Source organism: Lolium perenne, chromosome 7, assembly GCF_019359855.2.
Source record: "Lolium perenne isolate Kyuss_39 chromosome 7, Kyuss_2.0, whole genome shotgun sequence".
NCBI lineage: Eukaryota > Viridiplantae > Streptophyta > Magnoliopsida > Poales > Poaceae > Lolium > Lolium perenne.
The window spans coordinates 135676755-135748843 of record NC_067250.2 but is presented as its reverse complement, the minus strand read 5'-3'; the positions used below and the strand labels follow the sequence as shown (position 1 = coordinate 135748843).

General features: G+C 43.2%; 2 protein-coding genes and 1 pseudogene across 38 annotated transcripts; 1 reads left to right on the top strand and 2 right to left on the bottom strand.

Moving 5' to 3' along the window:
* Window positions 1-18963: 18963 nt before the first annotated feature.
* LOC139833712 (uncharacterized) lies at window positions 18964-29577 on the bottom strand (annotated as a pseudogene).
* Window positions 29578-47799: 18222 nt separating this feature from the next.
* Window positions 47800-53286, top strand: LOC127304038 (uncharacterized). Its single transcript, XM_071824055.1, has 9 exons — window positions 47800-47862; window positions 47949-48385; window positions 48440-48539; window positions 48626-48883; window positions 48964-49184; window positions 49273-49591; window positions 50251-50585; window positions 51095-51772; window positions 53238-53286. The coding sequence occupies exons 1-9, from the start codon at window positions 47845-47847 to the stop codon at window positions 53284-53286; spliced, it is 2415 nt and encodes an 804-aa protein (XP_071680156.1). The 5' UTR covers window positions 47800-47844.
* A 4571-nt stretch (window positions 53287-57857) lies between these two features.
* Window positions 57858-67248, bottom strand: LOC127301709 (uncharacterized). Of its 37 annotated transcripts, none has more exons than XR_011749125.1 (17): window positions 66769-67248; window positions 66478-66563; window positions 66284-66364; window positions 66030-66118; window positions 65777-65939; window positions 65357-65639; window positions 64349-64432; window positions 63672-63761; window positions 63259-63343; window positions 63023-63174; window positions 62831-62903; window positions 62416-62576; window positions 60461-61381; window positions 60253-60303; window positions 59954-59998; window positions 59104-59541; window positions 57858-58275 (listed from the first exon to the last, which is right to left on the bottom strand). XR_011749125.1 is itself a non-coding variant. In XM_071823704.1 (17 exons), the coding sequence occupies exons 12-16, from the start codon at window positions 60552-60554 to the stop codon at window positions 58928-58930; spliced, it is 273 nt and encodes a 90-aa protein (XP_071679805.1). In that variant the 5' UTR covers window positions 60555-61381; window positions 62416-62576; window positions 62831-62903; window positions 63023-63174; window positions 63259-63343; window positions 63672-64761; window positions 65357-65633; window positions 65777-65939; window positions 66030-66118; window positions 66284-66364; window positions 66478-66563; window positions 66769-67245; the 3' UTR covers window positions 57858-58275; window positions 58894-58927. The 37 variants fall into 37 exon arrangements, 4 of the variants coding, with proteins under 4 accessions (XP_071679805.1, XP_071679804.1, XP_071679803.1 ...); XR_011749126.1 differs by having other exon boundaries at window positions 63678-63761; XR_011749150.1 differs by having other exon boundaries at window positions 60461-60541; window positions 61031-61381; window positions 63672-64761; window positions 65357-65633; window positions 66769-67247.
* Between the last annotated feature and the right edge of the window lie 4841 nt (window positions 67249-72089).

The window sequence follows — 72089 nt, the reverse complement described above, 5'->3', positions numbered from 1 at the left end:
CGGAGGCGATCTCCTGGATCCCCCGAGATGGGATCGGCGTTGGCGGCGTCTCTGGAAGGTTTTCCGTATCGTGGCTCTCGGTCCTGGGGGTTTCGTCACGGAGGCTTTAAGTAGGCGGAAGGGCAAGTCAAGAGGGGGCACAGGGGCCCCACACCACAGGCCGGCGCGGCCAAGGGGGGGCCGCGCCGCCCTAGGGTTTGGGCACCCTGTGGCCCCACTTCGTTTCATCTTCGGACTTCTGGAAGCTTCGTGGAAAAATAGGCCCCTGGGCTTTGATTTCGTCCAATTCCGAGAATATTTCCTTACTAGGATTTCTGAAACCAAAAACAGCAGAAAACAGCAACTGGCACTTCGGCATCATGTTAATAGGTTAGTTCCAGAAAATGCACGAATATGACATAAAGTGTGCATAAAACATGTAGATAACATCAATAATGTGGCATGGAACATAAGAAATTATCGATACGTCGGAGACGTATCAGCTTCCATAGTTGACCTCGTAATGATGGTCTGCTTGCAAGACTTCCAGGAAATAGCGGCACCTCCAAGTGTAAACAAATAACCACTTGTGGTCTTAGTCTCATCAGCATCAGATATCCAATTTGCATCACTATAACCCTCAAGTACCCTTGGATACCCAGTTGATACGTCCATTTTGCATCACTATTTTATATCATAATTTACCGTTATTCATTGATATATTTCATATTTAGAGATGATACATATGTTATTTCACCTATTTTGCATGTTTCATGATTATTGGAGAATTACTCACCGGAGTCAGAATTCTGCTGGAAAAAGCACCGTCAGGATACAATATTTCTGAAGATCAACAATTGACGGAAAATATACTGAAGCTCCTATTTTTCCAGATGACGGAGCCAGCCAAAAGGGGAGGCTGAGGAGGGCCGCCATGGGCCCTCCCCATAGGCCAGCGCGGCCACCAGGGCTCGCGCGCCGCCACGTGGGGAGGGGGCCCACGACCCCCTCAGCCATCGCCCTTCTGCGTACTTCATCTACGAGAAACCCTAAGGTGCAACAGAACATCGAGAATAGACACCGCCGCCTCCTCGAGGCGGAAAACACCAGAGAGAAAAGAGCTCTCGGGCAGGTAGAAATCTGCCGGGTAAATTCCCTCCCGGAGGGGGGAAATCATCGCCATCGTCACCGTCATCGAGCTGGACTTCATTGGGATCATCATCATCATCTCCACCACCGACACCATCATCTCCACCGCTGCATCTCGTCTCCGCTGTAACATCTAGGGTTGAATCTTGAGTATTTCATAGGGGAAACTCTCCCGGTGTTAATTACTCCTTGTTATTGATGCTATTGAGTGAAACCGTTGAATCAAGGTTTATGTTCAGATTGTTATCCATCATCATATCACCTCTGATCATGATCCATATGATGTCTTGTGCGTAGTTCGTTTAGTTCTTGAGGACATGGGTGAAGTATAAATGTTAGTAGTGAACTATGTTGAGTAATATTTAATGGTTTGATATTTAAGTTGTGGTGTTATTCTTCTAGTGGTGTCATGTGAACGTCGAATACATGATACTTCACCTTTATGGGCCTAGGGGAATGCATCTTGTATTCGTTTGCTAATTGTGGGGTTGCCGGAGTGACAGCAACCTGAACCCCCGTTGGTATATCGATGCATGAGGGATAGCAGGATCTCAGAGTTTAAGGCTGTGGTTAGATTTATCTTAATTACTTTCTTGTATTTGCGGATGCTTGCAAGGGGTTTAATCACAAGTATGTATTATTCCTAGGAAGGGCGGTGCATTAGCATACGTTCACCCACACAACACTTATCAAAACAATGAAGATTAATCAACTATATGAAGTGAAAGCACTAGACTAAATTCCCGTGTGTCCTCAAGAACGTTTGGTCATCATAAGTAAACAAACCGGCTTGTCCTTTGTGCTAAAAAGGATTGGGCCACTTGCTGCAATTATTATTCCTGCATTTTACTTACTTGTATTTTATTTACCTGCTATATCAAAACCTCCTGAAAACTTGTCTGTGAGCATTGACAGTGAATCCTTCATCGAAACTGCTTGCCAACACCTTCTGCTCCTCGTTGGGTTCGACACTCTTATTTATCGAAAGTACTACGATACACCCCCTATACTTGTGGGTCATCAAGACTATTTTCTGGCGCCGTTGCCGGGGAGTGAAGCGCTATTGGTAAGTGGAATTGGTAAGAAAAACTTTTACTGTATGTGCTGTTTTTATTTCCGTCTGCTGCTATAATTCATTAGGGAGAGATCTTCTCTTGAATTCCTATTTGGAAAATCTACTACTACTGCAAAGGTAGTGGATGAGGCACCAGGTGAGAAAGAGATTCCATATAAAATACCTATGAAAATTATTGAACGTGTTGTGGATAACCGCTATGAAGGGGATGGAACTGTCCATCCTGGAGATCATTTACTGTTTTTACATGAATTATGCGGGTTATTCAAGTGTGCAGGTATTTCTATGGATGAAGTTAGGAAGAAACTATTCTCTATGTCGCTGTCTGGTAAAGCGGCGCATTGGTATAAATTGCTGAAGAATGGGAATTCTTTTGATTGGAAGGATATTGTGCCTCTATTTTATTCTAAATTCTATCCTCCAAGTGAAATTCACAAAGACCGAAACCGCATATATAATTTCTGGCCTCATGATGGAGAGAGTATTGCCCAAGCATGGGGGAGATTGAAGTCTTTAATGCTCAAATGCCCCATTCATGACCTTCCTGGTAATATTATCATTGATAATTTCTATGCAAGACTTTCTTTTCAAGATAAAACCTTGCTGGATACTTCTTGTTCTGGATCATTCACACGCAACAAATGACAAGGTATCAACTTGTCAATGCCTATGGATTGTAGGCTAGGGTTTAGTTGGAAGTAGAGGGCAAGTAGATCTCGAAGGTTTCAGCCGAAAAGTACTCGACGATTATGAGAACTAGGGTTTGCAACAATGATTCGATGATCTCTTTGTCCCTCGACTCCCCCTTTATATAGGAGGCGGAGCCGAGGGTTTCGTTTTGTACAAGTTACAGAGTCCGGGACGGTTTCTAACTCATCCCGCCAGATTACAAATAACACTTCCTATTACAACTCTAACTTTCCTTAATATATCTTGGGCTCCCGAATCTTCTTATTCTTCGGGTAATGGGCCTTCAGTAAACCCCGGGTACTATCTTTGGCAGGCCCATTTGGGATGCCTATGTCAGTAGCCCCCGAGATTTTGCTTGAATCGTAGAGTCAGGGAAAATCTCCACTGTTTATTTTTATTCAACAGCTTCAACTTTTTTATATTTCTTCACATAAAATTCTATATTGTACAGGGATAATGGTAGTTGGGGCTAGTTCATCTGACGGATCAGGTACTAGTTAACTGCTCTAGTGGCAATCCGCAAAAACCTACTTCAAGATCACATCCCTGGACATGATCTCGGGATACTGGTGTAAACTTCGACAGGTGCCGCTTAAGGTCTTACCATTCTGTCGAGTCCCAGTCAAATTTATCGAGTACCTAACGCGTCCGTTAGGATTTTTCTTCGTATCTGTTGATACGGATAAAAGTAGCAGAGCGCAGTCTTCGGCGATGCCACGCCCAGCAGAATGGATCTGGGGTCTTACCTTCGCAAATTTGCGGCATTCAAAAATTGATCGCAACTTTGGCGTTCTGAGAATATATTGTCGAGTGCTTTTTCGGCTGTTGGAATGGCACATTTTATCGAGTCAAAGATGACTTATATTGCTCTCCCGATGGGAGTATATGTAGAGTTAATTATAACTCGGAATATACTCTTTTGCTTTTCTATCTTTCTTTTTTAATTTCATCGGGCACGCGAACAGCGTTCCCGATGGGAGTAGCCCCCGAGGCTACAGCCAAGGACTTGTGCTTGGTTGTAGGCTCAACATTTTAGTCCACCTTGTCGCTATATTGTCATTATTTCTCGATATGATCTTCTTTTCATCTCTCGGGTGCGCGAACAGCGCTCCCGATGGGAGTAGCCCCCGAGGCTACAGCCAAGGACTTGTGCTTGGTTGTAGGCTCCCACAATTTCTATATTGCCATACTCGAAATTTTACTTTTGTCGAAGTAGCCCCCGAGCATTTGGGCAAAAACTTGTATTTGATCAAAGGCTCCCGAAGTATTCAATAACTTCTCCTGTCGCCAATCTTCTTTTATTTTTCTTGTCGGCATGCTTCCCTTAATCAAATTTACTTCATCTCTGTTAATAGTCGTGATTTTTCTGCCTTGTGGGTCCATTGTTTCCACCACGTTGACACATCATGCAAGTGGGGGACGCACGTCCTCCGCTTTTCCTGGCGCACGTACTGTAACGCCTGTTCTATTCCATCTCAGTAAAAATACCTTTTTACCCTTTATCTACAAGATCTTTTTTCACCACACGATTTCTTCATCCAACGGTGCATTGCTTCGCCCAATTCTTATATAACCCTTTCTTCAACCTCCGTTCACTCCTTCGCTTGCGCCGCACATCTGTTCCCCTTTGCAAAAACTTCCCCTGCGCCCAACTCTCTTTGATCTCACCCACGCACGAACTTTGCTTTTCCAGTGCCGTTGATGCCACCGCGCACGCGACTCACTCGCCACAGTACTCCAGAGTCCAAGATGGCCGCTGAAGATCTTGAGTGGGAGAGATCTAAAATCTCCAACCAAGACGTCAACATGCTGAAGAGGCTAGGCCTGATGAAGAAAGAAGACGCCATCCGCTTTCCCAGCGAAGAAAGCTACCCAAACCCTCCAATGGAGTACCGGGTTAGTTTCGTTGATCACCTCATCCGCGGCCTTTCTGCCCCAATTCACGATTTCCTCTGCGGCCTTCTTTTTGTTTATGGGATTCAGCTGCACCAGTTGACCCCCAATTCTATCCTCCATGTCTCCATTTTTATCACGCTTTGCGAATGCTTCCTCAGAATCCCTCCTAACTGGGCTCTGTGGAAACGCATTTTCTGCCTCCGCCGCAATGGCTCCCACAACGCCACCTATAACATAGGCGGCGTTGTTATCTGTGTCCGAATTGATGTTGATTACTTCGACGTCAAATTTCCTGATTCTGTCCAAGGGTGGCGCAAAAGGTGGCTCTACATACACGAAGAAAGTGCCAATTCTGTGGAACACAACATAGTCCCTTTCGACGGAAGTGCCAAAATTCAGCGCCGCCGCTCCTGGGATGCTGAAGCTTCCGAAGAAGAGAAAAAGGCGATAGAAGCACTTATGTCTCGTATTCATCAGCTTCAAAATACTCGAGGCAAAGAGCTGTCTGGTGTTCAAATCACTGCCTACTTCCTTAGGATTAGAGTGCAGCCTCTTCAGGCTCGCAAAAATCCCCTTTGGACGTATGCTGGTGAAAACGACGCCAATAGGCTCTCCAATGATCTTTCTGTAAAGGACTTGGAGAAGCTAATTCGAAGAATTTCCTCGCTTAACAAGAAGGATCCTATTCCCTCCTCTTGCCGCGTGGAACCATACAGCTCCGCCAATCCTCTCCCTGAGGTATTTTGTCTTCTCGAATTTTTGTCTTGTTTCGAACTTTCCCTGCATCTCATTGTATTGATATCTCTCTAATTTTTCTTTTGTCGCTATTTTCCTGCAGAACCATCCTACTATGGCTTCCCTTCCTCCTCTTCCTGAGGATGGAGAAGTCGAAGAACAAGCTATCGTTGCCGAAGACAACCAAGGCTCTTCTCTTCCTGAAAGTGAAGTCGCAGGTTCTCACAAATCTGCGGCTTCACATGAAAAAGAAGTTGAATCTGACGCCAGCGAGTCAACGCAATCCCTTCCTCCTGCTGTTTCCCCAAGGAACAAAAGGAAAAGGAATGACGCCGAAGATTCTGGCACTTCTAAAGCCGAAAAAGTTGTTCCTTCTCATCCGAAGGCAGCTTATGATCCTTATATTGAATCCCTCGTCAGCTCGTAAGTCATTGTTATTTCTCCTTATTTCTGTACTCGAAATGTTTATCTTGTCTTGCTTTTTATGCTGTCGATTTTTAACCAACAGTGATGACGAGGAAGAAGTACCAACTGTTGACGTGGCTCCTCGGACGAGCACGTCACATACTGTACTTGCCTCAGACACGCTAATTGAAGGAGAAGAATCCTCGCCTCCTCAACGAAACGTCGTCACCACTACTCCGCCATCAAGCCCCCTTGCTCCTTCACCAAAAAGGACAAGGATTGAAACAATTCTTGAATCTGCCCCTCAATTGGGCAGCTCTTCGACCCTGCTCTTGGATGATGTAAGTTTGTCGATATCTATATTTCCTCTATTTTGCTTTTTCACGCCTTCACTCTTTTTTTCATGCCGATGTTTCTCTTGCTTTGTTCTTCTTTGACAGCCCATGATCAAAGATCTTATCCGCATCGGATCCCAATTCATTGGGTATCATGAGTATGCCAGCAGAACTGAAGGTAACAACTTTTATACTTGCCGTTCTTTCTGACTTTTTGCTCCTGTTGTTTGTCGCGATTTTTGATCTCTCCTCTTTTTTTTTATCTCGACAGAGAAACTTGCAGAGGCCAACAAACGTGCCGATGCACTTGCTCAAAAACTAGAGCAAAGTGAGGCGGCTCGCAAGAAAGCCGAACTTGTTGCTAGCGAAGCCAAAGCCGAGGCTGATGAAGCCAAAGCAAAAGCTGCTAGTGTCGAGGAACTGCAGAAAAGACTTGAGGATGCTGAATCTGCTTTAAACGAGCATAAAGCTGCACAAGCTGCTCGTGAACAGGGGATCCTCAAGCGCCTGAAATCACAAAGTCGACGCACTCACAGTAATACTATTGATCCCTTCTATTTTTATGAGAACCGCTGTTTCTTGTTTTTTGACCAACGTTTTGTTTCTTGTGGCAGCCCAAACAAACCAAGATTTTGATCTGGAGAATCCCGTCAATGACCCTCTCCTTGACGCACTTTCTTATCTGGAGCTTCATGGGTCCGAAATTCGTGAAGGCGTGGCAAATGCTAGTGCAGGATTGTCGACGCTGTTCCCCTACTTCTTCCCGAAGAATTTAAATGGGACCTTCTTGATCAGATTCAGGAGAATACTGAAGGATGGGAGAATGACAAAGGTAGAGAGTCAGGTATAAATTATGATTATGAATGCATTGAAACTTTTATGGATACTGATAAATTTCAAAATATGAGTGCTACTTATGGTCTTGACCCTCAAGTGTTTGCAAATTTTTATAAAGCTTTTGCCTCTCATTTTGAATTGCCTAGGAAGAGTTTTAATAAGTATAATGAACCTTACAAAGATAAAACTGATTCACCTATAGGTAAATGTATTGAAGATAAAACTGTTGATCACATTCTTCCTGAAGCTTATATTGAAAAAATTCCTTTTCCTGCTAAAATGAAGGAGTATTCTGTTATAACTAGTATGGTTAACAGAAGTGCAAAGAAACCTATAGAACCTGAGGAACAAATAAATGTTGAACCTGCTGTTGCAATAGTTAAAAACCTTGTGACTGAAAATGTAGAAGATGGTCACATCATTTTCTGTGAAGATGCTTCTAATATTGTTTCACATCCTAGTAAGTCTAGGAAAGCCAGTGTTCCTATGCTCTCTGTTAGAATTGGTGATCATTGTTATTATGGTTTATGCGATATTGGTGCAAGTACTAGTGCCATTCCTTATGAGCTTTACAGGGAAATCATGCATGGAATTGGTTCTTGTGAACTTGAAGATATTGATGTGGTTATTCGGCTAGCTAATAGAGAAACTATCTCTCCTATTGGTATTGTTAGAGATGTGGAAGTTCTATGTGGTAATATTAAATATCCTGCTGACTTTTTGGTACTTGGTTCTGCCGCTAGTAAGACTTGTCCTATCATTTTTGGTAGACCTTTTCTAAATACTTGTGGAGCTATTATAGATTGCAAGAAAGAGAAAATTGTGACTAAATTTGCTGGTGAATCTTATGAGTTTAATTTCTCTAAATTTGCCAAAGTTCCTTATGAAGCTGAATTGCCTAATGGTGATTTTAGAGTTGAACAGCTTGCATCTATTGCTCTTGCTCCAAATAATCCTTTGCATCAACATTTGGAGGATCATGAGAGTGAAGTCTTTAGGGAAGAAAGGAATGAGCTTGATGAAATTTTTCTTCGTCAACCCATTCTTAAATATGACTTACCGGTTGAAGATCTAGGTACAACACCACCGCCAAAGGAAGATCCTGTTTTTGATTTGAAACCGTTACCTGATAATCTTAAGTATGCTTATATAGATGATAAGAAAACATATCCTGTTATTATTAGTGCTAAGCTTTCAGATTTTGAGGAAGAAAGATTATTGGAAATATTGAAGAAACACCGAGGGGCTATTGGCTACACTCTTGATGACTTGAAGGGGATTTCTCCCTCTATTTGCCAACATGCCATCAACATGGAAGATGATGCAAAGCCTGTTGTTGAACATCAGCGTCGTCTAATTCCTAAGATGAAGGATGTGGTGAGGAATGAGGTAGTAAAACTTCTTGAAGCTGGTATTATATATCCTATTGCTGATAGTAGATGGGTTAGTCATGTGCATTGTGTTCCTAAGAAAGGAGGAATAACTGTTGTACCTAATGATAATGATGAGCTCATCCCTCAAAGAGTAGTTGTAGGGTATAGAATGTGCATTGATTTTTGAAAGGTTAATAAAGTTACTAAGAAAGATCATTACCCTTTACCTTTTATTGATCAAATGCTAGAAAGATTGTCTATAAATACTCATTTAGAGCTAAAGATCAAGAGGAAATCACTTTCACTTGTCCCTATGGAACTTATGCTTATAGGCGTATGCCTTTTGGTTTATGTAATGCTCCTGCTACTTTTCAAAGATGCATGTCTGCTATTTTTCATGGCTTTTGTGAAAAGATTGTAAAGGTATTCATGGATGATTTTTCTTTCTATGGGAACTCTTTTGATAATTGTTTGTGAAACCTTGATAAAGTTTTGCAGAGATGTGAAGAAACTAACCTTGTTCTTAATTGGGAGAAATGCCACTTTATGGTTAATGAAGGAACTGTATTGGGACATAAAATTTCTAAGAGAGGTATTGAAGTTGATAGAGCTAAAGTTGAAGCAATTGAGAAGATGCCCTATCCTAGGGATGTTAAAGGTATTCGTAGTATTCTTAGTCATGTTGGTTTTTATAGGAGATTTATTAAAGATTTCTCTAAAATTTCAAAGCCTCTTACTAATCTTCTTCAAAAAGATGTACCTTTTGTTTTTGATGATGATTGTAAGGAAGCTTTTGAAACTCTAAAGAAAGCCTTAACAACTGCTCCTGTAGTTGAACCTCCTGATTGGAATTTACCTTTTGAGATTATGTGTGATGCTAGTGATTTTGTTGTAGGTGCTGTTCTTGGACAGCGAGTAGATAAAAAATTGAATGTTATTCATTATGCTAGTAAAACTCTTGATGCTCCTCAAAGAAATTATGCTACAACTGAAAAAGAATTATTAGCTGTAGTTTTTGCTTGTGACAAGTTTAGACCTTATATTGTTGATTCAAAAGTCACAATTCATACTGATCATGCTGCAATTAGGTACCTTATGGAAAAGAAAGATGCTAAGCCAAGGCTTATTAGATGGATGCTTCTTTTGCAAGAATTTGATTTACATATTGTAGATAGGTAAGGTGCTGATAATCCCGTTGCTGATAATTTGTCTACATTGGAAAATATTGCTTATGATCCTGTTCCTGTTAATGATAGTTTTCCAAATGAACAATTGCTGCAATAAAGGTGAGCTCACGAGATAGCCCTTGGTATGCTGATTATGCTAACTTTATTGTCTCCAAGTACTTGCCTCCAACCTTTTCAGCTCAGCAGAGGAGGAAATTCTTTTATGACTTGAGGCATTATTTTTGGGATGACCCACACTTATATAAAGAAGGAGTGGATGGTGTTATGCGAAGATGTGTCCCCGAATATGAACAACAAGAGATATTGAGTAAGTGCCATGGTAGTGTTTATGGAGGACATCACGCCGGAGATAGAACCGCACAAAAGGTTCTACAGTCAGGTTTTTATTGTCCAACTCTCTTTAAAGATGCAAGAAAGTTTATTTTATCTTGTGATGAATGTCAAAGAGTTGGTAATATCTCTAGACACAATGAAATGCCTCTTAATTATACTCTTGTTATTGAACCATTTGATTGTTGGGGATTTGACTTCATGGGTCCTTTCCCTTCTTCAGAAGGTAACACTTATATACTTGTCGATGTTGATTATGTTACTAAATCGGTGGAAGCCATACCCACAAAAAGTGCTGATCGTGAGACCTCTTTAAAAATGCTTTTAGATGTTATTTTTCCTAGGTTTGGAGTACCTAGATATCTTATGACTGATGGAGGTTCTCATTTTATTCATGGTGGCTTTAGAAAAACTCTTGCTAAATATGATATTAATCATAGAATTGCTTCAGCTTATCATCCTCAAACTAGTGGGCAAGTAGAATTATCAAATAGAGAAATTAAATCTATCTTGCAAAAGACTGTTAATAAATCCAGGAAAAATTGGGCTAGTAAGTTGAAGGAAGCGTTGTGGGCTTATAGAACTGCTTATAAAAATCCTATGGGTATGTCTCCTTATAAAATGGTTTATGGAAAAGCTTGTCATTTACCTTTAGAGCTAGAGCACAAAGCTTATTGGGCTGTAAGGGAACTTAATAAAGATTTTAAACTTGCCGGTAAGAAAAGGTTGCTACAATTGAGCTCTCTAGATGAGTGGAGAAGTGAAGCTTATGAAAATACAAAACTTTTTAAGGAGAAAGTTAAGAAATGGCATGATAGAAGTATTATTAAAAAAGAATTTAATGTTGGAGATAAAGTCCTATTGTATCGGTCTCGTCTCAGATTTTTTGCAGGGAAATAACTCTCAAAATGGGAAGGACTATATGTCATTGTGGAGGTGTATCGTTCAGGGGCAATAAAAATTGCTTCGCTGAAAGGTGATACCACACAAGTGGTGAATGGACAAAGACTCAAACATTATATTTTTGGAGATTCTTATAATGAGGAAGTTGATGTTATTCGAGTGGTGACTCCGGAAGCTTTCATCAAAAATCAAATTGATAGTTCTGCAGAGTTCGACTTCGAATAGGTAACAGTTTTGGTAGTAAAAATTCCGCGTTTAACTTTCCGAACAATGTTTTTGCTATTTTTAGAAAATATGAAAAATTACGAGATCGAATCGGAGCGGAGGAGATGCACGAGGGCGCGTCCCCATGTGGTGGCGCGGCCCCACCCTGGCCGCGCCGCCATATGGGGACGGCTCCTCGGAGTCCCTCTCCCACTCGGGTTCGACCAGGTACTTTCCTTTTGTCGTGAAATTTTATGCTATATAATCCCCCGGACCCCCCGAGGTCCGTATATCGTCTTCTCGTCGTGTTTTGTTTCGAGCTGTTTTCTGCCAGATATTGCTTTCAGATCTAGAGCCACCATGTCTTCGGCGGGAACTTCGAAGGACAACTTCTTTGAGAACGTCATCAACCCGTATATGAACGAGCTGAAGATGCATCCCAAGGAATTGCTGCTAGTAGATGGAGAGTTGCAGATAGAAGATGTTCGGGGTCCTAAAGGAGAAGGAAGCTTGGAGGATAGGATGCAGAAGCTAGAACAAGAGGTCTTCACCTACAAGAAGATGGCTAAACGTGAAGTGGACATCTTCCACAAAATTGTGTCCGAACTTATTGATGAACACAAGAAGGAGACTACAAAGTTGTGGGACGATATCCTCTCGCTTCACAACACTACCAACAAACTCCAAGCGCAACTTTATGATGTTCAGAATCAAAACTGTGAGTATGAAAACAGGTTTAAACACATAAGCTATGCTGCCAGTTTCAGGATTCCTGAGACCAAGACATCGTTTGTTGATGGAGAGCCTCTTCCTTGGAAGTCTGTTGACGGGAAGAATTCACCATCACCACCGAAGGAGTAATTCATCATTGGTATTGGCACCCCCTTGGTTTGTTCCAAGCTTGGGGGGAGTGCCGCGGTATCACATCATCACTATCTTTTACCTTTTTACTATCAAGTAGTGTCATATCATGAGTAGGGAAGTTATCATATAAGATGGTTGCAGTGTGGAAGTATCTCTCTTTTAGATGGTTATCTATGTATCCCTTGGTGTGAGTTATCGTTATGGAATATTAATGAGAAGTTTTATCATTTACGTTTTGCACACCTTATTTTAGTTTGCAATTTCTGTTATATGATTGATCTTGTTGTTAGTATTGGTATCACTTTGGGAGCATCAAGTAAATCTATTTGGCTTTGGCAAATTTAGCATTGGTCAACAGCAACAATACTTTGAAGTTTAAGTAGAAAAGAGGGGAGTACATGTAGATATATTATTTCATTATCTTTCTTTCTTGTTAGCTAATGAGCTTAGTATTCTGAAGTTAAAATTGTTTGTGCTTACAAGGAAGATGCATGATTGTTTCTATCACATGTATATTTGTTTGTTTCCCTCAACTCTTATGCTTGCTAACCAACCTTGCTAGCCAAAGACCTGTACTGAGAGGAAACGCTTCTCGTGCATCCAAAACTTTAAACCAAACCCATGCCATGTGTGTCCACCATAACTACCTACTATGTGGTATTTTGCGCCACTCCAAGTAAATATATCATGTGCTACCTTTAAACAATTCAAAAGTTATTATCTCTTATTTGTGTCAATGTTTTATAGCTCATGAGGAAGTATGTGGTGTTTTATCTTTCAATCTTGTTGGGCAGACTTTCACCAATGGACTAGTGGCATATACATCCGCTTATCCAATAATTTTGCAAAAAGAGCTGGCAACGGGGTTCCCAGCCCCAATTAATTAACTTTCATTAATAATTCTCTTCACATGTTTTGCCCTGATTCATCAGTAAGCAACTTAATTTTGCAATAGACACTCCTCCATGGTATGTGAAATGTTGGAAGGCACCCGAGGATTTGGTTAGCCATGGCCTGTGAAAGCAAAAGGTTGGGAGGAGTGTCATCCATAAATTAAACTAAAGTACATGTGTAAACAAAAGAGAAGAGGGATGATCTACCTTGCTGGTAGAGATAACGTCCTTCATGGGAGCTGCTCTTTGAAAGTCTGTTTGACAAGGGGGTTAGAGTGCCCACTACCATTCGTTGACCACAACAAACACCTCTCAAAACTTTATCTTTATGCTCTCTGTATGATTTCAAAACTTGAAAAGCTCTAGCACATGATTTAATCCCTGCTTCCCTCTGCGAAGGGCCTATCTTTTAATTTTATGTTGAGTCAGTAAACCTATTTCCATCTATCTCAAGCAAGCAATTGAGTTGTTGTGATCCAACCATTTATATTGTGATCTATTTAATTATGTCTTTTATTCTTCCTTGTTTAGTACAAATTTTATCTGAATGAATATGACTTTGAAGGTTATCAATGATTATGAGGAGATTGTTGTGATTGAGCATGTAAGATCTGCCATATAAGCTCTAATATAAAGGCTCTGCTCGAAAGATAAGTACAATCTGTTAATTGTTCTTTGACCAAGAACGAAGTTTGCCATCACCAATTATGATTTCCTATGCACCTTTATTTGTGTTTTCCCTTTACTTGTCTCAGTTGAGTTATATGAGGAAGTTGTTTACTAGAATGTCTTGTGTGAATTAATAAATGTGATGCTTCTTGTCCTTATTTTATTTATCGACTCTTCACTCCATAAACATGTGGTCTTGTTTACTGAGTTCAGCTTCGCTTGGGGACAAGCGAGGTCTAAGCTTGGGGGGAGTTGATACGTCCATTTTGCATCACTATTTTATATCATAATTTACCGTTATTCATTGATATATTTCATATTTAGAGATGATACTTATGTTATTTCACCTATTTTGCATGTTTCCTGATTATTGGAGAATTACTCACCGGAGTAAGAATTCTACTGGAAAAAGCACCGTCAAGATACAATATTTCTGAAGATCAACAATTGACGGAAAATATACCGAAGCTCCTATTTTCCAGATGACGGAGCCAACCAAAAGGGGAGGCTGAGGAGGGCCGCCATGGGCCCTCCCCATAGGCCGGCGCGGCCACTAGGGCTGGCGCGCCGCCACGTGGGGAGGGGGCCCACGACCCCCTCAGCCATCGACCTTCCGCGTACTTCATCTACGAGAAACCCTAAGGTGCGACAGAACATCGAGGATAGCCACCGCCGCCTCCTCGAGGCGGAAAACACCAGAGAGAAAAGAGCTCTCCGGCAGGTAGAAATCTGCCGGGGAAATTCCCTCCCGGAGGGGGGAAATCGTCACCGTCATCGAGCTGGACTTCATTGGGATCATCATCATCATCTCCACCACCGACACCATCATCTCCACCGCTGCACCTCGTCTCCGCTGTAACATCTAGGGTTGAATCTTGAGTATTTCATAGGGGAAACTCTCCCGGTGTTAATTACTCCTTGTTATTGATGCTATTGAGTGAAACCGTTGAATCAAGGTTTATGTTCAGATTGTTATCCATCATCATATCACCTCTGATCATGATCCATATGATGTCTTGCGAGTAGTTCGTTTAGTTCTTGAGGACATGGGTGAAGTCTAAATGTTAGTAGTGAACTATGTTGAGTAATATTTAATGGTTTGATATTTAAGTTGTGGTGTTATTCTTCTAGTGGTGTCATGTGAACGTCGACTACATGATACTTCACCTTTATGGGCCTAGGGGAATGCATCTTGTATTCGTTTGCTAATTGTGGCACTACAAGAAACTGCCATAATATGACGTTTTTTTATGACTGGAAATCAAAATGTCATAACTTTATGACGTTCCTAGCTTTGACCGTCCTTGGCCACTCCGGGGGGCGAAACCCTAGAAAATCGTGACGTTATTGGGTAGAAACGTCATTGGCAATTTAGGTCAAAACGTCATTAGCAAAAGTAAGTGGCCTACGACATTTTTCCACTGCCGATTGCGACAAATCAATAACGTCATTGGCATTTGGCTCAATACAATGGTATGTGTTTGGCTGCCATGTCATCCATTTTGCCTATGTGTCCCTTTTCGGGTCCCACGCGCCTCACACGTGTCACTAGAAGCAACTGGCTTGAACTAACTGACATGTAGGACCAACTAATACTTGTGGGACCAAGGCGTCTTGTAATTTTTTTTCTCTGTTGCGTCCACCATTTTAATGGGCTGCTGGTGATATCATCCTCTTTTGGGCTGTCCTCTACTAGGCTGCTGGCCTACCCTAATGTATATGGTGGTTGAATTGCTGGCACGACGGCCCATCCGGTGGTTGAATTGCTGGCCCGACGGCCCATCTGGGGTTGGAAATAACTGGCAAAAATTGCGCTTGCGGGGACTCGAACCCTCGACCTGGCGCTGCCGCACTACCACTCCTTACCGCTTTGCTACAATAGTGTTGTTGACAATATAGACATGATAGAACAATGTGTTGCAACTCCTTTTGCACGGCTCGCCGGCGTCAGCCATGCACGGCGGCGCCGCCCATATATGGTCGCCGACGTCAGCAATGTAAAGTGGGTGGGAAATTCATTTTTCTAGCCCATTCAGTGTGAACTTCTTGACAGAGATTACATAATAGCATGGGCTCCATTTTTGCATGAGATACTTTGTGTTTGAATTTTGAACTTACAGGATAGCAACCACCACCTACCAACAACCTCATTAAATAGGTTATAGGCAGTTACTAGTACTTATTGTATTTATAATGCCCCTGGTTGGTTTTGCCTTCCGCCCTCCGGTGAAAGTTCTCCTTCATCTTCTTTCTCTCTCTTTTGTGCTGAAAAAGCTCTTTTCTCTCTGAAGATTCTTGTTTGTTTTAAGAGGTAGGAAAATATGTTTTTACATGTCACTACTTCATCTCCTTTTTCTCTGTTTGTTCAAAATCCTTTTTGTCTTCTGAATAATCTTGTTTGTTCAGATCTATGGATATATGTGTATGGTTTCAGATCGATCTATGGATAGATTTCTATGAATATGCCCTAGCTACCTGTATTTTTTCTAGCTTTGGTAATTGCTAAATATACGCAGGATGAACTGTGTTGTTTGTGGTTTGATGGGCAACCATTGTCAGGAGAGGCGGGAGACTCTCAGTTCATTTCGTTGTTATCTTGGAAGCCGATTTGATGAGTTCATGGTATATATCCTTTTTTAGTCTGTATCTTTTTTGTTGACAAATTATAGACTATATCCTTATTTTCGGCATTTTTGTTCAGACTGTGCCTTGTTTTGTGAGGAGGCAGTTCAACAACCAAGTGAAGTACAAATTTCATGTTAAGAAAGGCAGTTCGAAGACACGTGTTTTTGGAAGTGGATACCAAAAATTTCTTCGTGACTACGACCTGAAAGTTGGCGACTGTATCATGTTTGGGTTTGATAATGCTCCTGAACTGTTTGGGATTTTTGCAGAAGGTCCTGATGGCACTGAAAAGCATCGTGTCGATGGTAATTCTGTTTTCTCCTTTACCATGTGTTGCCCATTTTTGTAATACAACTGATGTTATATCTCCTCTTTTTTTGATTCTTTTATTAATTTTAAATTTGTATGCAGAAATTCCAACTGCAGTTATCCACACTAAAGGTGTTATGCTTACTACTGCTCAAACATTGAAGAAGGAACAACTTCTCCGTGAGCGTGGTCTTGGTCTTGGTGTTGTTTTTGTGCACACCTTGACGAATACTGATTTGAAGGGCAATGGACTGGTATAATTCTGCTTTTCTTTATGTGATCTTAGTTATCCTTCATATATATCCTTTCCATATATAATTTAATTTTTATTATTCAGCGTATATCGATGGAAGTTGTTAGGTCCTTGAATATCTCTAAAAGCGGCGAGGCATGTTTTTTTGTTGATGACTATGGCTACCACCCTAAGGGTGCATACTACACTACTACTGATGTAAGGCTGAAGTTCGATTCCTGCTGGTCAGAGTTTGCTAAGGAGTATAACCTTGAATCTGGGAATGTTGTTCTCCTTCTTTTCAACCAGGGCGGCCGTGGTGGTATTGAAGTTTCAGTTGATATCATATGATATAATCTTTATCATATGATATAATTGTTTTAGTCTACAATTTGTGTGTGTGTCCATTGTGTGTTTATGTCATCTTTGCTACCCTGGCCGCTTGTTTGACTATATATGTCGCAATATCTATTATGCAGACTATATTTCTGGTATTTTTTTGATTTGGGTTTTTGGGGGGTAACTCCGCCTACCATATTCTCGGTAGCCGGTCCCAAGCCCGGATAAAGGAGGAGGGTCCTCTCTGTTTCTTTCTTCTCAGTATTCAGCGATATTTTAAGTTTTTTGTCTCTGATTCTCCGTATCTGTAAATTTCGTATAATTGACAATAGTGTTTTTTGGTCCCTAAATATCTGCCAAAAATTGCGCTCCTTTTCTCTGTGCCGTCCACCTATTTGTTGGGCTGTCCTCTACTAGGCTGCTGTTTACTGGTGATATTCTCTTCTTTTGGGCTCTCCTCTACTGGGCTGGCCTACCCTAATGTATATGGTGACGGACCATCCGGTGGTTGAATTGTTGGCCCGACGGCCCATCCTCTGCTGGGTTGGAGTGGCTCCCGATGGAAATAACTGGCAAAAAATTGCGCTTGCGGGGACTCGAACCCTCGACCTGGCGCTGCCTCACTACCACTCCCTACCGCTTTGCTACAATAGTGTTGTTGACACAAGTAGGTTTGTCCATCTATATAGACATGATAGACTAATCAGTTTTCTTCAAAACAGGTGCCGTTGAGCCGCTCCTCCTCGACCAGGTGCATCTAGGGTTCCTCCTCCGACAGCTCGCATGGCGGCGCATCTAGGGTTCCCAGCCTGCTCGGGCAGTTCTTCTGGGTCAGGAGCGTCGTCGCGTCGCCGCCGGCAGCCGGGCACGCCCATCCCGTATCGTCAGCGGCCATTCGATTATGAGCCCGCTGACGTCTGTGACTGTGGCGAGAAGATGCCACAATGGATTTCCTGGAGTGATGCAAACACTGGGAGAAGATACCGGAACTGCAAAATTCGCTCGGTTAGTCTTCAAGCACGCCCCCCATTCTGAATTTCCTGGAGCCCGCCGTATTCTGAATTTTCTTTTCTACTGTGTCTTATTTATCCTCTTCTGTTCTTCATCTGTCAGATTGCTGGTGGAATAGGGTGTAGAGTGTTTAAGTGGATTGATGATCCGCTGGATGCACATCACAAAGAATTAGTTCGTGATCTGCGTGATGTTGTTTGGGATCGAGATGAAGAAATTGGGAGGCTCGAGGTAGAAATTGAGAGGCTCCAGGAAGAAAAGTTTCTGCTTGCTGCAAGGAAACAGAGCAACCCTGGACCAAAGAAAATGAGAGGCTGCATGGTTTGGGTGTTATCTGTAGCTTTTGTCATCTGTTGTACCTGGGTGATGTGTAGGAACTGAAATTAGGGTGAATTCAGTGATCTGTTGGTCAGGAGGAGAAGAAGCTAGAGTATATGCTAGAGTTATTGTGTTGTAATTCCAACCATTTGTCTGTTCGTGCCACAATGTTTAGTTCCTGAATTTGAACCATGTCTATGTATGTGTGCAATTCTGTTCAGTTGAAAATGTGTTCTGTCGAAAATGAGTTCTGTTGAAAATGTGTAGCAACTCCTTTTGCACATCGGCACTGCCCATATATGGTCGCCGGCGTCAGCCATGCACGGCGGCGCCGCCCATATATGGTCGCCGGCGTCAGCCATGCATTGAAAAAATTGGGCATGGATTCCCCTAAAAATTGGGCATGGATTCGCCAAAAAATTGGGCACAAATTCTGGGAAGAAAAAGCTGACATATTCAACATAAATTCTGGGAAAAACAAGCTGGCATGTTCAACATAAATTCTGGGCCAAACAACCTGACACACATTCTGAAATAAACTGACATTACACAAACTACAGATTCAAACTGCTATTCATCCATTACACAAACTACAGATTCAAACTCTATTCATCTTCTTCGGAAACTGGACGATTCCTAGTCCTATTTCCTCCATCATCATCATCATCATCAGTGCAATATTGATACATTGTCTCATCAACCTCCTCGATTTCTTCAGGAACAACCTCCTTGCTCCGTTTCTTCAGTTTGTCCACAATGACTTTTTCAAGTAGCACACGTTCCTGGTCACTTCTCGTCCTACTCCGTGCAGTGCCTTCTTTTTCTTGCACAGGAACTTGACTGGAATCTTCATCTTGATATGATAGTACAGCAACACCGGGTCCCTGTTCATTTTCTTTTACACTCCATAGATGTCTATGGTGAAATTTCTGCACAACTTGCCATTTTCCTTTCAACTTGGTGTCTGGCACATAAAAGACCTTGGTTGCTTGTGATGTCAGAAGGAAAGGATCAGACTTGTACCAAAACTTTTCTGTGTTTACACTTTTGAAGTGTCCATCATCGTCGAGCCCGGGTTTCCTACCACCAAGGTCAAACCAGTCACACCGGAAGAGGACAACTGACCGATGGACGCCACCGCTGGAGTTGTATTGCAATCTGATGATGGATTTGAGCTGACCAAAGAAGTCAATGCTGTTCCCATCATGATCTCCCTCAGAAACGATTCCACTATTTTCTGTCTTTCTGTTCTTCTCGCGGTCAACAGTATGGTACCGAACATTGTCAACAACACATGCAGAATATAGTCTCACTCTAAAATCTGGTTTGCACGCCAAAGCATAGAGATCAGGACAGACATCACTTCGCATTTTCCCAATCTGCAAAAAATCAACCAGGGGGTGAGTAACACACACAGCAAATTTATATCATGAACTTTTCCAATCTTCAGAAATAAACCAGCTAAAGATCTCACATGAGTCTGAAACCATCTAGCAAAGTTCTTGGCAAGCCATCTATCAACATTGATCTGACCACCTCGTTGGTTCAACTCTTGTTTGCACAGGCTGGAATGGCAACAGAAAATAGATCCTAATTATTATTTGGAGAGGCTGCAATAACCTATCTATATATGGGGATGAAGAGAAACGTACTCGATGTATGGATCAACCTCAGGGCAACTTCGGAGCACATACCACACCATGTTGTCATAGTCCTCACCTGCATACACATATTGAGAGGCTCCAATAAATTTCACACCGTGTTCGAAAACAGACAAATCACCAATATGTGAATCATCCCGCTCCGGATTTCTGCTTGGACGGTTGAATCTTGTTTCAACATCGTCGAAGTATCTCGAGCAAAATGTCAGGCACTCATCAACAATATATGCTTCGGCAATCGATCCCTCCGGCCTGGCATTGTTCCGGACATAACGCTTCAATGTTAGCAACCTTCTTTCGACTGGGTACATCCAACCGTAATGCACTGGGCCTCTAAGCCTTGCCTCTTTTGGTAAATGGATGGCCAAATGCACCATCACGTCGAAGAAAGATGGGGGGAAGATCTTCTCAAGTTTGCAAAGAATAACTACGATTTCCTTTTCAAGTCTGTCCAGAACGTCTCTCTTCAGTGTTTTGCAGCACAACTCTCTGAAGAAATTTCCAAGCTCAGCAACCGCTTCATATATGTCTTCATGGATTGTTCCTCGCAGGCCAGCCGGTAAGATCCTTTGAAGCAATATATGACAGTCATGGGTCTTCAGCCCTTGAAGCTTGCACTTATCAGCAGCCACACACTTGGATATGTTAGACGCGTACCCATCTGGAAACCTCACAGCTTTTATGAATTCACAAAATGCAATTTTTTCTTGTTTACTCATTGTATACCACGCCTGTGGCATCTCAAAAGAGTCAGCTGAAACAGGCTGCAAATGCAAGTCACCTCTTATGCCCATATCTTCCAAATCAAGCCTTGAATTCACAGTGTCCTTTGTCTTGCCTTGTATGTTCATGAAAGTACCAATCAGATTGTCACACATGTTTTTCTCGATGTGCATTACATCGAGATTATGCCTCAGCTTTAGATCTTCCCAGTATGGCAAGTCCCACAAACATGACCTACGGCTCCAACACTGACCGTCCTTACGTTTCCTTTTCTTCTGAAGCTTGCCTGGTATCACATCTCTAACCCTATCAAGTTGTTCCTTTAGCTCTTCTGGAGTGAATTCCGCTGGCTTCTCACGCCTTTCAATAGCACCATTGTATTCTTTGCTTTTTCTCCAAGGATGGGACAGAGGTAGCCAACGGCGGTGCCCAATAAAGCAGATTTTGTTCCTTAATTTCTTGGAGCAATTCTCTTTGTCACAACGCACACATGCCTGGTAACCAGCTGTGGCCCTCCCTGACAATGTGTGCAAGGTCTTGGATAATCATGAATACACCATAAGATTGCAGCACGGAGATCAAACTTGTCTGGACTATTGGCATCATATGATTTTACACCTTTCTAGAGCTCCTGCAGCTCTTCCATCAAAGGCTCCATGAAGACATCAAAATCTTTTCCTGGAGAGGATGGACCAGGGATTAGCAATGTCAGCATGAAGTTGGACTGATCCATACATGCCTACGGTGGAAGGTTGTATGGCACCACGAATACAGGCCACATGCTGTAGGAGTTGCTCATATTCCCGTAGGGATTAAAACCATCCGTGGCAAGTCCAAGCCTTATGTTCCTGGCATCAGCGGCAAAGTCTTTATGAATATTGTCAAAATCCTTCCATGCATCCCCGTCTGCTGGATGACTGAGATCATTCTCCACGTCTTGCCGCTTCAGTTTGTGCCACTGTACTTCCTTTGATTGCTCCTTTGAAAGAAACATTCTTTGCAGCCTTGGAATCAATGGGAAGTGCCTCAGCACCTTCTCTGGGATCTTTCTCCAACCATCAGCATCTTTCCATCTGGAGGCTTGATGCGTGTGGTTGGCACGTCCGTTGGGAACCCCAAGAGGAAGGTGTGATGCGCACAGCGGCAAGTTTCCCTCAGTAAGAAACCAAGGTTTAATCGGACCAGTAGGAGTCAAGAAGCACGTTGAAGGTTGATGGCGGCGGGATGTAGTGCGGTGCAACACCAGGGATTCCGGCACCAACGTGGAACCTGCACAACACAACCAAAGTACTTTGCCCCAACGAAACAGTGAGGTTGTCAATCTCACCGGCTTGCTGTAACAAAGGATTAACCGTATTGTGTGGAAGATGATTGTTTGCAGAAAACAGTAAAACAAGTATTGCAGTAGATTGTATTTCAGTAAAGAGAATTGGACCGGGGTCCACGGTTCACTAGAGGTGTCTCTCCCATAAGACAAGCAGCATGTTGGGTGAACAAATTACAGTTGGGCAATTGACAAATAGAGAGGGCATGACCATGCACATACATATCATGATGAGTATAGTGAGATTTAATTGGGCATTACGACAAAGTACATAGACCGCCATCCAACTGCATCTATGCCTAAAAAGTCCACCTTCAGGTTATCATCCGAACCCCCTCCAGTATTAAGTTGCAAAGCAACAGACAATTGCATTAAGTATGGTGCGTAATGTAATCAACAACTACATCCTTAGACATAGCATCAATGTTTTATCCCTAGTGGCAACAGCACAACACAACCTTAGAACTTTCTCACATCCTTGTCCCGGTGTCAATGCAGGCATGAACCCACTATCGAGCATAAATACTCCCTCTTGGAGTTACAAGCATCTACTTGGCCAGAGCATCTACTAGTAACGGAAAGCATGCAAGATCATAAACAACACGTAGATATAACTTTGATAATCAACATAACAAGTATTCTCTATTCATCGGATCCCAACAAACGCAACATATAGAATTACAGATAGATGATCTTGATCATGTTAGGCAGCTCACAAGATCCGACAATGATAGCACAATGGGGAGAAGACAACCATCTAGCTACTGCTATGGACCCATAGTCCAGGGGTAGACTACTCACACATCACACCGGAGGCGACCATGGCGGCGTAGAGTCCTCCGGAGATGATTCCCCTCTCCCAGGGTGCCGGAGGTGATCTCTGGATCCCCGAGATGGGATCGGCGTTGGCGGCGTCTCTGGAAGGTTTTCCGTATCGTGGCTCTCGGTACTGGGGGTTTCGTCACGGAGGCTTTAAGTAGGCGGAAGGGCAAGTCAGGAGGGGGCACAGGGGCCCCACACCATAGGCCGGCGCGGCCAAGGGGGGGCCGCGCCGCCCTAGGGTTTGGGCACCCTGTGGCCCCACTTCGTTTCGTCTTCGGACTTCTGGAAGCTTCGTGGAAAAATAGGCCCCTGGGCTTTGATTTCGTCCAATTCCGAGAATATTTCCTTACTAGGATTTCTGAAACCAAAAACAGCAGAAACAAAGAATCGGCACTTCGGCATCTTGTTAATAGGTTAGTTCTAGAAAATGCACGAATATGACATAAAGTGTGAATAAAACATGTAGATAACATCAATAATGTGGCATGGAACATAAGAAATTATCGATACGTCGGAGACGTATCAGCATCCCCAAGCTTAGTTCTGCTCGTCCCGAGCAGGTAAAACGATAACACAGATAATTTCTGGAGTGACATGCCATCATAATCTTGATCATACTATTTGTAAAGCATATGTAGTGAATGCAGCGATCAAAACAATGTATATGACATGAGTAAACAAGTGAATCATAAAGCAAAGACTTTTCATGAATAGCACTTCAAGACAAGCATCAATAAGTCTTGCATAAGAGTTAACTCATAAAGCAATAATTCAAAGTAAAGGTATTGAAGCAACACAAAAGAAGATTAAGTTTCAGCGGTTGCTTTCAACTTGTAACATGTATATCTCATGGATATTGTCAACATAGAGTAATATAATAAGTGCAATAAGCAAATATGTAGGAATCAATGCACAGTTCACACAAGTGTTTGCTTCTTGAGGTGGAGAGAAATAGGTGAACTGACTCAACATTGAAAGTAAAAGAATGGTCCTCCATAGAGGAAAAGCATCGATTGCTATATTTGTGCTAGAGCTTTGATTTTGAAAACATGAAACAATTTTGTCAACGGTAGTAATAAAGCATATGCATCATGTAAATTATATCTTATAAGTTGCAAGCCTCATGCATAGTGTACTAATAGTGCCTGCACCTTGTCCTAATTAGCTTGGACTACCTGGATTATCACCGCAATACATATGCTTTAACCAAGTATCACAAAGGGGTACCTCTATGCCGCCTGTACAAAGGTCTAAGGAGAAAGCTCGCATTTGGATTTCTCGCTTTTGATTATTCTCAACTTAGACATCCATACCGGGACAACATAGACAACAGATAATGGACTCCTCTTTTAATGCTTTAAGCATTCAACAACAATTAATTCTTTTCTCATTCGAGATTTGAGGATGTTTGTCCAAAACTGAAACTTCCACCATGGATCATGGCTTTAGTTAGCGGCCCAATGTTCTTCTCTAACAATATGCATGCTCAAACCATTCAACTCAGTGTAGATCGCCCTTACTTCAGACAAGACGAACATGCATAGCAACTCACATGAAATTCAACAATGAAAAGTTGATGGCGTCCCCAAAGAAACATGGTTATCGTGCACAACAAGCAACTTAATAAGAGATAAAGTGCATAATTACATATTCAATACCACAATAGTTTTTAAGCTATTTGTCCCATGAGCTATATATTGCAAAGGTGAATGATGGAATTTTAAAGGTAGCACTCAAGCAATTTACTTTGGAATGGCGGAAAATACCATGTAGTAGGTAGGTATGGTGGACACAAATGGCATAGTGGTTGGCTCAAGTATTTTGGATGCATGAGAAGTATTCCCTCTCGATACAAGGTTTAGGCTAGCAAGGCTTATTTGAAACAAACACAAGGATGAACCGGTGCAGCAAAACTCACATAAAAGACATATTGAAAACATTATAAGACTCTACACCGTCTTCCTTGTTGTTCAAACTCAATACTAGAAATTATCTAGACCTTAGAGAAACCAAATATGCAACCCAAATTTTAGCATGCTCTATGTATTTCTTCATTAATGGGTGAAAAGCATATGATGCAAGAGCTTAATCATGAGCACAACAATTGCCAAGTATCACATTACCCAAGACATTTATAGCAATTACTACATGTATCATTTTCCAATTCCAACCATATAACAATTTAACGAAGGAGAAACTTCGCCATGAATACTATGAGTAGAAACTAAGGACATACTTGTCCATATGCTACAGCGGAGCGTGTCTCTCTCCCATAAAGTGAATGCTAGGATCCATTTTATTCAAACAAAACAAAAACAAAAACAAACCGACGCTCCAAGAAAAAGCACATAAGATGTGATGGAATAAAAATATAGTTTCAGGGGAGGAACCTGATAATGTTGTCGATGAAGAAGGGGATGCCTTGGGCATCCCCAAGCTTAGACGCTTGAGTCTTCTTAATATATGCAGGGGTGAACCATCGGGGCATCCCCAAGCTTAGAGCTTTCACTCTCCTTGATCATGTTGCATCATACTCCTCTCTTGATCCTTGAAAACTTCCTCCACACCAAACTCGAAACAACTCATTAGAGGGTTAGTGCACAATATAAATTAACATATTCAGGGGTGACACAATCATTCTTAACACTTCTGGACATTGCATAATGCTACTGGACATTAGTGGATCAAAGAAATTCATCCAACATAGCAAAAGAGGCAATGCGAAATAAAAGGCAGAATCTGTCAAAACAGAACAGTTCGTATTGACGAATTTTAAAATGGCACCAGACTTGCTCAAATGAAAATGCTAAAATTGAATGAAAGTTGCGTACATATCTGAGGATCATGCACGTAAATTGGCTTAATTTTCTGAGCTACCTACAGGGAGGTGGACCCAGATTCGTGACAGCAAAGAAATCTGGAACTGCGCAGTAATCCAAATCTAGTACTTACTTTTCTATCAACGGCTTTACTTGGCACAACAAAACACAAAACTAAGATAAGGAGAGGTTGCTACAGTAGTAAAAAACTTCCAAGACACAAAATAAAAACAAAGTACTGTAGGTAAAAACATGGGTTGTCTCCCATAAGCGCTTTTCTTTAACGCCTTTCAGCTAGGCGCAGAAAGTGTGTATCAAGTATTATCAAGAGATGGTGTGTCAACCTTACCTTGGGCTTTACCCTTACCTTTCTTATTGTTTTTCTTTCCCTTTGGTTTAGGAAATATATGATTTCCCCCCGGTATAGAGGTGAATTTCAGAGTGCCTTCTCCAACATCAATGACTGCTCCCAATAGTTTCAGCAGGGATCTTCCGAGTGTGAGTTTTCTTGTTTCAACAACAAGATAATCAATGGATATTGTTCTTCCAAGAATGGTTGTATGCACACCTGCGGCTATTCCTTTAGGAATTATAGTAGAGTTATCAATGAGAGTTATTTCTTCTCCTCCTTCCTCAACTCCCCAAAGTTTCAAAGATTTATAAATACTTTCAGGCATAAGGCAAAATTCATACATAATATCACAAGAGGGCATGGAGAGTTCGATCACCGATAACAATTTTAACAGCAGGATCCCACAATGAGAGTTTAGAGTTCACTAAAACTTGTTCAAGACGATTACGAACGTGGCAATAGTTATCATCCAAGCGAGATGTACTTATCTCGAGATTGTTTAATCTACTATATATGCTAGTGAGGGCTGAATCAAAGTTATTAGCTGAATCATGTGATGCAACCAACTTCTTTATGGCATTAAAAGCTTGATCCCCATTGCAATGAAGGAAATCTCCTCCCACTAAAGTATCCAAAGCATATCTATAGCGAACCATAAGACCAAAATAAAAATTACTAAGGAGCAAACTTAGAGTCATTTGAGGTTCAGTTTTACGATAAGAAGTAAAAATTCTAGACCAAGCATCCTTAAAACTCTCCTCATCCCCTTGTTTAAAAGTGAAGACTAATTCTTCAGGCGAAGAAGTAACAGGTTCAGAGCTAGACATGGTAACAAAAGTAACTAATTTTTTTGTATTTTTAATATAGAGTGCAAGACAATAAAGCAAACTAGATAAAGTAAATGCAAGTAACTAATTTTTTTTTGTGTTTTTGATATAGCAAACAAGATAGCAAATAAAGTAAAACTAGCAACTAATTTTTTTGTATTTTGATTTAGTGCAGCAAACAAAGTAGTAAATAAAACTAAGCAAGACAAAAACAAAGTAAAGAGATAGAGAAGTGGAGACTCCCCTTGCAGCGTGTCTTGATCTCACCGGCAACGGCGCCAGAAATTTGCTTGATGCGTGTGGTTGGCACGTCCGTTGGGAACCCCAAGAGGAAGGTGTGATGCGCACAGCGGCAAGTTTCCCTCAGTAAGAAACCAAGGTTTAATCGGACCAGTAGGAGTCAAGAAGCACGTTGAAGGTTGATGGCGGCGGGATGTAGTGCGGCGCAACACCAGGGATTCCGGCGCCAACGTGGAACCTGCACAACACAACCAAAGTACTTTGCCCCAACGAAACAGTGAGGTTGTCAATCTCACCGGCTTGCTGTAACAAAGGATTAACCGTATTGTGTGGAAGATGATTGTTTGCGTAAAACAGATAAAACAAGTATTGCAGTAGATTGTATTTCAGTAAAGAGAATTGGACCGGGGTCCACAGTTCACTAGAGGTGTCTCTCCCATAAGACAAGCAGCATGTTGGGTGAACAAATTACAGTTGGGCAATTGACAAATAGAGAGGGCATGACCATGCACATACATATCATGATGAGTATAGTGAGATTTAATTGGGCATTACGACAAAGTACATAGACCGCCATCCAACTGCATCTATGCCTAAAAAGTCCACCTTCAGGTTATCATCCGAACCCCCTCCAGTATTAAGTTGCAAAGCAACAGACAATTGCATTAAGTATGGTGCGTAATGTAATCAACAACTACATCCTTAGACATAGCATCAATGTTTTATCCCTAGTGGCAACAGCACAACACAACCTTAGAACTTTCTCACATCGTCCTGTGTCAATGCAGGCATGAACCCACTATCGAGCATAAATACTCCCTCTTGGAGTTACAAGCATCTACTTGGCCAGAGCATCTACTAGTAACGGAAAGCATGCAAGATCATAAACAACACGTAGATATAACTTTGATAATCAACATAACAAGTATTCTCTATTCATCGGATCCCAACAAACGCAACATATAGAATTACAGATAGATGATCTTGATCATGTTAGGCAGCTCACAAGATCCGACAATGATAGCACAATGGGGAGAAGACAACCATCTAGCTACTGCTATGGACCCATAGTCCAGGGGTAGACTACTCACACATCACACCGGAGGCGACCATGGCGGCGTAGAGTCCTCCGGGAGATGATTCCCCTCTCCGGCAGGGTGCCGGAGGCGATCTCCTGGATCCCCCGAGATGGGATCGGCGTTGGCGGCGTCTCTGGAAGGTTTTCCGTATCGTGGCTCTCGATGCACGGGGGTTTCGTCACGGAGGCTTTAAGTAGGCGGAAGGGCAAGTCAGAGGGGGCACAGGGGCCCCACACCACAGCCGGCGCGGCCAAGGGGGGCCGCGCCGCCTAGGGTTTGGGCACCCCGTGGCCCCACTTCGCTTCGTCTTCGGACTTCCGGAAGCTTCGTGGAAAAATAGGCCCCCGGGCTTTGATTTCGTCCAATTCCGAGAATATTTCCTTACTAGGATTTCTGAAACCAAAAACAGCAAACAAAGAATCGGCACTTCGGCATCTTGTTAATAGGTTAGTTCCAGAAAATGCACGAATATGACATAAAGTGTGCATAAAACATGTAGATAACATCAATAATGTGGCATGGAACATAAGAAATTATCGATACGTCGGAGACGTATCAAGGCTTTGCACTTGGGGCAATCATTCTCCTTGGCATAATCCTTCCGGAACAATACACAGTTATTCGGGCACACATGGATACTCTCATAACCAAGGCCCAACCTGCCGACTATGCTAAGTGCCTCCTCGTATGACTTTGGTATTGAGCTAGCAGGGTATTGCAAGGCCAAAATCAGGAGTATCGCGTTGAATGCAACGTTGCTAATCCGGTAGTACGACTTGGCCTGAAGTAACTTGACTGTGAGTGAAAGCCTTGACATTGTACCCCCATTGCTGGCTGCGCGCTTGGCTTCCTCTATCAACTCAGCAAATATAGTGTCCTTTCCAGGACCTTGCGGTTCTGACTTGTACAAATCAGCAAGCAGATCAGGAATTCTATCATCTTCGTAACCATCTTCCTCTTGCAAACCAAAATAGTGTGCCTCTGCATCACCTCCACCAACATGGTGTGCCCCTGCATCACCTCCATGTCCAGCCTTAGGTTCACCTCCATGTCCAGCCTCAGGTTCACCTCCATGTCCATGTCCGGCTTCAGGTGCACCTCCTTGTCCTCCATGTCCAGCTTCAGGTACAGGATGTAATGGTTCTCCATGGAAGACCCATCTGTCATAAGTGCTTGCCATCCCATAAAGAAGCAAATGAGCCTCTACTACATCTAGAGGTTTTGTGCACTGGTTGAGACAGCTACGACATGGGCACAGCACCTGATCATCATTGGCAGCACTCAAGAGAACAAACTGCATAAACTCGGCCACTCCCTTTGTGTGTCCAGGGGAAAGCCTTCTAATTCTTGTTGTAATCCAGCGTCTGTCCATCTGCGGAAGAACAAAATGATGCAATTAGCAAACACCTAACTGCACAGCAGTTCCAATTTCAAGCAATGCACAGCAGTTCAATTCGATTTTCTGAACTGATGAAGAAAAACAGATCAAGAGGGGAGAGATGAGAGGGGTGCAGACCGGGAGATGCGGAGGGGCTCATCGTCGGAGAGGGCCGGGGCTCATCCTGGAGAGGGACGGGGCTTGTCCTGGAGAGGGCGAGGGGCTCGTCCTGGAGAGGGCGAGGGGCTCGTCGTCGGCGAGGCAGATGGACAGCAGATCCCTTGCTCGGACGCAGCGCCGGCACACCCACCACCGCCGTCACCTCGGACTTTAGTCCTAGTAAGAGCACATATTGGATCACTGATGAAGAAGAACAGATCGAGAGGGGAGAGATGATAGGGGTGCAGACCGGGAGATGCGGAGGGGCTCATCGTCGGAGAGGGCCGGGGCTCGTCGTCGGGGAGGGACGGGGCTCGTCATCGGAGAGGGAAGGGGCCGCCACCGCCACCGCCGCCGCCGCCGAGCGACTGGATTCGAATTTCTGCTAGGTTATTCGACTGGATCCGACTGGATTCGGAGGGAGTTGGATTCAGAAGGGATATTTGGGCTTCTCCTGGGCGCCAAAAAAAATCAAAAAGAGTGAGGGCTGGGAGTCGAACCCAGCACCTCTAGATATGTCAACGTGCCAGTTAACCAGTGAAGCTATTGGAGAGATCTTGTCAGCTTACCATCCTTTATCCTTTACATAGTGGAACTAAGGCAACTTCTACTGACTGTGGGGCCATCTAGCAGTAGATACCACTGGGTTGGGCCATTTTGGGGTGAGTGGGGCCATCTAGCAGTAGATACCACTGGGTTGGGCCATTTCTGGTAATTTTATGTGGATTAGGGGCCAGCAGGTAAAATGGAGTTCCGGTAATAAATTCTGCCTCCTCCGCCTCTCCGCTTGACGGTTCCACTCCTCCTCCCACTATACGAAAAACCCTCTTCTTCCTCCTCTGTTCCTCCGCGCCATTCTTGACGGTTCTTGCCGCTTCTTCATTCTCGCCGCTTCTGCCTCCTCCGCGCCATGGACGCTTCTTCTTCCTCTTCCTCTGTTCCGCAACTGCTTCTGCCTCCTCCGCCATCAGCCATCCAGCCCTTTACTCAGATCAGGACCTTCACCGTCCATGGCGGCAAGGAGATCACTGTTGTCTACACGAACGAGGAGGAGACGATGAGCAAGTACCTGGAGATGTACGCGCAGTGGTATGCGGAAGAAAACGAGAACAAATTTGTAGGATTGGATCGCGAGTACACTGCGGAGGACCCCAACCACGAACTAGAAAACTACCTCGCCGTCGTTCAACTCTGCATGAAGAACCACGTCCTCGTCTGCCACTTTTTCTGGTTTGTAGACCTTAATCTTGCTCTGATTTAGTTAATCTTGCTCTGATTTAGTTAATCTTGCTCAGATTTCGCTAGTGCATGATGAACCAAGTCGCCCTCGAGTGCTCTGTTTTAGTTAATCTGGATCTGTTTTAGTTAAATCTCGAGTGCTCTGTTTTCTCTGTTTGAGAGAAAATTGCAACTCACATGCACAATAATTCGCAAGGCAGTTTCAAGAATATGGGATTGTGCATTTTATTGAAAGAAATTGTGGAGAGGGGATTATCCATAATTCTTGTGTTAATGAACCTTGTATTTAGCTATATGATGTTGAATTGTGAATTTCGTTTCAGAGACCGAGTCATATTTCTGTGTTTTCTAACTGGGTCATGATCGTGCAGATTGAATCTATCCATATGCTCATCTAGCATGTACTGGATTTCATTATACCAAATTAATTATCACAAAGCAAATTTCCGGAGTCCTGATCTTGCATTTAATAGACTTTTGTTAGTTTCAAAATTATATGATGCAAATTAAATGATATTTCAGTGACTAAAAAATTGCAATTACACATTTCATAAAAGTGTTGGTCATGCATTCTTTTAGTACCAAATTGATTATGACTAGATAATTTTCAGACTCTTGATCATACACTTACTAAACTCATGTCAATTTTATTCAAGTTATGAGATTGCATAGACTAAACATTCGTATTCCCAAATTTTATTCAAGTGTTGATCTCGCAAGTACTAAATTTTTGCATCAAATTGAATCTATCCATATGCTCATCTAGCATGTACTGGATTTCATTATACCAAATTAATTATCACAAGCAAATTTCCGGAGTCTTGATCTTGCATTTAATAGACTTTTGTTAGTTTCAAAATTATATGATGCAAAATGAAATTTCAATGACTAAACAATTGCACTTACACATTTCATAAAAATGTTGTCCATGCATTCTATTAGTACCAAATGAATTATGACTAGATAATTTTCAGACTGTTGATCATGAACTTACTAAACTTATGTAGTTTCAAATTTTATATTCAAGCTATGAGATTGCATAGACTAGCTTCGTAGTCCCAAATTTTATTCAAGTGTTGATCTCGCAAGTACTAATTTTTTTGCTTTCAGGACCAACGGGGAATGTAAGGCGCTGCGCTCATTCCTTCAACATCAAGGAATTGTGTTCTTCTCTGTTGACAAGAGACAAGATTTTTTAAAGTTATATTACGAGGATATTATAATTCAAAGTAAGAACTGGATCGATATCCAGGAATTGGTCCACGTCAAAGGTCTCAACGACAAAGGATATTTGATGAGGGATGGAATGGCTAGTCTTGCAAGTCGCATCATCGACGAGTCTTACAGCGAGATGAAGAACAAATTCCCTACAGAGAGGCACAATTACTGGGAAGAGCGGCCATTGTCTGATTTAAACCTGGAGTATGCAGCTAAAGATGCTTACGTGAGCTACCAGCTCTACGTTAAGATATGGTTCTTCCTGCGTTACCTTGTGTTTTGCCCCGGTTGCAAGAAGGAAGACACGCTGAGGGGACCTCTGTGTTACAAATGCAAGGCAGCAGAGAAAGAAGCTGAAGATGCACAGAAAAATGCTGCAGCTGAAATAGCAAGGTTAAATGCTGAACTTGCAAGCGTGCAGGCTGAACAAGCAAGCTTGAAGGCACCAGCTTCCAGCGACAACACCCAGCAGGCAAGTCCCCCTCATGGCATGCGGAGGAAGAGGAATGATGATCAGTGGCTGCAGAGTACTGATGCGCCGAAGATCAGTAGTGATTATTGGCAGAGGAAGTGGACTGATGATGAGCAGAAGAGTGATGATCCATGGACGACGGAGAAGAGTGATCAGCAGAGCCCGAAGAGTGATAATCCGTGGCTGACGAAGCCAGGCAATTACTGACGACTTCTCCAAGATCCATGCCTAGTTAATTATTTGTATTTGCCTGTCAAGAAACTTTGCTTCTATCGTCTGTTTGTTTTATGAAGCATCTATTGCTTCTGGTTTGTAAAAAGTACTTTTTAGTTTGAAACCAGAACCTCCTTATTGTAATTAATAAGTACCTAGTTATTTGTTTTATGAAGCATCTATTGCTTCTGGTTTGTAAAAAGTACTTTTAAATTAGTTGAAACCCCAGAACCTCCTTTCGGTATATGGGGTGTTTCCCGGAAATGCGCAGACGACACTTCGGAAAGGTTCTGGCGAGGTATAGGAGGGAACTACCGCCCGCCTGGCGTCACCTGTGGGAATAATCTCGACGTTGCATGTGCCAAAAACTTTCCACTACATGTTCCTATGATATGTGTCAAAGTGTGATGCAAGGTGTAATTGTGCAAAAGTAGCTCCCCTAAACCCTAGACCCTAGCCCTAACCCTACGCCGAACCCTAACTAGTAGATCTCAGGCACACCATCGATCGTGTGATAATGGCTCGAGTTGTGGGTGTATGTGCCAAAGGGTCCCAATCTTGGTTCTCCATGTGTATATGTCCTAAACAAACCTAAAAGAATGAAAAGGTACATTGGTGCACCCTCGCGCGGAGAAATCTAGGGGGTAGACCCGCCGGGGCACACGTTCCGCTGTTTTGGGGGGAGGAGGGGGAGAACGACCGCCGGAACACCGGAACCCCACCAAATCTTGCATGTGGGCCTATTCTATGTGTAAAAGTGTGGTGCAAGGTGTAATGGTGCAAAAGTAGCTCCCCTAAACCCTAGACCCTACCCCTAACCCTACGCCGAACCCTAACCAGTTGATCGAGCAAAGACACCCTCGATCGTGTGATAATGGCTCGAGCTGCGGGTGTATGTACCAAAGGGTCCCAATCTTGGTTCTCCATGTGTATATGTCCTAAACAAACCTAAAAGAATGAAAAGGTACATTGGTGCACCCTCGCGCGGAGAAATCTAGGGGGTAGACCCGCCGGGGCACACGTTCCGCTGTTTTGGGGGGAGGAGGGGGAGAACAACCGTCGGAACACCGGAACCCCACCAAATCTTGCATGTGGGCCTATTCTATGTGTCAAAGTGTGGTGCAAGGTGTAATGGTGCAAAAGTAGCTCCCCTAAACCCTAGACCCTACCCCTAACCCTACGCCGAACCCTAACCAGTTGATCAGGCAGCACACCCTCGATCGTGTGATAATGGCTCGAGCTGCGGGTGTATGTGCCAAAGGGTCCCAATCTTGGTTCTCCATGTGTATATGTCCTAAACAAACCTAAAAGAATGAAAATGTACATTGGTGCACCCTCGCGCGGAGAAATCTAGGGGGTAGACCCGCCGGGGCACACGTTCCGCTGTTTTGGGGGGAGGAGGGGGAGAACGACCGCCGGAACACCGGAACCCCACCAAATCTTGCATGTGGGGCCTATGCTATGTGTCAAAGTGTGGTGCAAGGTGTAATGGTGCAAAAGTAGCTCCCCTAAACCCTAGACCCTAGCCCTAACCCTACGCCGAACCCTAACCAGTAGATCTCAGGCACACCGTCGATCGTTGGATAATGGCTCGAGCTGCGGGTGTATGTGCCAAAGGGTCCAAATCTTGGTTCTCCATGTGTATATGTCCTAAACAAACCTAAAAGAATGACAAGGTACATTGGTGCACCCTCGCGCGGAGAAATCTAGGGGGGTAGACCCGCCGGGGCACACGTTCCGCTGTTTTGGGGGGAGGAGGGGGAGAACGACCGCCGGAACACCGGAACCCCACCAAATCTTGCATGTGGGCCTATTATATGTGTCAAAGTGTGGTGCAAGGTGTAATGGTGCAAAATTAGCTCCCCTAAACCCTAGACCCTACCCCTAACCCTACGCCGAACCCTAACCAGTTGATCAGGCAGCACACCCTCGATCGTGTGATAATGGCTCGAGCTGCGGGTGTATGTGCCAAAGGGTCCCAATCTTGGTTCTCCATGTGTATATGTTCTAAACAAACCTAAAAGAATGAAAATGTACATTGGTGCACCCTCGCGCAGAGAAATCTAGGGGGGTAGACCCGCCGGGGCACACGTTCCGCTGTTTTGGGGGGAGGAGGGGGAGAACGACCGTCGGAACACCGGAACCCCACCAAATCTTGCATGTGGGCCAATATGTGTCAAACTGTGGTGCAAGGTGTAATTGTGCAAAAGTATCTCCCCTAAACCCTAGACCCTAGCCCTAACCCTACGCCGAACCCTAACCAGTAGATCTCAGGCACACCGTCGATCGTGTGATAATGGCTCGAGCTGCGGGTGTATGTGTCAAAGGGTCCCAATCTTGGTTCTCCATGTGTATATCTCCTACAAAACCTAAAAGAATGAAAATTTACATTGGTGCACCCTCGCACGGAGAAATCTAGGGGGGTAGACCCGCCGGGGCACACGTTCCACTGTTTTGGGGGGAGGAGGGGGAGAACGACTGCCGGAACACCGGAACCCCACCAAATCTTGCATGTGGGCCTATTCTATGTGTCAAAGTGTGGTGCAAGGTGTAATGGTTCAAAAGTAGCTCCCCTAAACCCTAGACCCTACCCCTAACCCTACGCCGAACCCTAACCAGAGATCAGGCAGCACACCCTCGATCGTGTGATAATGGCTCGAGCTGCGGGTGTATGTGCCAAAGGGTCCCAATCTTGGTTGTCCATGTGTATATGTCCTAAACAAACCTAAAAGAATGAAAATGTACATTGGTGCACCCTCGCGCGGAGAAATCTAGGGGGGTAGACCCGCCGGGGCACACGTTCCGCTGTTTTGGGGGGAGGAGGGGGAGAACGACCGCCGGAACACCGGAACCCCACCAAATCTTGCATGTGGTCCTATTCTATGTGTCAAAGTGTGGTGCAAGGTGTAATGGTGCAAAAGTAGCTCCCCTAAACCCTAGACCCTACCCCTAACCCTACGCCGAACCCTAACCAGTTGATCAGGCAGCACACCCTCGATCGTGTGATAATGGCTCGAGCTGCGGGTGTATGTGACAAAGGGTCCCAATCTTGGTTCTCCATGTGTATATGTCCTAAACAAACCTAAAAGAATGAAAAGGTACATTGGTGCACCCTCGCGCGGAGAAATCTAGGGGGGTAGACCCGCCGGGGCACACGTTCCGCTGTTTTGGGGGAGGAGGGGGAGAACGACCGCCGGAACACCGGAACCCCACCAAATCTTGCATGTGGGCCTATGCTATGTGTCAAAGTGTGGTGCAAGGTGTAATTGTGCAAAAGTGGCTCCCCTAAACCCTAGGCCCTAGCCCTAACCCTAGGCCGAACCCTAACCAGTAGATCAGGCACACCCTCGATCGTGTGGGTGGCTCGAGCTGCGGGTGTATGTGCCAAAGGGTCCAAATCTTGGTTCTCCATGTGTATATGTCCTAAACAAACCTAAAAGAATGAAAAGGTACATTGGTGCACCCTCGCGCGGAGAAATCTAGGGGGGTAGACCCGCCGGGGCACACGTTCCGCTGTTTTGGGGGGAGGAGGGGGAGAACGACCGCCGGAACACCGGAACCCCACCAAATCTTGCATGTGGGCCTATGCTATGTGTCAAAGTGTGATGCAAGGTGTAATTGTGCAATAGTAAACGGAGCCAAAAAGTCGAGCGCGGAGACGACATTATATTCTAGGAGAATCCTTCACGATCGAACTACCACGTTCGGAATCTTGATGTATATAGAATGGGATAAAGCTTGCATATTCCTTATGATAAGCATATAATTAGTGTGTGCAAGAGACATATATAATTTGACCTAATTAACCAAACATTTTCTGATTTTATATATATAATTTATTAAGGATTCTAGAAGTTTCATATATCCCTATATTTTTATCATTAAAGGATGAAGGTGACACACGTTAATTACATGATATCATGTTTTTAAAAATATTTTAACCTACACCAAATTATATGCATTATTGTGCATTTAATTATTATTGTTTTGCACAAAAAATCCGCAAAAATTCCCTCCTACTTAAATAAATTGATAGAGCCAAAACCCTCCCAAACCCCAAAACTCTCCCGCCCAGCTGCTTCTCCCGCATGACTCCAATAAATGTTTTGAATCCACCCGCCACGCCACTAACCTAAGCTGGAAAGGAGGGCAAATGTCCGAAACGCCACTAACCTAAGCTGGAAAGTAGGGACATTTCAGTCAAATCCCGTACGAGCTCCCTCAATTCCCCAATTCCCCTCCCACTCCGGTGCGATGCGAACCCCAATTCCCCTCCCACTCCGCTCATCCCCACCCGCCGACGGCAACCGACGAGCGGACAAGCGGAGATCTACCCGCCGACGACGGCCGCGCGTGCGTAGACGCTCGCCACAAGATCTACAGGCGAGTTCCCTCCTTAACCCGACCACTCCCCCCCTCTTCTATGGCCTTTTCTTGGCCTGCTTAGGGTTTCGTCGGCCATGGCTAGGGTTACGGTTTGCTTGGCATGGCATGGTTAGGGTTAGGGATTTCGTGGCATGGCTTGTTTCCTTGGCTTGTCCAGGGTCAGGGTTGCTCGGCATGTCATGGTTCTTGCTGCAACCAGTCCATGGTTGCTTTGGATCTTGCTTGGCATGTTCTTGCTGCAACCAGTCGATGATTGCTGCGGATCTTGCCTGGCTCAGGCTCTGTGGATTTCAGATTTGGTTTTCTGCAGTCCTATATGATTACCTGCTGTCGATCTTGCTTGCTATATGCAACCAGCCCATGGTTGCTTCAGATCTTGATTGGCATGTGTCTTGCTGCAACCAGTCGATGATTGCTGCGGATCTTGCTTGGCTCAGGCTATGTAGAATTTAGATCTGGTTTACTGCAGTCCCTATATGATTACCTGCTGCCGATCTTGCTTGCTGTATGCAACCAGTTAATTAGTGATGCGGATCTTGCCTGGCGTGGGTCTCGCTGCAACCAGTCCGTGATTGTTGGGGGATTTTACTTGGCTTGGGCTCTGTAGATTGTACATCTAGTTTACTGCAGTCCATATATGATTTGCTGCTACAGATCTTTCTTGCTGCAACTAGTACATAATATGATTACCTGCTGCGGATCTTGCTTGGTACAGATCTTTACCAAGGCATGCCCTTTTATATTTCGTCGATGAACATTTATATTGCCCTTTTATCCTGTGTTGATGAAACTTCTCCCAAACAAAGTTTGGTTTCCCTGTTTATCTGTACATGCCTACAGCTTTATCTGTGTACATGTCTATTGTTGTATGAAGAGATATGTCTAATGATTATAACCTGTTATCTTCTTAGGTAATACTATCAAGGTCTGACCTACTTCAAGGAGCAAGGTGAACCAGGTGATTGTTGATCAACATGAACCTATGTTGCTTGGTTCTTTAATTGCATCCATATGTTGTATCTCTTTGTCACTAATTGTTATTCTTTCGTGCCAAGCACATATCCAACCCATCAACATCAGGCATGGTAAAGGCGGGAAGAAGCGGTGGCTGGTATGCGGCTTCATCCTAACATCATCGTGTCTAATTGATGCTTTTAATCGGGTCTTGGGGTTTTTTGGTTACGTACGAATATTTCGTACCCTAGGATTAAATGAAACTAAAAGCTGAAAATTGCTATGATTAAACAATTTACCTTAGTTGTTCGAGTTGGCTTGCTTCTATGCATTTCAACCATCAATCTAATGGTTACATATTTCTCCCATACATGTAAAGAAGCGCCCCTCACCGAGATAGAGAAGGAGAGGGCTAGGACAATGATGCGGAACAACCGTGTCTTGCAGTCCCTGGGTATTCCCGCCGTAGTGTCAATATTTAGGAAGTCACGTGGTGGTCGAGGTGGAGGTGGTTCCGAACTTTCAAATGATGAGTCATCTGCAATAACACAAGGCGAGAGATCAGATTATCATCCGAGCGATGACCAATCGGTTGACCAGGAGGATGGGGAGGTTGAAGGGAGTATAGGGGAACACATTGAGAAGGTGCATTCTGCTTATCATCTTTGGAGGGCTGGCATTACTTGTATCTGTTTTCTTATTTCTGTCTTGCTATAACCTGTGATGTAATGCCATTTTTGTTTTGCTATTTTTGCGAGGCTTTGAAGGATCCCAAGAGTAGAAAGAAAAAGGCATCTGTTGGAAAGACAAGCCCAGAGAGGAGGAGTAAGAGGTTGCAGAAGGAACAAAGTTCAATGCCTCCTGGTAGAGTGTTTGCTGATGCTCCAGGAGGGAGAAAGAGGCATCTGGAACCTGTTGCTGAGTCTCCTTCCAAAAGAGTCACCAGGAGGACATCAAGTGAAGCGTCTGCAACCAACAATGAAGATACTCCGCCCCGCAACAATCGCAGTAGCTCACTACAGATTGATGAAAGGATCAATGAAGGAAGCACTGTTCGCAGGGACACAGGTCCTACTGCATCTGATGTCATGGACCATCAGCACTTTGATTCTGATGGTTTTCTTGATCCCGAGGTTGATGAAGGCAAGTTTTTGTTGGACAGCTGTCCTCACTATCTACTGCCTTTTTTATTTATCTTTATAAACTCTTTTGGATGTGGGTGCTGCTTTCTGACATGATCTTTGTATGTATGCTTTTCAGGTGGAACCACTGCTGCAGGTGGCCGTAAAAGGAAGGGCACCGGGCTGGAGCAGATTTGCAAGGGGATGGGAGTCAAGCTTACCATTGAGATTCCTCCAGGGCTGAAATGTCCTGAGAAGCCTTTGCCTGCTGCCAAGTTTGCATCGGAGGGTGGAATGCTTGCAAGAGGCCAGATGCCACTCCTTCCGCATTTCAAGTTGTGCAAGAGGGATGAGAATTTGTTGGCCGACTTCGTTGGAAAGATGGGGGTAATCTTCTTCATCACCAGTTCATTAGTTAGATGATAGGAGTGCTTTCTTGATTGTTCATAGTTCATGATAACTAACCTCGTCCTTGCCCTTGTTTGCTTAGTAGGCAAATTTCAACATGGACACAGAGTCGGAAGACATCTAGAAGGCTTGCTATGACGTACTGCGGAAAGTGTCGAAGAACAGGTGCTACATCCTGAAAAGGGACTACTTCGACAAAGTACCAGCAAATGAAGTCAGCATCAAGTCCCCTGTTAAGGATGTCTCAGATGAAGAATGGGAAGCTCTAACTGCTCTGTGGGTAACCCCAAGACACAGGGTATGTTTTTTGCTTCAGTTGCAGTCATTAGTGCTTGCATGGTAGACATGATGCTCATCGTTATAGTGTGCACATTGATGAATATCATGATTGTGCCCTTCTGCAGAACACATGTACCAAGAACAAGGACAATCGTGTTGCGGTCAAATTTGGCCAAAAGACTGGCTCTCGTAGCTATGATGCTCATCTGTATGCAACTGTAAGAACACTCTTACAGAATTTCCTTTTGCATCTTACTCTTGTCTCCACAAGCTTTATGTTCTGATTCTTGGTGAACATCATTTCCAGAGGGAGGAGCGCAGAGGTGAAGAGCTAGATGCAGTTGACATCTTTAAGGCGACCCATCACAGCAAGAAGGATGGTTTCTCTGAGGAAGCTCTAGCTGCAATAGTAAGTGCTTGTTCATTTCACTTTTGTGAACCATTCTTGGACCTGTGCTTTTCCTGAATTGATGAATCTTTTGGAAACGGATCTCCAGGCTGATATGGAAGCTGAGATGGCTACTCTGTGCCGAAAGGTGCACCGCCAAGGTCTGCGATCATGTTGTTGCAAAGGTTCTTAGCAAGGAAGCCAAGCACAGCACTTTCTGAAGAATGCCGGACTTCAGCCCGGTTCCACTGTCAAGCTCAACAAGCCCACCGCAGCTGCTGTATCGGCGCATGTTCATGACTGGAAGCACGGTGAAGAGGTCCCGGGAGGAAGCCGAACAGATGAAGCAGCGGTTGCTGCCATCATGGAAGAAGCAGCTGCCCAGAAGGAGAAGCAAGCGGCAAATGAAGCGGCACAAGCTCAGCGTGACAAGGACTACATGGAGCTCCTCAAGCGGACCGAGGAAAGTGATAGGAGGCTTTCTCACATGATGTCCATCTTCGGAGCTTCTGCGAATTAGCTCCTGCTGCTGGTCGTATCCCTTTTTTGTGTCCCTCCATGGAACTTGGTCACATCCTGGCAGCGTGACAATAACTTGGTCATATCTGTGAACTTCTTATTGGTGAATCTGTGAACTTTCTTGACATGTTGGTGAATCTGTGAACTTTCTTGACATGTTGGTGAATCTGTAAACCTGGTCATTTTGCTTCTTTGTGACTCTGTTTGTGAAATTTGCAGATTTGAAATGTTGTCTTTTATATTTCTTTGTTGAATTTCCTAATTTAATATATGCCTCGTTGGGCTATTGTGGGCTCTTAAAAGGCCAAGGCCCAAAGTAGCCTAGAAATATATGGGCTCTTGAAAGGCTACAGCCCAACAAATAATTGACCCTAAAAAGGCTGAGGCCCAAAACCTTTGTGGACCCTAAAAAGGCCTAGGCCCAAAATCTTCATGGACCCTAAAAGGCCAAGGTCCAAAACCATAATGGACCCTAAAAAGGCCAAGGCCCAAAAGTGTAACGGACACTAAAAAAGCCAAAACCCAAAACTGTAATGGGTCCTAAAAAGGCCACGGCCCAAAACTGTAATGGGTCCTAAAAAGGCAACGGCCCAAAACTGTAATGGGTCCTAAAAAGGCCACGGCCCAAAAATGTAATGGGTCCTAAAAAGGCCACGACCCAAAACTGTAATGGGTCCTAAAAAGGCCACGGCCGAAAACTGTAATGGGTCCTAAAAAGGCCACGGCCCAAGACTTTAAACAGGCCAGGCCCAATGAAAATTGGCTCAGGCCCAGTAAGTACAGCAGCTAAAAAGGCCGTTGAATAAAAAATAAGCTAAAAAGGCCGAGGTAATAAGCTAAAAAAAAACTAAAAAGGCCAAGGCCCAACAAAGCCGAAAAAAATAATCAGTACTAATGGGCTCAGCCCACATAAGGAGATGAATGGACCGGGCTGAATTCAGATAATGACGTTTCTAATTCGTCACAATTTTGCCACGTCGGATTGCCACACTGGACTTGGGGGCAGGTGCCCATGACGTTTTGGGAACGTCATGCCGTCAGTGACGTTTGCAAATGTCACAAAGATCTACGACGTTTTCAAGTGGAACGTCGCAAGCAGTCACTGCTGACTCCCAGCTTTCGACGTTTTGGAAAGCGTCACTGTAACGTCACAAGTAACCATCAGTGATGTTTCAGTGACACCTTTTTTTTGTCAACTTATGGCAGATTTCTTGTAGTGTGGGGTTGCCGGAGTGACAGCAACCTGAACCCCCGTTGGTATATCGATGCATGAGGGATAGCAGGATCTCAGAGTTTAAGGCTGTGGTTAGATTTATCTTAATTACTTTCTTGTATTTGCGGATGCTTGCAAGGGGTTTAATCACAAGTATGTATTAGTCCTAGGAAGGGCGGTGCATTAGCATAGGTTCACCCACACAACACTTATCAAAACAATGAAGATTAATCAACTATATGAAGCGAAAGCACTAGACTAAATTCCCGTGTGTCCTCAAGAACGTTTGGTCATCATAAGTAAACAAACCGGCTTGTCCTTTGTGCTAAAAAGGATTGGGCAACTTGCTGCAATTATTATTCCTGCATTTTACTTACTTGTATTTTATTTACCTGCTATATCAAAACCTCCTGAAAACTTGTCTGTGAGCATTTACAGTGAATCATTCATCGAAACTGCCTGTCAACACCTTCTGCTCCTCGTTGGGTTCGACACTCTTATTTATCGAAAGTACTACGATACCCCCCTATACTTGTGGGTCATCACAAGTATAGTGAATGCCATAACTCGCAGTGCCTTTCAAATAGCGCAAAACTATCTCAAGAGCATGCCAATGAACATCTCCAGGTCTAGACACAAAACGGCTGAGTTTACTTACAACAAAGGAGATGTCAGGCCTCGTGGCGCTGGCTAAATACATAAGCGAGTCAATGATCTAGGAATATCGCAATTGTTCTCTAGCAATTCTTTTATTCTTACGAATTATCACACTAGGATCATAAGGCGTTGCAGAAGATTTGCAGTCGCTATACCCGAAGCGACTCAGGATCTTTTCCACATAGTGGGACAGAAGCAATGTAATCCCACCATCGGCATCCTTTAGCAGCTTGATGTTTAAGATCACATCAGCTACTCCCAAGTCCTTCATCTCAAAACAATGAGATAGGAACTCCTTGACCTCCTTAATCACACTAAGGTTGGTCCCAAATATCAATATGTCATCGACATAGAGACAAAGAATAACTCCCTCGCCCTCACCATGGCGATAGTATACACACTTGTCAGCTTCGTTTAAAACAAAGCCTTCAGCGATTAATGTTCTTTCAAACTTCTCATGTCACAGCTTAGGCGCTTGCATAAGCCCATACAAAGACTTCAGTAATTTACACACCTTTCCTTCTTGACCATCTACTACAAATCCATCAGGCTGCTCCATATAAATTTCCTGTACAAGCTCTCCATTTAGGAAAGCAGTCTTAACATCCATTTGATGAACGAGAAGACCATGTGAGGCAGCCAAGGATAGTAGCACTCGAATGGTGGTCAATCTGGCAACATGTGAGTATGTATCAAAGAAATCTTCACCTTCTTTCTGGGTATAACCCTTAGCCACAAGACGTGCCTTGTACTTTTCAATAGTACCATCAGGCCTAAGCTTTTTCTTGAACACCCATTTACATCCTACAGGTTTGCACCCATAAGGACGACCAGTAATTTCCCAAGTTACATTAGCTAAGATGGAATCCATCTCGCTACGGACGGCTTCCTTCCAGTAGTCAGCATCCAGAGATGCATAGGCTTCTGAAATAGAAGTGGGAGTGTCATCTACGAGGTACACAATAAAATCATGTCCAAAGGACTTGGCAGTCCTCTGTCTCTTGATCCTTTTGGGAGCTTCATTGTCATCCTCCACAGGATTATCAAAGTGTTCTATAGCTATGGTAGGTTCAGCAAATAATTTCTGAGTGGATGAACTGGGCATCTCCTGAATTGATGAGCTAGACATTTCTTTCATAGGAAAGATGTCCTCAAAGAAAGTCGCATCATTCGACTCCATAATTGTACCAACATGCATGTCGGATAGCTCAGATTTTATTATCAAAAATCTGTAGCCAATGCTATGAATTGCATATCCCAGAAGAACACAATCCACGGTTTTTGGTCCAAGCTTGCGCTTCTTGGGTATCGGCACATTTACTTTCGCAATACAGCCCCAAGTTCGTAGGTAAGAAAGTTTCGGCCACCCCATTTGACTGAGGTGAGTAGGGAGGCGTCCTCTCTTGGATAATACCATGTTCCGCACAAAAAGAATCAAACTCGTTGGAAAAATACTCTCCTCCACGATCGGACCTTAGCCGCTTGATCTTTTGATCAAGTTGGTTTTCTGCTTCAGCTTTAAAGATTTTGAAGTGATTAAGAGCTTCATCTTTAGTTTTCAGGAGGTACACATAACAATATCGAGTAGAGTCATCAATTAAAGTCATGAAGTATCTTTTCCCTCCTTTTGTCAATTCACCATTCATTTCACAAAGATCCGAATGTATAAGCTCCATCGGTGCCAAGTCTCTTGCCTCCGCAGTCTTGTGAGACTTACGTGGTTGCTTAGCTTGCACACATACTTGGCACTTGGATTTCTTGACAATACCAAATTTCAGAATTATATTCATATTCGCTAGCCGCGTCATGCATCCAAAATTAATATGACAAAGTCGTGAATGCCCAATATCGGACTCACTATCATTGCAAACGTGATTAATAATTTGAGTACATAAGTCTGACAAAGATAAGCGGAACAAGCCTCCGCACACATAACCCTTTCGAACAAATTGTCCACACTTGGAAATTACAACTTTATTGGACTCAAAAACCAACTTAAAACCATCTCGACATAAAAGCGATCCGCTAACAAGATTCTTATTAATGGAGGGAACGTGCTGCACATTCTTTAGCTGGATGGTCTTTCCCAAAGTAAACTTCAGATCCACCGTACCAACACCACGAACAGAAGCATGTGAGCCGTTTCCCATCAGCACGGAGGAAGTCCTTGCGACCTGATAAGAAGAAAACATAGAGACATCAGAACATACATGTGTATTATCTCCGGCGTCTATCCACCAATCATGAGAATTACATACTGAAAGGACAGTTGGGGAAATACCGTACCCAACGTCCTTCCTCTCAGTATCAACGCCAATAACAACATTTGCGGACTTGCCGCTGTTGCCACGTCGATCATGGCGTTCTGGGCAATCAGGAGCCCAATGTCCAGGAGCGCCACAAACATGGCAGTTCCCTTTCTTCTTATAAGGAGTCTTCCTCTTGAAGTTGGTTGTGTTGGAGGCTTTATTCTTCTCGTCAAACTTGCATTTTCCATTGTTCTTATTCTTAGACTTGTGAGATTGGAAGTTCTTCTTCTGTACCACATTGGCACTAGAACCTCCCTCAAAATTACGAGCGCGTGCGTCCTTTGCCCTCTCCTTCTCTTCCACATGAAGTGAGCCAATGAGATCCGAAACGGAAAACTCTTGTCTCTTATGTTTCAGAGAAGTAGCAAAGTTCCTCCACGAGGGAGGAAGCTTGGTAATAATGCCACCGGCCACATATTTGTCCGGTAAGGTAAATTTAAACTGCTCGAGTTCTTTGGCAAGGGACTGAATCTCAAGAGCCTGCTCAACCACGGAGCGCTCATCAGTCATCATGTAGTCATAGTATTGCTCCATAACATACAATTCAGTGCCAGCGCCCGAGACACCAAATTTGGCCTCGAGCGCATCCCACGCATCTTTTCCATGGACGAAAGCCATGTACGGGTCAACAATGTTGTCCCCGAGAATGCTGAACAAGGCTGCCTTAAACATGGCGTCGACCTTCTCAAACTTTTCCTGCTCCTCTGCAGAAAGAGGCCCCTCAGGTCTAGCATCTGTGGCGCTAAAACAACCTAGGTTTGTAAACCATAGAACTGCTTTTGTGCGCCACCTCTTGTAATGCGTACCATCAAAGAGGGGAGGTCGAGTAGCGGCAGCAACGCTGCTTGAATTGATTTGCCTATAATCAGGTTTTTGGATAGTTGAATATATAAGAAAATATCCATATGAAATAATCCGTACAAGTAATTAATAAATCATGACTATGAAAATAACAAATAAACTAATCGTGCAGACTAGTAAGGTAGATGAACAGATCGCATCTAAACAAGACAAACCGATCGCATCTACCACAGAAACTAGAACAATAAACTCTAATAGAAACTGAAAGAGAAATGACAAGATCACATACTTCGCAGCAGCATCGTTATCGCCCATGTTGAGGTTGTCGAAGAAGTCGCTGAGGTCCGGGAAGAAGTTGTCGGTGTGGAGGAACTCATCGTCCGATGATGACGTCGTGATGCCAGTAGTTGCGCTGGAGCGCTCCCCAAAAATCTGATTGCCCCTCACTCGTACAGGTTCACGAGAGGCAGGGTTCCGGAGGCCTACTATCCCAACAGTCGGTGCATGCCGACGGACGGGATGAGGAAGACGAAGGCGGCGGCGCAATAAACTGGAAACAGGTAGTCGCGTATGTGTCTAGTAGTGGCGACTAGGGTTGTGCAGGGTATTATGTAGTGCGGTTCGGGAAGGTCGTGGGGCGCAGCCCATGTTCGAGTCGGCACAGCCACGATCCAGAAAAACCAGAAGGCAAAACAGCTGAGTAACGCGTTCGTTAATGACTCAAAATTGACTACACAATTAATTTTCCAAACAGCAAAAAGATAAGCTCGACTCGGCGAGATTCCCGCAACCCGCGGCGCGTCGTGACTTGTCGTGGCGGGCGGCGGAGGAGGAGGAGTGCGCGAGGTTTCTCTCTCTTCTCACTCACTTACTAGGACTAGAACAGCCCACCTTAACTCTCTTCCAATTAGCAATGTGGAACTAAAATTTAGCCCCCACTAGTGCCACTAATTTTTGCAATGGGCCGTGAGTTTCAGAATTTGATAATGAGCCATGGGCCAAAGGCGATTTACACAAAAATAACCCTTGTTGTTAAGTATTTCACAGACTAAACTCCGGACGAAACTATTTCGACGGTCTAACTCTTTAGCATGACGCCCAACCGCATGGCGTCATGGTTTCGCAGCACGGCGCCACGTACCGCGGCGTTGGTGTTAATTTCCTACGTGGACGGCCCTGGCCCGCAGTTCGCATGTATGGCGCCGGGGACTAGGGCGCCATAGGTTGGATTTGTGGCACCGTCGCGAGTGGCGCCACAAGTCTTATGTATGGCGCCGTGGACAAGGGCGCCATGGGCGCTGTATTAGGTCCCGAGCCAACGCCCCCTCCTCCCAGGTCGTTGTAAAATCTCCCGATCCGCCTTCCTCTCCTCCCAGGCTGGCCGCCGCCCCGCCGCCTCCCTCTCCTCCCAGGCCGGCCGCCGCCCCCGTCGCCTCCCTCTCCTCCCAGGCCGGCCGCCGCCCCCGCCGCCTCCCTCTCCTCCCAGGCCGGCCGCCACCCCCGTCGCCTCCCTCTCCTCCCAGGCCGGCCGCCGCCCCCGCCGCCTCCCTCTCCTCCCAGACCGCCCGCCGCCCGGGCCGCCTCCCTCTCCTCCCAGACCGCCCGCCGCCTCAATCTTGTGGTATGTGATGTGTGCTATTGTTGTTACATCAATTTAGGTTACAAATGATTTTCTATTGTTGTTACATCAATTTAGGTTACAGATGGTTTGCACAGATGATAATATAAATTTAGGTTACATTGTACTGTCAATTTACGGATTTTTGTTGTTGTTGTTGTATGTGATGTGTGCACAGATGATTTAGGGGCTGTTTCGATGTATGCATTGAGCCTTGGTATTAGACATTGGCATTATAACTTGTAATTTTGCTTGTAGGATGGCACTTCTTGAAGCACACTATGATCAAAATCACCGTGGTCGGCTCATGGCGGAGGAGAAGAAGGTACATGCAGTGGATCGATACATATGATGTGCTAGCTTGAATTTTTTCATGGTCATATGGTGTGCTAACTCATATTTATTTTGTAGGTTTTCACTCCACTTCGACTTAGGTCTCATGAGGCTCATGATGAAGAGAAAATGGAGTACGACGATCGGTACACTAAGTATATCGAGAGGCTTGGGTTACTCCCTTTTATTACCCTAGTCACTCGGTCGACGCCCGCGATGAATCCTTGTGCGATCACGGCACTTGTTGACCGTTGGAGGCCCGAGACCCATACTTTTCACCTTGGGTGTGGAGAGATGACCGTCACTTTGCAGGATGTGTCGATGATCCTTGCACTTCCGATCAGTGGAGCTCCTCTCTGTTTTAGCACAAACTCGAAGGGATGGCGCGATTCGATGAGGTCACTCATTGGGTGTGCGCCGTTGGTAAAAGACATGCCCGCAGGTGCGCCATACACATGGATTTCATTGAGGTATAAGAGATGCCCCGAGCTTGCTACAAAGGAGGTGGTGCAATAGTATGCCCGTGCATATGTGTGGTATGTTATTAGTCGGACTCTCTTTGCGGGCAGCGGTGGTAGAAATGCTCCCTACATGTGGCTAAAGGCTTTGACTAGTTGGGATAGCAAATTCAGTTGGGGTACGGCGGCTCTTGCTTATTTGTACCGGCAGGTAATACATTATAGAGCATGTGTTTACTCATCATTCATTTTTCACCACTCTATATTTGGTACTTACGTATATGCTTCTTTGTGCAGCTGGACGAGGCGTGTCGTAGGTCAGACCCTCAGGCTTGTATTGGTGGTCCGTTGCTTCTATTGTCGGTGTGGATGTGGTCGCGTCTTCCTGTTGGACTGCCCGATGTTCTTCCGCATGATGATTGGGATGAGTACGGCATGCGGCAGTGTCGTCCTACATGGGCGTTCTTCTATGATAAGGTTGAACCATACGTAGGGAAAACAAAAACCATGTACAAGTACTACAGCAACGAGTTCGACTCGCTGACACCGGGCATGGTAAATTTCCACACCCTTCGTATTACATTCCGTATTTCCACGATTACAACTATAGTTGAACTAAACTCGCTTTTGCATAGGTGAATTGGGAGCCATACGGGAAGGCTGAAAACTTTGCTCGAATTTACGAATTTGACTTGAACCCCCAGTGTACGGCTGAAGCACATCTCTGGCGGATGCAGTGCCCTTTAATCTGTCTCTATGCTGTCGAGTATCACCTTCCACAACGGGTGATGACCCAATTTGGTTTATTCCAGGAGACCCCGCCGGAGTGGAAGGACACGAGCATAGATCTCCATAGGTGAGTGTTTTGTTCATATATCTCCGTGCATAGATCTCCAATAGTGAGCTTTCCAAGTTGACTAATATGGATGAATTTGAATATGTAGGCTCGACAGAATGCAACAAAAGACTATCACGAATTGGGCAGATCATCATAGCAAGTACATCATAGAGTGGTGGGAAGTGCTTCGCAAGGCCGAGAAAACTCGAGATGATACTACTCGAAGGTTCGATAGTGATGCATTTGACTATTATGTTGCTTGGCTCAAGGAAAATACTCGTTGGGAGGTTAATGCACCAGCATTCACACAACAAGAGACACTGGAGCTACCCAATCCTGGTTTTGATGACATTGCCAACCTCCAGTACAATAGGCTTATCAGGGATGGTCGGCCAGTTGAGCTAGCCCCAGTGCTCCGCTTTGTGGTAAGTTTGCAAAAAAATTCATTTTGATGACACCAAATCAAAATATCAACCACCAAGTCTGCAGCCATCATGTGGCCTGACTACAGAGGAAACACACTTTTCTACCAAACTGCCTATGTTTGCAACTCTGTGTATTTAGTGTCCATGCTGTTATTACCTGCATAAAAGTGATGATTTATGTGTTATTTGTAGCGCGAGGAGCTCGTTAGGCACAACGCTGACGCGATGGAGGCATTGGCATTACCTCCGGGACGACGGTCCGACAAAGCACTTGCAAGATTTGCTAAGGTATGTCACAATAGCATATTGCCTTCTTTTTGTTAAGTTAATCTCATATTGTTATTTCTAATGTGACAGACTAGCATTGCTCGTGTACGTTCATTGGTCGCGATCCTTGGTTGCCGTTCTATGGTGGACACAATGCCTAGCGGCTCGAGATCAAACTTGGCTTATGGAGAGAGCACGAGCGGTCAGAACGTCGAGCTTGAGGAAAAGATCGATGAGGATCCAATGGATGTGCCTGAGGAGGAACTCGAGGCTGAGGTGGATGACTTCTTGGGACGCGTATGTGTTTGTTAACACAAACTCTCATTTAATTGAATCATGTGTTGGACTCTCATTTAACACAAACTCTCATTTGCTAACCATTTCAATTCTAGGCTGAATATGCGATGGAGAGGGAGGTGGATGGACAGGATCATGACGAGATAAGCACTTCTCATCTAGAAGATGCTCCACAGCCGACTCGGCCTACTCAGCCTCGCGACTTTGGTCTCAAACCGAGGAGGCCTTATGAGCGTTGGACTCCGGAGCAGAAGACAAGATATCAACGTCTTCGGCCACGCCTTAGGCGTCCAGCTGTCATCGAAGAGGATGAGGATGAGGAACATGCGGCAAGGAGGAGGAAGAATGAACAACGCTCGAAGGCCAATCACGAGCGCCTCTCAAGAAATGTGAGACCTAAGGGCCCAAAAAAAATGAGAACCGCCTTGATGTGTTGTCCAATTTGTCATGAACTATGTATGCGTGTACCATGTTAAACTCTGCCATGAATTTGATGTTACGTTTTATCAAATTATTGTGAAAACATTGTCTTCGATACTGCTGAAATATTGGTGTGAAATATTACAACAATATTGCTGTCACAGTTTTGCTGTGTGTATGTGAAAATTTGAAAACACGACGCCGCGTTGGCGGGCGTTATACACTTGCTCTGGTCCTTGTCGGGATATTCGGGTCCTAATAAAGCGTCCATGGCGCCCTTGTCCACGGCGCCATACAGAAGACGTGTGGCGCCTCTCTCAACGGCGCCACAAATCCAATGTATGACGCCCTTGTCCGCGGTGCCGTACGTGCGAACTGTGGGCCAGGGCCGTCCACGTGGGCCGTGCTGCGAAACCTCGACGCCGTGCTGTTGGGCGCCATGCTAAAGAGTTAGACGTCGAAATAATTTCGTCCAGAATTCAGTCCGTGAAATACTTAACAACAAGGGTTATCCCTAAGGCAACTTTTCTCTCCTCTCTGCTCCCACGACTTCTTGTTGAGAGTCGACTCCAGTTCTCCGCCGCCGCCCCTCTCCTTCTTTCTCTCCGGTGGCTATGCTGGCCGGCGAGGGGATGGACTAGGTGGCAGGCTCCTCTTGTACATAGTACTGCTAGTTTCAGAGTTAGGTTTCCCCCAGTGGGTAGTTGGCCATGTGCCGTCTCGGAGCGTGTCGCTGGCGCCGGCGGGAGGTGTCGAGCGACTTGCGGTGCTCCTCTTCCTTGCCATGGTGGCGCGGTGCTACGAGTGGCAGGGAGGTGCTGCGCTGGTGTCTTCGTCAATAATCTCGCACCAGTCTGGCTGGTGGAGCTCTGGGGTCTGCAGTTCTGCTACTTCTTCGTCAACGCGCCATGGAGGCGATGGGGAGAAGAGGGTGGCGGCGCTCGGTAGCCAGTTCTCCGGCGGTCCTGGAGTAGTGATGCTGCCTTTTCTTGCGGAAGATTCTCGGCGCCCTTCGTCCTGGCGTCCGACCCTGCTGGCCATCTGGTGGCCACCGCGGCTGGCGATGAATGCCGGCAAGACTTCAACCTCCATGTGGAGGCCCTGTTCGGAGTTCAACACGGCGCTCCACTTCCTCTTGGCTCCAAGTGGTTTAGTCCCCGGTGCCGGCGAGGATGGTCGTGTTTCGAGCTCTGCAATGTCCGGCGGTTGCGGAGGACCCGATTGCTTTTCCCATATTTTGTCTAGGGTCTTTCCTGTAGAAAGTAGGGGCTTGGTTTGTTTTCCTTTTTCTGTTAAGGTCCTTGCTATTATTTGTACCTGCACCGCTGTATAATGAAGTGGCATCCAGGCCCTTCGGGGCCTCTCCAGTGTTCAAAAAAAAGGGTTATCCCTAAGAGCTCTAAGCTCCCAGGGTTGCGCGCGCTCCTGGTTGATCCGGCTGTCGCTATCGCTCAGTTGACGGTGGGCTTTGGAGTCGGTCGCTTCGCCGCTGGTTGGTCTGGAATTAGACGGTCACCCACGCGCAAGCCCCCAGGGCTCAGGCGGATAGTTTCCTCTCCCGATCTTCTCTCTCGCTCGCTCCCGCATCTCTTTCGCTCCCCTGAAATCCCCCTCCGCGGTCGCCTCCACCTGCACCTCTAATCGGCGCCACCGCCTCCACCTCCACCGCTAATTGGCGCCACCGATCCCTGGACAGACCGCACCTCGCTCTCCTCTTCCCATTCTCCACCGTTGCCTCCATCTTCTGCCCCCATCGTCAACCCTAGCCAGGACCCGGTTCGCCCGGTGGCAGTTCGGCGCTCATCGATGGCGTATATTGACGGAGACTAGGGGAAGGTGGAGTACTTTGTCAGGCTCGGCTCAACACGAGGAGCGTAGGTTGCTTTGTGCTCTGCCTCTCCATGGACACGCTGCAGCACATCACCCAGCTGCGAATCGATTCCGCCGTACCCTTAGATTTGTGTCCACAGCGCTGTCTGACATTAATGGCCAGTCGTGCCTCGCCAAGTCACTGTACAATCTCTCCTGGTGCTCCGCTCTGTTCTTAGTGAGTGCGTACCAACGATGGAAATACCACTGAAGCAGGCCACACCGACGGTAGCAACAACAGTAGATGTACAGTAGGTTGGGTATTCCTTAATTGAGATGCTTCAACTATATCTTCCTTCCCTGTACTACCTTTTTTGGGGGTGATCTTACTGTTACTAGGCTGCGCAATTGCTGAGAGTTCAACCTTCAGCGGAAGCCATGCCGGTTGAAGCCAGTCAACGCTAGCCATGCATGTTGCTCCCTCTTTCCTTGTGATGATTAGTGAAGTGCACCATGGTGCTCTCACAAGGAAAGAGCACCACCTGCTCCACTTCTGGCTCCTTCACATCGCTGAAGAGCACCACCTGCTCCACTTTCCTCTCCTTTAATCTCATTTAAGCTTTCATGTGTATTCTGATGCTTGGTATGGGCACAGGCAGGACAAATAAATATGTGTGCTCTGTTCGCTATTCATAACCAGACAAGTATTTTGCAGCAATGTCGTTGTGTGTGTTTGAATGGTTCACGTTGGCAAGTTCAAAGTTGATGCATCAACTGTTAAACCTTTGTGGAAAAAAAAAGTCTACACAGTATCTCAATGATGTGATAACTGATAACCATTTCTTCTATTCAGAATGGAGTACAATATATTGGTGCTGCGATTTTCCACTTCAGACATGTGACCTGAATTTTCCCCTTTCGTACGGACAAATTATTTAATTTGCTTGAGCTACTGTTTAGATGACCACTGCTTAGTGCTGAGGTAAGAAATTTGTATCCTGCAGTCATGCTTCTTCCTTTATGTATCAAACAAATTTCATGCTTATTTGCAGCTATATGCATCTCATTGTTTCTCTTTCTTATGTTAGTGTAGTTTTGCCAGCTAAAACTTACAGTCTACACTGCTCATCAATTTATAATATTAAAAGGCTGACATTCATTTTGGTGAAGAAGTCTATTTCAATTGAGGGCATGCAATGTACTCATTCTTTCATGTTAGATGGGTTTACAGCTTATTTGATTTTGTGCAGCATACTTGCATTCTGAGCACTAATCTATTGGTTAACTATTTCACATCTGATTACTTTGCCTTTTAGTTTTACGGTGATTTCCCATGCATGTCTCCGACTTGATACCTAGCTCCACCAGAAGAAACGCACATATATGTTGTTCAATACCCTTCATATGTCCTATTTGGCGTATGCCCAGAAGACCGTATTCGACCAGCTGGGTTTCTTTTATATTTTGTTTGAGCGACAATGGAGCTACAAATTAATACTAGAGTGAATACTCGACCAAGATGACAGAGTAAATAAAAAAATGAAGAAACAAATTAGCTTGGATCGATTAATAGAGGACAATTAATAATATCAACCATGGACCAGCCTACTATTCGGTTTAGTACATCTATTGTTTACAATGCTTTGCTATTCAATTATACCTATGAAATAGTTCTTATAATGTTCGTTGTTTCTGTATTTGAATCATCAATATGTATTTAGAAGATACTGTTTAGTTGGATTAAGTTCACGTTTAGTTTGTTAACATATGACTGAAGGTAGTTCTGAACTGAGAATTATTGAAGTGTTTGTACTGGATGTTCGGTGTGATTGTATTTTAAGTTGGCATGCACTACTTTCTGTAAATCAGTGGGCTTTGTCATTAATGTGATTTATGCCTATATGGTTTTTTTTTTGTTCTGTTTGGATGTAGAGATGAGATATTTGATTTAAGTCCAAGTATTCATATTCTATCAGGTAAATTTTGATACATATAAGGTGGCCACAGTCGGATAAGAATAGACATTACTTATTGAACATACTTGTTATGTATATCTAGGTTAGAATTATTTTCATGGTGAAGGTAATCTATTTGAAACATATTATTATAGCAATAATAATCCAGTATGTAGCAAAGAAAACATTTGGTCAAGCTACTGATGTGACTCTGCTTGCTGCTTGTTTTTTGCTGATGCTGCTTGCCTTTGGCTGCTGATACTTGCCTGCCGTTGCTTGCTGATACTACTGCTAGGTTGCTGATGCTACTGTTGGCTGCTGATGTAGGATGTATGATCTTTCATGGGGTTGATGAACATCAGCAGCAGTACTGGGAATTGGGTAGATTGATTTGGTTGTATCAAACGTGTGCTTTAAATAGATAGATGCAATGAAGATGTAGAAAATATGAAAATGAAATTGATTTGCTTAGTATTTTGTAATACTGAATTTTGGATGGTTCAAATAAGAGATAGTATTCGAGTGTGATGTCTAAGATTATGCTATCAACAGAGAGTCGACATATATTCAAGATTAGAAGATTAGGGTGTTCTGCCACATGATAAGATGTTGTTAAAAAAATATACTAAAGGGGTAGTTCCCTTTATTAAGAGAAGTCAAGTTCACAAAATATAAGATATCTGATATCCCAGGATTCGTCTATCGGAGAGTCACAGAAGATGAAAAAACAGGTTGTTCTTCAACATGTATTGTGCTCTAGCCCAAGCAACAACAAATCATTCGCGAAGCTTCTGCTCCTTCTTCCTAGATGGTGGTGCACATCTACTCCATGGCCGCTTGTTATTTCCATGCCATGGTCACCGGTCCGAAGGAGCCGAAGTTGACGCCTTATTCGTGTCGGGCCTAGGACTCTAGGAGCAGGCAGAGGTTTCAGTATCTCAACCTTTCACATAACTCCTTCTCATGCAGTTTAATTTTCCTCAAGTTCTCACATGATGTTAATTTTGTTTAGTTGAATGATATGGCTAGCTATATCTTCCGTGTACATTCATGTCCTATTTCTATGAATGTGCTCATGTGGTTTCTTTCCTTCCATGCGTGATCTGGTGACACTTGGCCTTAATCACGGCATGCCAAAACCGCTCCTATTGGGCCTTGCACTGCATAGAATGCTCACCTTGATTTTGTGGCAGATCAAGATTTTCATAAATTATAAGTGTAATATTTGTATATGATCTATTTGTCAGTCATTGTTATATATATGTTGTTTTCAAATTGTTTCGGTGACCAAATCCTTCCAATCTAGCACTAAGCTCGATCCTTCGTCCGGGTGCTGTTGCAATTTGTGGGCCCACCTGTCAGTGTTGGCTTTGGTGCTATGCGGCATTTTTCCATGCGAGACATTTCATTGGTGGTGATGCCGACTCAGAGGTACGCATCTCATCCCTGGGTTCTGTCAGTGCTGGCAATCTTCTGTATCTGTATCACGATACTATTTCCTAGCTTTCAACAATTTCATGTAGTATGTTTTTTTATTTTGGAAAATGACAACTCAATACTCTCCATGGAGTATCTTTTATATCCTTCACCTGTGTACAAGATACTGTTTTTTCCTGTTGCACTATTACGCCTTACACAATCCAACTTTCTGAACCATAAGGCATGCAATTATGTTGATTCTCACCAACCACTAAAATAACATGGCCAATAATGAATAATCTAGGATAATTGTTAAAGTATAAAGAAACGAAGAAAACAATGAACCTTCAGTATTTCGGGATAGATGTATACAGGTAGAAATAAACAAAAGATTAAGATGTGTCACCCTTGTCGGGATTACACTTCAGGAATCTCCTTCCATGTAGTTTCTCAAGGTTTATATAGTTCGATGTTTCTTTTACAACTCCGAGAAATACTTCTAATTTCTGGACAATCAATTTAGGGGATTAAAAGATGGTCAAGGTGGACCTGAATCTTAACCTGAAGGTATCTCCTGGAAAAAAAAAGTAAGTTGCATTTTTATATTTTCTCTTTTGAAATCATATGGGCTATAACCATCAATCATACGCAGCAGCGCAATAGTAGAACCTTTTTTGGATGAACCACACAAGATTTTCTTTAAATAAGCTAAAAACTGAGGTTCGATGTTGGTGTAAAATGATTCTTTTAGATTTTCTCCTGTTTAACTGCCATTAGAACTTTTGGGTGTTTGTTTATGTACTTGTTGATTCTCCATTTCGTGATGATTCTTTTGGACGCTTGGTGTTTGTTTATATTCCCCTATTTCTCCATTTCATGGCCATTCTTTTGGCAATTTATTGACTTTTGTTAAATTTAATGGCTGCACATGCATCAATATTAGTTTATGAAATCAGTCATATTATGCGTAGATCAGAAGATTAAAACACCAAGAGCGAAAACGGGCGCAGCAACGCGCGCAAGGTCCATCTAGTTTTTGTGTAAAGCGCCTGGGCCAAAGGCCAAATGCCCAAAATTCTAACACCCAGGTGGCCAATCCTCTCACGGAGATCATGCCTCGCTGTCCATAGGGCAGTACGGCGGCGCGCGCCTAAGGAGAAGCCGACTGCGGCAGCACGCGCATCAGGGAGAAGGCCACGACGTGGAGAAGGTGGCTGCAGCGTCGCGCGCATCAGGGGTCGCTAGCCAAGGAAATAGGGAGGTGGCGAGAGAACGGAGGTCGTGTTGGGGAGCGCCGGCACCGGCGTCCGAGCATGGGGGCTGCCAGGATCGACAAGGACGGTGGGGCCCCGGCTTGGCCTTCATCGGCGTAGCGCTCCAGGACTCGCCGGAGTCTATGGAGAGGCCTGGGATGTGCGCCTCGGCTCGGGAACGGTCCTCGGGCTTTCATCCTTGGACGGAGAGGCTTACTCCGGCGCTAATTTCTTGTCGGAGCCTTGGCGGCGGCGCGACGAACTACGAGTGGCTGGCCGCTGGGAGCGGGCGGTCATGAGTTGGGGGAGTCTGGGAGCTAGGAGCAGCGCGGGCATTAGTTGGAGGTGGCGAGCGAGAGAGATCCTGGCTGGAGGAGTGGAGGCGCGACCTGCACGCGCCGGCGGCGGAGAGAATGCAGCTCCGAGCGGCGGCGATTGGAGATGCGCATGCGTGATTCTTTCCGGTTTTGCTAAATTATTTTGTAAAAGAGTGTGGGATTGGTCAACGCACTAATGCAGCATGAATTATTTTCTCCAAGGAAAAAATCGTTTAGTAAACGTTGCAAAGACCCGAAGAAATTGAACCCATCTAACTTACTAGATGACCCGTTGCGCTATCGCGCAAATGGCAGATTCAATACATGAGAGAAATGCCTAAATCAATGCAAACAAAATCACATTAATAATATGCTAATGGACGCTAATATATAGGATGAACCTGCGTCCCAGCATAAAGATCGAACCCGAGCCTAAATTAAAGCCATGTCTTATCAGTAAGTGAATACATGGTGATAATCAGCAAGAAATAAATAGCAAATGAATCAACAGTAAGAACACAACTCATACTTTGGTTGCAAACCAGGTTGATCAGAAAATCACCAATAGCAATACACTACCATACAACACAGCGGATAGAATATGTATAGTTATACTCTAATGGTGAGATAGGTAATATAACTGGGAAGCTATAAAATACATATAAATAAGGAAAAGGGGTTAAACAGAAAATTAGGATTTGGCCATTCTAACTCCAAACCGTCCAGATCTCCGGTAAGGTAGCCCCGTCCCGAACTGCTCTCTCGCTAACTGTCAGGTTGCTACCAAATTAGAGCAGAGCGGCAGGTCCATGGCCTATGGCTTTGCTTCGAGAAGATGGACCGCCAAAACTGCAGCAGTTAGTACGCCTTGCACCTCAGGAGCCATGTTTAACCGGGACACAATCCTAATTTCTCTCTTTATAAGATTGTTAACAAGGTCGAAAATTCTGTCAGGCGATAGAAAAAATGCCTATCAATGAACAATTAAAACCAGACACCAAGTTTTGTACACCACAATAGCAAACTTAGAGTAGTCCCACGAAGTGAACATAAAAAAACAGAGCTTTAATTAATCATATAACTATATAATAAATTGCAGGTGAAAATGGCTGAGGTACGGAAAAGGAAGAACGCTTCACCAACAAAAATGGAATACCAATCAGAAATCTTAAAGGTAGCATACATATCTGAATTACTACGTGTCTCATCAGGGTTTTGGGACTTCAATAGCTGTACCACGAAGTGCACATAATTTGATCTACATCATTCATATGAATCGTTTAACAATTACTGTTCAAAGAGATCTAAAAGACAAGACTTGATATCAAATTCATAAAGCTGCTTGTAGAAAGCAAGGTGCGAGAATAGAATTAAGACTTGCATGAAGTCCTACAAATCTTACATCACAATATGTTGACCATCAAGGGAGAACGGTAGACACTTAATTAAAGTTATTTTTCCTCATTAGTGAGCTGTCTTAAACGTGTCTTGCATTTGACATGAATAAACATTTACAGGCATGTTTATTAGTCAAAGAATCAAAGCAGCAGGAACTGGTTATTAACCTTATTTATTCGTGCAAGCTGCACTCCTATAGTTCTAGGGCTTCAATATCTTGCAGGAAACAAATATATAAATCATCATTTCTAAGAGCAAAGCAACTATTAATCTCCATTTCTAAAAACTGTGTTGCATTAGAACCAATATATGTTAGAACTAAAACTCAGCTAAGAAAAGCCTATACTGCAACACATCACTGCACAGCTAGAAGATACCTGACAGCCTTTAATGGATTTAGTGAAACTTTCAGTTAAAATGAGGATCCCAAACGGTTCTTCACCAACTGCAAAAGAATTGAATAGTTGCATTCAGTATAACCCAATAATACGGTGCTTGTTTCAGAGATCTAATTGAGATGCACTTCAACAAGTAGGTTGCTTATCACATCACTGCAACAACAAAAAAGTTGACTGAATATGCATATGGATTGCAGCAGACTCAAAATAGTAGCAGGGCTATTGGAATGACAAAAGAAATGTGTAACTGAAGTGATTTATACATGCTGAACTGTATCCAGGAATGGAACTTTGACCTTCTATGAGCTCTGAGTCTCCAGCCAACAATCATATCTCACTTCAACAAATAAGAAAGCATAGTCCACCAGGAGATCTGTATTCTATCCTTCTATAAGCACCGACCTTTCTCTGAACAATCTAGATGACCCGGTGCACCCCGGCGCAGAGGTAAAAGCGAGATAGTTAATCATAAGGTTTACACGGCTGATGTTTATATAGTTGTCCAAGAATTCATTAGGTTGTCGTGGCCCCTTAAGCCTATATAAGCATTTTTTTATAAAAAAACATTCAACCAATTATATAAAGATAACACATGTATGCTGCAGAAGCGACAATTTTTTTTTCATCCAACCATTTGTTAATACAAAAGAGAAATGAATGTGTATAACATAGAAGCCAATCTCATGTTTTTTTGTGCCATCAAGACATTCAATAAGTACATATAAAGTGGTGTTATTTTCTTCAATGTGAATACACCAAGATCATAACTAAGAAGCAAAGAACAGATGTGAGCAGGCCACACAAAGTGGTCTTTATCATACTCGCATACCAGAATTATTATACATCATAACCACAGGTTCCTCCCATACTAAGCCTATCAAACAAACAAAAAAAAGAATTACGATCAAATATACAGCTGAGAAAATAGAACATACATAGTGACTATAAAAAAGGTGAGAATTATTAACCTTGCTATAAGGGCATGCGTGTGATTTAACTAATATGCACATGGCCTATAGTTAATATAGCTTGTACTTTGGGAAAGGGGAAAATGCTAACAGTTTTCTTTTGGATCAAACAAATGCTAGAGACAACAAACTCAACTAATTGACTAAATTGGATTATAACCTGTAGAAATGAAATTGTGAGGCAAAAAATGAGTCCTCTGTAGACGGTGACCTGCAGACAATAAAAACACTTTTTGGTCACAACTTTCCTCTGCTCATAAGAAAGAAAACAATCAACAAATTAAGCAAAATTACAGCTAACATTGCAAGATGATAAAACCATGGACAATCACTTGATGCTGCAAAGATGTGAAGGAAAAAGGGCTCACCTTGCTGATCTAGCCTCAAAGATGGCCTTCTTGGGGAAGGCAGTAGCTGTGGACCTGGAACAGGACATCGAGGATGTGGTTCTTCATGTATCATGTATCAAGGCAAGAAATTAATTTCAGGCCGATTAATTGTCGCAAGCCCATTACTATGTCGAGTTTTGATTCCAGTACCATGTGTGTCAACTAATTAATTTGGGCCAGAGGGGTACTATTAAAAGGCAAACCAAATTTTTTTAGCATACATCAAGTATTAAAAAACATTGGCAATGTACTAATATATTGTATCTGATCATCTTGTCAATTAATTCCTTGCCTTGATATATTCAGTTGAAACATTCCAATAACAAAAGATTTTGTATTTAACTGAAAGGTGTAAGTACGTGAGAACCAATATTTTCAGCGGCTTCATCAACAAAAAAAATTAGTTATTTTCAAATTTCATGGTACAATGAGGACTATCTATCCCACCTCCCGTCTTAACATTCAGCTGACCCAACTAATAAAACAAACCGGTCTGATAATATGAATCAACATCAATGTTAATGAGTATAAATGCTTCTTTCTACTCACCCTCCTTCTCGCTATTATTTTCCTTTCTATAATTTTTCCTGTTGATTCATGCCTTACAGGATCACTACTAATTCATAAGAAAAGGCATGATGAGCAACAAAAAATAGCTGCGAGTATGAAAAGGCAAAGCACTATCAATTACCAATGAGCCAGTACAATGTCACACAAATATAGTCTTATTAATAACTATGCAGGAGATGATTCATTCTCAAGAGATGAAAAAATAAGAAAGATCTCACCTAGAGTTTAGGACCTTTGATGTGGTCATGATGATGCCTGCAATATCACCTTTAACAATGATTCTCCATTGCCCGGCCTGTACCAAACATCATTCCGGATTTACATAGAGCCCTGATTTATGGATTCAGATATTAGATATCTTGTCAACCCTAAGCAACAATAAAATATAGGTCAGGTTGTATACAAGAAATAACATCAGCCAGTGAAATGATTTCTTCAAAAAAAGAAAAGAAACATTCCATAGCAGCAAAAGCTTGATTTAACTCTTTATGAAGAAATAACATCAGCCAGTCAAATGATTTCTTCAAAAAACGAAAAGAAACATTCCATAGCAGCAAAAGCTTGATTTAACTCTTTACGAAGAAAACCCCCTACAAACTAACAGCTCAAATGGAGAGGAAATATTCAATAAAACGAAAAGCAAAACCCCATGGAGATTGTAGCAGTGAGACCACACCATGTCCCTTTTGATAGCATTTATTTTCAGAGAGAAATTCTGAAATTGTACATAGCAGAGAGCCGAAGTATATAACAATCTAACACAGTAAACAAAGGAAAAGAAGGAACATGTATTTTCAGTTGTATCAATAGACCGTGACACATAGCCAGATATATAGTTCCCCATGATGCAAAAAATAGCTCAAGAACAAATGTTTGAGGCTACAATCATGACCAGAAACTGCATCTTTGACAGACCACAGAAAGATTTAACTTTAGGTGGAATTCTTAGGCCCAAACGCAATTTGCAATATAGTTGTGTATCATTATCAAGATGTTGAGAATGAGCACGTCACTTGTATGTAACTCTATTCCTGCCAAGAATTTGTGGTATAACTGTCTATTACAGTATAGAGATTCTTCAGTGTATATGTCAAATACAAATAGGTAAAATGAAATCAAAACAGAAGGTGACCTATGTTGATCCGTAAAGTATCCACAGGCTCTGGAATTTCAAATCCTTATCTATGAAACACTACAAAATCTTTTTTAATGCTACCAGAACGTCACATGCCGCTTGAAGATGGCAGCCAAACAAGCTAAGACGCTCCTATTGATGCTCTCACCGGCCAAGGGTGCTATCAAGAGCTGGCGTACACTGAGTTGTTGAGAGAGATCATGAGCAGGGGAATAAATGAAAGCCTCACCTCGTTTCCTGCCATCACACGCTGCACCAAACTCCCCAATCAGTTAACGGCCCCTCCTGGCCATCGAGCTCAATCCACCTCCAACTCGCGTCCTCCTCACCGCCAGACGATTGGGAGAAGCTTCACCTCGTTTCTTCCCGTCACACACTGCACCAACCTCCCTGGTAAAGGGAAATCTCAAACTTCAGTGAGAAAGGAAAGACCAAACTTTAGTGGGAAACGTAACATATCAATATACAATTAATCAAGCGCACATTTTACAAATAAGATGGCTTAGAATTTACATGGATACATCCATACTATGTTTAGACGAAGGAAAAAAATCACCAATACAATAATACAAACAGATAGGCAAAGATAATAAATAGAAGCAAAAAAGTATCAGGAAAAACACAAATTTCCTGGCAGACATTACCATAGACATCATAAGCTGCTGAAGTAAATCATCATAAGCTGCTGAACCGTAGGCATCTTCAGCAATATAGCTTCTGTGTCAAAAAAAAATCAGACGACTACATCATCAATCAAATTACACTCCATTACTGGATGTAGCAACTGAACCAAATGCAAAATACAAAAAATAAATTGGCACACACTCAAGATTTACCTGTCATATTCCTTATTATTGAAGCTAACATGCCAGAAAAGTTCTTTATCTTCTGCAATTGTGCATCGACCAAATTAACACGATCTTTCGTATTAAAGCGACCATGCCAGACAACTTCTTTATCTTGATATTAGTGAAAAAAGCCTGCAAAGCTAGAGTAAGTAAACAAGTAATAATGAGAAAATATTCCATGGCAAAATATTTCAATACAATAGAGAAAGGGATAGGTAAAATACCTTGGCTGAATACGACTGTACCATACATGTGACATAAACGCCATGGCTAAATACATCAACACAGATTATATGCACTCAGAGCCACCTACATACACAAAAAACATCAAATCTGGATATAAGGGATATGCTTCAGTAGCTTTCAATATAGTAAGCGGACAGAGAATACATGATAATGTTCAGCTCTTTTCTCATAACACATTTATTAGTTCATTTAATAGAGATCAGAAACCACATCAACCACTAATATTAAACTGCAGTCTAGAAAAAAATGCAGCGATCAGCAAGCCTCTAGTTTAATTCTACATGTGGCATAGGCACCAACGATGAAAACTCACAGCAATCTCTGCATAGAATGCACCCACTCAATTTCTTGGAAAACAATAATGCAAAACTCACTCTTACAAATCACATACCTGTACCTCAAGAATTCATTGTATAATAGAAATCATTTCCCTAATAAAACTGTGCTTCTACCATGAATAGAAAACTTCTTTTATTTGGCCCTGATTTGATGCAAGAAAAAAGTCAGTATTTTTTCAGGAGATAAAATACGAATTAGAAACTTTATGATCTCCATCAATGCAAGGCAAACAAAGAGGCAAGAAACAAAGATTCGTTAATGATGCATATCCACTTTAAATACATGGAAACAATATCACAACATGAGGTAGCCACAACATGCATTCATGTATGACAAATAACCATAAAACGCCATCCAACAGCCAACGAGCACTTGCCGCTGGGAGTATAGAAATAAAGGGCAACCGCATAGCATGTCACCATTGCTGAAATAAGGCTCCCATTTTGAGTAAGCGTACTTACCAAAGATGCAGAAAAGAGAACTCGGAATAAACCTCCATTACAGATTGAAGGATAATATTAGCTTTAGAATATAGCAAAAATAACATATCCGTGCTGAAACAACAAGACCTTTTCTACGGTAACACTTAAAGCAAGAAGACAAGAACTAAACGGGAACCAAGCCTGAAGAAAGCATATTAACATATTAACAAAACACGAAAAGATGAAGTTAGTAAAGAAATTGAGAGGATTCGGAGGCCCTTTAAAGATAAATAAAGTCTTGTCAAACCTGCCGATATCCCAAGATTGCTGCTCGGAAAATTGCATAATGTCATTCCCAGAAAAATAAAGAAACTCACTGCTAATCGGCACCCTACAGAATTCAATAGCAGGTCATTCCCAGACTTCCCAACAGTAGCAAGAAACATGTTTGCAATCAGACCTATGCGTATATATCCAGCCAAAAATATTGTATATACAACAAATTGGTTTATCCATAATGAAGTGCACAAAGACCTTAGGTTTCCATCCAATAACTGTATGCAACTAATAAAAGGGGATAGCAATCTACAAGCATGCAAAAGTACATAACAAATTCCGAATGTACCTCTGCCTCTTGGTTGAAGCGACCTACAATCTAAATCTTATTTTCTCTTCTAGAAAGAATGCCAAAAGCACATTCAAGTAGATGGCTTCTTTCCTCTAGAAAAGAACACACACATTATACTGACTGATCAAGTAGATTGTCATACAGAAAAATAGAAATAGAAATAGAAATTGATGAATCAATTTCAGTTGCCACTCCTGTCACAGATCAATGCGAAATATGGAGTTACAACTAAAATAGAAAATGATGAATCAATTTCAGTTACCACTCCTGTCACACATCAATGAGAAATATGGAGTTAGCACTCCATATTTTGCCTCTTTCTTGTAGATCCGATGCAATGTTCAAACTAATATACTACCAAATCAGTTACCACTCATGTCACACATCAATGTGAAATATGGAGTTGATAGTTACCACTCCATATTTTGCCAAATTCTTGTGGATCCTATGCAATCCTCAAACTAATATAGTACAAAATCTACAGGTTGATAGCGGCAAAGATGCGTTGTTGCTGCCTCTTACAAACCAGCGAATTTCCACAACACTATTTGAGATCAGAGCTCAACACGGCAGCAAGACACGGAAATCTCAATCGCGCCGGATGGATCAAATCATCTCTGGCCAGAGATGAAAAGAGAAGAATGGAGAGGAAAAACTTTAGGATTGGAAGGAAGAAATGAGCCTAACCTGAAGGTGAATCTTGTTGTGGCCTGGCCATCCTCGCCCGCTTGTCCGGCCACCACACGTACCTCCTCCACGCGCGCCGTCGCTCGCTCATGCCCGTCGTCCTCCGCTTGAGCCACCTCTGTCCCCTCATCTCTTCTGCACGGTCTGGAGCCCGGGGTCGTGCTGCTCCACCTGCCTACTCTGTACGCCGCGGATCGGGGAGGAGGAGAGGAGGCGACGATTGGGGGAGAAGAGGAGGCACGGCCTATTCCGCAGCACGCCGCCAAGCAGTATGTTACTACACCTCACATATCAGAAAGTAAATCAGCATTATAAACTCTAACCTTCCACATTTCCATTACAACTAACTAATGATTTACACACACAAAATCAGAAAAAATAAATAAACTTAGAAAACAATAATTTACAAAAGAAGGTTACCTTGGATCGGCTCATGTAGTTGGACGCCTAGGGCACTAATACGCATCAACCATGGAGGTAAGTTCTTTTCCACCACACGTTGAATGTCACAGGCCATATGGTCAGCTATCACTAAATCCGTCATAACCATTGCAAGTCTGAAACCTTAGGCACGTGACACTTCCTAAAAAGACCAGCAATCGAAGTATCAAACACACTGAACAAATTGGCAAATCATGTGCATCTGTGTAAGCAAAGGATTAGAGCGACTTACAATGATATGACAGCAAGGCAGAATCAGTCGGTTCACCTCAAATCCATATAAATACATGCCATTCGAGATTCGACTTGCCGTGGATGGTCCTAACGGTGCATAAAATTGTCAGATATTTACAAAATTATGCCGTAATAATGTTGTAACATAATTAATTCAGTCTAGAGTTAAAGTAAAAGACGGGCATATCAAGTGGAGTAAAAAGATTACATGAGAAGAGAGAAGGGAAAGAGAGGTGTGAAGGTTCTGTATACCTTCAGGCTATAGTAACCATGGACAACACCAATTCTGCAATTGTCATCGCTATGAAAATCTTCTGCACACCCAAACCCTATCTGCAAAAGAAAAATAAATTTGAAGAGGAGAGAATCATATCGAGGGGGGCAGAAACCAATAAAGCTCAGTTTCCACACTTGATTTCCTCAAAAGATAAGAAGGGTAGAACCACCTGATGGTAATCAGACTCCGTAGAATTTCCCTCAGAAATCTGAGAAGCTCCATGCTCTTCGTGATCCAAAAAGGGGATCTCTTCACCTGGAAAATCTTTCACGTGAATCATACAGATATAGTAACCCTAAGCAGGCAAATTAAAGTGGATCCAGGTGGAGAACTAAGAGAAGGGGGAAAATACCAGTGGGCTATCCGGGGAAGAAGCAAAGAGGTGTAGTAGAGGCACTGGGGGTCATCGCCCAGAGTGCAGGAGAGAGAGACCGAGAGGAGAGGGACGAGATGGACTTGCCTGGCCCGGTCGTCGCCCGCCGCTAGCGCTCCGTCGCTAACCACGACATCTCCATGCATCATTCCTCTCCTCCATGGTCCCCTCCTCCACTGATTCGCATCGTCATCTGACTTGGGGGCGGGTGACGCGAGGAGTCAGCGAGCAACGCGAAGAGGCGGCGGGCTCGAGCACCAGCCGGTTGTGGCGATGCGCCGCCGCCCTGCTCCTGCAACGCCTCCTCCCGTTGTCGTCCCGTCTAGTCCCGCCGCCCTCCTTCAGGATGCGGTCTTGCAGAGGCTCCTCCTGCGCGCCTCCACCCATCTCCTCCTCACAGCCCTGTGTGGTGATGGAAGCGGGGATTGGAGAGGATAAAAGAGGCAGCGATTGGGGAGGAGACGAGGAGAGGATTGGATTGGGAGGAGGCGGCTGATTGGGGGAAAGTGTTTCACCGATCTAGGTTTCACTTTCACCGGCTGCTCCCACGCACACGCGAAAAGCAAGGCGATGCGAGTGGAAGTCGAAGAAAAGCGACGGGAACAAGCGTGCGGGGCTGTCTCTGCGGCCCGACCCCATACGCGACTGGCCCCAGGCGTCATTGACTCGACAAGAAGCTGAACAAGTGAAAAAGGAAGTTACAGATCCAACGGTTAGAGTGAAAAGTGGGAGAGCAAATTCACTGTAGCAGTAACAACGTGCGATCCAGATTGATTTGCCCCCTGGAGATGGCCTGGTTGGCCAGGTAATGTTGTAACATTTATAGGAAGAATGCCCCCAGTGTTACCACAGTGCCATGTCAGCCTGACAATGGAACCTACATGTAAGTTTGGTGATTAAGTCAGTGTTAGATACGAATCAGTGTTTTTGAGCACTGAAGTGGTGGTTTTTTAAAACCTTAACGTAAAGTGGTGATTTTTTTGAAACACTAGCCGCAAATGTGGCGGTTTTTTATAATGTTCTCCATACAGCCCGTCCCTATGAACATGAGATCAAAAGCAAGTCATGATCAACATCAAGACTATAGATGAATAATTTGTTATGTGCTCCGTGCTCGCAACATGGCGACCTAGGCTTGTTGCATCACTCACCGTTGTATACTGGCTTTGAATCTGTTTCGATTGGCTCCGTCACTCCTCATGTGCTTGACGTTTTTCGCGTTATCGTGCAATTGCTCACAATATGCCGGCGACACCTGAAGGAAGAGGAATCAGACTGTGTGGGGCGAGGTGACGCACGCCCCCGCGCCCCCGCAGGAGCACTATTGGGCCGGGGCCAAAGCAGGTATTTCCTCTTTTCGCTTTTGCTTTTTTCTGATCTATTATTTTTTTCTCTTTCCTTTTTGTTCTTAAGTTTTCTGAAGTTCGAAAATATTTAAAAATCTGAATCGGAACAAATAAAAAATCTTATTTTTAATTTTTTTGAACAATTCAAAAAATAAAAAATAAAACTAACAATTATTTTTTTAAAATTCGAACATTTTTTGAACTTGAACATTTTTTGAGATTGGCCATTTTATAAAAAAAACTAGTTTTTCCTAAATTCAACATTTTTTGATTCGAATATTTTTTGAAAAATCACATTTAGAAAAATCTTAAGAAAGAAAAAAAGAAACATAAAACAAAAGAAAACAAAATATAAAACAAAAAAGGAAAAAGGAAAAAAAACGAACTAGGCCGACTAGGTTAGCCCATACCACACGCGCGGGGGTGTGAGGCGTGCAATAACCACCAACCTGGTTGGCATATAGGATTTGTGAGCGGAATCAACTAGTGATTAGTTTCTCACTTGGGCCTTTCGGACCGAAACTATTTTCAGTCGGGTGCGGGGTAACCCTGTTGGTGCTTACCCAAGCACTGCACACCCTCGCGCTTCTTTTGTTGTTCATTTTATTTTTGGATTTGAAATTTATTAAGATTCAAAAATATTCGGTTTTGAAAAATGTTCATGTTTCAAATATTATATATATTTGTAAAATATTTAAATTTCAAAAGAAAATAATTTTTGGGTTTTCATATTTTAAAATGATCAATTTAGAATAAGTTCATGTTTAATAAATGTTATATGTTTAGATTTTTTAGAAAATAGTTATTTTAGATTAGGTTTAAAAAATCAAAATTTTAAAAAACGTAAACATAGAAAATAAACAATAGAAAAGAAAAAAACAAAAAAACAAAAAAAAGGCAAAAAAAAAAAGATAACGTTTGGTCGGCCCAACAACTAGACTGGAGTGTGTGGCACCTGGTCGGTTATGGCCAGGTTGATGTAGAGGAGCTCGAGAGCGTTAAATCAGGTTTTCTTAAGGATGGGCCTTGGGCTATTTAGAAGTGAGAACACATTTCCATGTAAAGATGGGCCTTTGGTTTTTAAATAGATAACAAAAGATAATCTAATGACAATAAATAAAACTAAAATGAAAATGAAACTAACTAACAAGGTTTCTAGTAAATTTACCGGAATAGAGAAATTGCTTCCCCGGCAACGGCGCCACAAAAAAAGCTGATACCTTCGATCCAAATTATGTATTGTAGTATTGTAAGTTTTTTTTTCCTAGAAAACCTACCTTTAACCGAACCTTGGGAAGCATTGCTAAAGTGGGGTAAATAAAATATTTACAAGACTTGCTAGTTAATTTAATTATATGTTTACCGAACCTTTATAGTTTACTTTGTTTTATGTTGTGTTTAATGGATGAAAATAGGCCAGGGTCAAAGATTCTCCTACAGCTAGAAATGAAGTACAAATGTGTAGTAAATAAAATAGTGATAAGAGATTTGTCAGCATCACATCTGTCAACACCCGGATTTTTAAGTCCGGATGCCTATTATGTCATTCATCGCAATCCCAGAAATATTGTTGTTGCGAGGCATAATAGTTAAGTATCACAGTCATCATTCATTACAAACCATATATTGTCTTACAATTGGAATCACATGATCCATATTACACGAATAGTTGATCTATTGATCAACGAACAAACACAAGTTCATAGCGAAAGCGTAAAGATAAATGGACTCTCTAGTCCACAGGCCAACGCTTGACGTTGGAAAACTCCTAGTTGTCGTAGGTGTCCTGCTGGTCATCTCCTTGATAGTTCTGTTCGTCTTCATACTCTGGCCATTTGAATAGCCAGGGACAAAGCCGTGAGTACTTTAAGTACTCGCAAACTAATACTAGTGTAAGTGCTAACATTTCTAGTAAAGGGTGCTAAGCTCTAGTTTATTTGCATAAAGCCAATTTTAGTTCACAAGTATTTGAGAAAAGACTTATTCAAGTGCTAACTAACTCAAGTAGGAACATTAGTGTCATTCCCAACATTTGTGGTGATTCACAACAAGTCACAAATTCACCATTCATTTCACCATCATTTTCAAGAATCTGACACCGGAAACTGTATGGCCTTTCCAACCGTCCGTAACCGTGGACACGGCTATTCGAATAGATTTACACTCTGCAGAGGTTGCACACTTGTGCCACAACATTTGATTTCATCTGTCGGGATTACCCCGAATCATCGTAACACAGTACGCGGATCATCAACCATAACCTTTCACTTACAAACCCTATTATGAGCACCTCTCCCCATGATCTTGGCCTCCCAGTGAAGACCAACTGTCAACCTGGGAACTGCACAGGGCTTGGCCGTACTATTCACCTCAATTCACATCATTTCTCAACAATGGAGGCAGCCTCAAGCATAACCCCTATGATGTGTGTTCAGAGGGAACCCATACTAAGATGCATAAATTTCCAGTTAAGCCCTACCCATAATCAGGTATTGTGGGGGTACTCAATATTGGAAAGGTATCGCATTCAAACCAATATCAGTTTTATCAAAAATCACCATCTTCTCTTGGTCATATTCACCTTCAAAATTCATTCAATGGAATGACTCATCATTCCAAGGTTTCAAATTCATTTCAAGTCACATGTTCCCATCTAGAGTTGTCAAGTTTTAATATTTAGCACTAGCACTAATCATGAGGGGTGCTAATCTTGCTTGGCTAGCTTGAGACTAACTTTGCTACTCTAGTAACCTTCTTTAACTTAGACCAAAGTTAACTGTAAAAGTAACTCTTTGAATAAACAAGTAAAAACTTGTAAGGTAAAAACTTGGGATATGCTTGTGGTAAGAAGATAAGACTAATGGTTCCTTGCCCCAAGGGGCTTTGCACTTTGCAAGAATATTAGCTTGCCTTGGTAGTGGTCAAAGTTCTCCTCCTCCTCCTCTTGGTAGCAACCTTCTTCCTCCGGGTATTCTCCGGTGCTAGCGTCTAAATTTGAATACGAGGTATAATCACTCAACAAATTCAATGGCTATTCCTAGCATCACATATATTCACACAAACTATTCTAGGCACACAATTACTACAATTAGGTGCATTGGTTTCCTCTGCTTAAGAAAAATAATTTCCTCTCATTACATATGTAAATGATAGTTTCCATATAGTTCTTGAGAAATAATTTCCTCTCATTGAATCTTCTTAAGATTTAGTTTCTCAAACAATCATACATGACTTCATGTTGACCTAAGTCAACCATTCATCATCATCATTTGAGAAAATGATTTAAATGAGGTAGAGTACCTCATACCCTTTAATAATGCCTATTATGATTTAAAATCTCCAAGTATTTCATGTGAGAGTATTTGACCAGTGGTCCAACTTCATATGAGAATACTTGGGACAAGATTTAAATGAAGTGAAACACTTCATATAATTTGCATAATAGTTTTGGACAATATCACTTAACTAAACTAGCCATATTGTCCATTAATTAAACTAGGGCATGATCATTCAAAGTGACCACACCATTTTGTTGCAGAAACAATTAGTGTAAGTTGAATGTGAGCTATTGGAGTTGGAATTAACTAAATATCACCTTTGGTTGATTTTTAATATTTATTTGTGCAAAAGTCCCTGACTTATCTTTCTGTCACTTTATTTCTACAACAGATCTCAAGGTGAGACCAGTGGAAAGTTGTAGAACTTTTCAGTAGCTTTCTAACAACATCAAATTTGCTAAATTTGGCCAAGCCAAACAGATTCTATTAAATTTCAAGGCTGGAGCCAGTATTGAATTTAAATGGATTTGGAAAATCAAAGTTTGAATTAAACGGGCCGGCGGGAAATGGAGTTGGGCCGAAACGATTCAAACAGAGAAAAACAGCCCAGCAGCGCATCTCGTGTGAGTGGGCTTGCTGACGAGGTGGGGCCTGCCTGTCAGCGACTCTGTAAACCCGAAACGGTATGGACTAACGCGGTGCGTTGGATTAAAATAAGATCTAACGTCCGAGGGTCGTCGTCTTCTCTGACGAGAGCCCGATGCTCTGGCGGCGAGCCTAGGGG

Excerpts from the sequence above, each read along its gene's own strand:
- LOC127301709 (XM_071823701.1), bottom strand. The coding sequence starts at position 60,554 with ATGATACATGAAGAACCACATCCTCGATGTCCTGTTCCAGGTCCACAG. Across the intron at positions 59,999-60,252 it reads TCACAATTTCATTTCTACAG|GCTTAGTATGGGAGGAACCT; the intron begins GTTATAATCCAA and ends TTTGTTTGATAG. Across the intron at positions 59,172-59,953 it reads TATGATGTATAATAATTCTG|TTGGTGAAGAACCGTTTGGG; the intron begins GTATGCGAGTAT and ends ATTCTTTTGCAG.
- LOC127304038 (XM_071824055.1), top strand. Across the intron at positions 48,884-48,963 it reads ACTCGCTGACACCGGGCATG|GTGAATTGGGAGCCATACGG; the intron begins GTAAATTTCCAC and ends GCTTTTGCATAG. Across the intron at positions 51,773-53,237 it reads CGTGTTTCGAGCTCTGCAAT|AATGGAGTACAATATATTGG; the intron begins GTCCGGCGGTTG and ends TCTTCTATTCAG.